Genomic DNA, 60,948 nt, shown 5'->3' with positions numbered 1-60,948 from the left:
ACATATCTTCAATTTAAATATGGGCAATTTAATCCCTTAACTGTCACCACCCTTTTTGAGAATGGATATTAAAATGAACTATTCAAACTTAAATGGTTGTAATTCAAGAATGTTTTGGAATATAGACCTAAGTTTAGTCTTGTTTTAAACAAAACACTCAGCAGATTATTGCACTTCAAAAAATGAAAGTATGAAAAAGTTATGGAAGTTTAAATTTACAGTAAATCAAATTTACTGTACTTAATATTTTTTCTTTTATATGAAATATATATTTTACAAAATATTTTTTACTCCAATATTACTATAAAATCAAAGCCATATATCTAACCAAGTTGTGTTTCAAATTTAAAGTTGATATCACAAAAATTGAAGTTCCCATGAGATTTTGTTTAGGCGTAATACCAAAAATAGCCACCGGGGAAGAGCCGATAAAATAATTTAGAGTACCGTTTCTATGGTAACGCAATGAATTCTAAGTTCATAAGCTTTCAAATTATACTTAATTTATGATAACTACTCAAATATGTGATGTAATAAAAAAGATTTTAGAGGATAATATACATATACTTTTTAGAGGATAATTTTATTTTATCATTTTTTATTGACAAATACTAGATTATATGTTTTATTATGAACTTTTAGTATGAAAACCAAAGTTTCAATTATTAAGTGTGTGCGTCGACTTTTTGTGACGGGTCAGAAATCCTGTTATGATGTCGATTTTTTGAGGTGCACTCTTGTCATAAATTCATCTATTACTGTTCCTACATAATTTGTAACAAAAAAAAAAACAGTGCTGAAATATCTATTTAGGAGTCTTAGACCTTTCCAAAGGTATATAGTTTGTCATGATTAGATTAGGATTTAATTGTAGTGAAGTGAATTTAAATATGCAAAAATTAATTTTACCTTTCAGACTGCTTTGTCTGTCATCGGTAATTCAATTATTTAAATAATTTGTCAAGATAACATTTTAAATAGAATAGTTTACACTGACACTTTAAAAAAATATTTCATTATTAATAAATATAAGTCTTTTATACATTCTGTAAAAGTTAATCCTAGGGGCCATCTTACCCCTCTTTTAATATTGCACATTTTGCTATAACAACTAAATTAGCAAATGTTTCTGTTTATTTCCTATATCAACACATTGGCCGATGCATCATCATCATGCACATTCTAAACCAGTTTAAAGTTTAAAAGTAAATCCACATTGTTCTTAAGGGGAGCATCTTATCTTCCCCATCTTTCCCAAATCTTGAGGAATTAGAGTTGAAACAAATGTGGTTAATGCAATAATATTCCCATTGCTGTAGAATCATATTATTACAGCATAATTAGGTGGTTCAGAGGAACATCATGATCGGTAATTTGTCACAGAATAATTTAGTCAGCTAAAGTGGACAGAAACAACTGATCCAATGAAGTCAGTAATGGCTGACCAGTAAATAAGCCTCAGGCACAGAGTGTACTGTGCTAATGTGTCGTAGAAACATCTCACACACCAATGATTCGATTTCAATGAATGATTTAACATGAAACAATCAGTCCTTCCTTATTGAGTCAGATTGGTTTCTGACCATGTTGTGTAGTTTTCTAATCCCCTTAAACCATCAGAAACACATCAAATCCTCATTTTCATGGAAGTGTGGTTTCCAAATGATGCTTCTCTCATCGGGCTGGAATTCTGAAATGCATCCTCTGCCTACGACAGTTTGTCTCCACACATTTGGAAAAATAAGATGGATCATTTTAAATAACTATACATCTATCTTAATTCAGTTTAGCACTTAAATGTTGGCATCAATGTTACAACACAAATCTGAAGGACTGACCACTCCACAAGCATTTGCCTTTCAGTTTAATAAAGGAAGACTAAACATTTTGATATTTGAGAAACATTTTCAGGAATTTCCACAATATTAAGGAAAGCATTTTTCTTGGTCTATAACAGGTCATTTAACGAGGGGCAGTTTATACAATTCCTAGATCCATTAGAGGCAAAACTTCACAAAGAACTGGACTGAATTACTTCAATGCTGTTGATTGGTCTCAATAAAGAGAATCACCAGGCAATCATATGGAATATTAGAAATATATAACAAAGGCAGTCAAGTGCTCCAACCCTAAACAAACACACCTGAATGAGCCAATCAAGTTCTTCCGGATTACTAGAAAATTGACCCTTTTCACATTTGTATTTCCATTTGTTCCAATAGCAAAAGATAAAATCTGTGGGTGTTCCACAAATTTTCAAAAACACCCTCGCAGCAGCGTAAATTAATTTTTTTATATAACAACATTATAATTATATGTTGTAGACGGTATAAATTGAAAAATGCTGCTCGTCCTGTTGGCAGCTTGGTTCAAGGAAACTAAACAACAATGAATGTAGGTCCTTTGCGAGTCGGTTGCATTGTTTGTCTACTGATTGAAATCAATTTTAACATTAAATTGAATCCAGGGCCAAAACTGCAACCAGAGATACACTGCACGTGTCCTTAAACAAACAATAAAATGCATTGTTGATGCAGGATGCCTGTCATTTTCTAGTAATCCTGAAGCTTGTTCAGGTATGTTTGATCAGGGTTGACTAAACTCTGCAAGACAGTAGATCTTGAGGGACAGAATTTAGAGTATATTATTGATGCTGCACTAAAAGCATGTGCTGAAGTTTGGCGAGTTTGAGACAATGGCATGTTGATTAAAAGAATGTAATATTATTAAAGGGGTGGTTCGGGATTTTTGACATCGGGCCTCATTTTTAAGTCAGCCTGGTTGTTATTCATCAGTGGAGACATTTTTTAAAAAAATTATCCAGTCCTTATATTTGGATAGTTAGCCGATGCTAGGCTAGCGCGAGTCAAGGGTAACGTTAGATGTTAGCCAGCCATTAAAAACCGTTTTACCCACTCCACAGTGCACCAAACGCAAATCAATTATAACACTAGACTATCGATGCAAATGTACGTTGAGAGAATAATGTTAGAAATCAAACTTACCTTTCATCTCAATGATCCCAAAGGAACTAGTTTCTCAGCAGCTGCGGAATTTTACTTTGCTCCAGTTAGTAATGCGGCAAAAAGTAAACACAGAAAAGAAGCGCACTACAGTGTGTGCAGTACGTGTGTGTACCGGCTCACTCGGTTGCCTAGGTAATCAATATCACTCCGCTGCTGCTGTAGACAAGGCTTATGATTACAGGGAACAAATTATAACTAATGCAATGTGATGAAAGGTAAGTTTGATTTCTAACATTATTCTCTCAACGTACATTTGCATCGATAGTCTAGTGTTATAATTGATTTGCGTTTGGTGCACTGTGGAGTGGGTAAAACGGTTTTTAATGGCTGGCTAACATCTACCCTTGACTCGCGCTAGCCTAGCATCGGCTAACTATCCAAATATAAGGACTGGATAATTAAAAAAAAAAAATGTCTCCACTGATGAATAACAACCAGGCTGACTTAAAAATGAGGTCCGATGTCAAAAATCCCGAACCACCCCTTTAAGTGACATAAAAAAGAGGGATGAATCACCCTAATGAGACACCTAAATTACAGACCGTTTCAGAGGGCTTAAAGTTAACTCAACTGCTGATGAAAAAAAAAAATCATGCTGTTTTTGTCCAATTAGCATAACCTCATTTTATTAAAGTTGAGTTTCAGGAAGTTGGAGCCCATCCAGTACTTGATGCCTAGATAGGTGCAGTAAGGAAGTAATGTTCAGCATAGTAGTGAGAGTTGACATCAATGCAAGTGAAGAAAAGAAAAGTGGGCCACGTACTGAACCCTGGGGAACATCTTATGTAAGAGGAGAGAAGTGGTAGATCTGTACTTTCATCAAAACCCATCAGAAGCATTTGAATGATGTCATATTTTTGGACACTATAAACACAAGACGTAATGGCATTTTGTGACTAGATGATCTCCGTGCCATCAGTCTTTGAATTTCAGCTTGATTTGTCTAAACAAAGTGATTATTATCCCTCTCCAGCACAGCTGCCGTTGCATAATCCTGTTCAAGCAAAAGCAAGAACATCTGAAAACAATTAGCCACATGACCCCTTCCAACTAGTAGAGACTTATCGCAACAGAGATGAGCACCTTGAAAACATCCTCTTTCTTCAAAACAGAGGTCCACATCACATTTATTTCTGCTCTGACCTTATGTAGCCCCGCCCCTTTTCAGCGCTGCGTTCGTTGTATTTTGACTTCCGGTTTTATTTTCACAGCAATCTTGCGTATTTATGAATGAACGGCTCGTTTTAAAATGTTCCCGGTCTACTGACATTTGTTAAGACATCTGGTTTAAACATTACAATCCTCACGATGACTTTCGTTAACTTTTGTTAATTTTAGATTAAGTAAATCCACTTCAAAAGCTAATTACTCCTGGACAGCAATGCCATAGAAATATACAGAACGACTGCAAAACCGGAAGTTCAAAGACAATATTCTAAAGATGGCGGCGCCCTTGTTTCTCTGGAGCATAAGGTCTATATATTATGCTGCCGTGCCTTCACGTGCTATGGAAAAGATGATATTTTCCACTTGTGAACTGGTATTTACCAGTGTGTTGTGTTCAAGTGCTTTTGTTGTCGTAATGTAGTACCCGCAAGGTCTGTGTCAGTAGAGTATCTTTTTTATCTTAAAAAAAAAAAAAAAAACACGTAAATGTGGTGCTTTCTGATGATTAAAACATAATTAATAATAAAAAAAAAATAAAACATGACATAAAATGATTAAATATGAACCAAGGAAATTGCGGATCCGCTAACGGTATTCACGACTCTTGCGTTGCTCTCCGCCATTTTGAAAAGGTCAAAGGTTATCTCATCTCGGCAACTCGTGCATCAAAATATTCTACGAGTTGCCCAGTGGAAAATACTTCAGGAGGGGGTGTTCATGTGCATTTTCCATGTCGGCTTTTGGTATTTACCATAATTACCATAGCACGTGAAGGCACCATTAATATCTATAGAAATTCCATGTGGTCATTTATAAGAGTAATTGCAGAAAGGATTAATTTGAGGTTCAGACAGCTCAGTAATGGTCCAACGTCTCCACATTTAGGTTCAGGTAATGAGATGGTATTAAATACCCATGCAAACCATTGAGCTGAAGTCTGCCTGATCTACGACTACATACCCTCAGAATTGTCAGTTTAAATTCAAATGATACAGGATAGCGTGTAACCCTTAAATGTAATTGGTTCAAATTTTCAGATCTAGTCAGAAATCCAGCCTTTTTTACAGCCTTCAAAAGAATGCAGGTTAAATAAGTCATCTGATACTACAGGAGAAGTGCACCGCCACCAGTTCCTGCCAAATTCAGTGACGAAAGCACGCAATCCAATGCGGTCGATAGGATCACTATCCAGGTAACTGTAGAAAACGGTTCATCAGGAGACCAAAAACCTGATTCCACATTAATCTTTAAAATTATATAGGATGACAAACTCTTAGAGATATCTAACAGCTGTGACGCACACCCAGTTCCAGTTAGAATCATGCGACGATTAGTCTGTGAGAGTGCGTCAAAAGATGACAACAGCAAGATACGTGGTTCAAATGACTTTATTTAGTCCTAAAGGTACACCAATATCCCAAACTAATTAAACAAAAACAGAGCTACAAGTTCTCATGATATTGACCATGAACGAAAGGTTTCCTCAGAATGCAGTAGGTGAAAGTTATGGAAGCTTGTTTCCGCCACTGAATAAAACATTTTAAAAGATAATTGCCACTTTTTATCTCACAATTTTATCTCACAAAAAATCGGAATTGCGAAATATAAAGTCAGAATTGCGTGAAATAAAGTCAGAATTGCGTGAAATAAAGTCAGAATTCTGAGATATAAAGTCAGAATTGCGAGATATAAAGTCAGAATTGCGTGAAATAAAGTCAGAATTGCGTGATATAAAGTCAGAATTCTGAGATATAAAGTCAGAATTTTTTTTCTCGCAATTGCGACTTTATATCACGCAATTCTGACTTTATATCTCAGAATTCTGACTTAATAACACGCAATTCTGACTTTATAACACATAATTGCGAGTTTATATCTCGCAATTCTGACATCTTTTCTCAAAGTCCAATTATAAAGTCCAATTCTAAGGGGAAAAAAAGACGGACTTTTTTTTTTTTTTACCTTAGAATAGTTTATATCTCATAATTCTATTTTTTATGACTATGACTTTATAACACGCAATTGCGACTTTATATCATGCAATTCTGACTTTATATCTCCCTATTGCGTGATATAAAGTCAGAATTCTGAGATATAAAGTCGCAATTGCGAGAAAAAAAGTCAGAATTCTGACTTTATAACACGCAATTGTGACTATTTCACGCAATTCTGACTTTATCTCGCAATTCTGACTTTATTTCATGCAATTCTGACTTTACATCTCGCAATTCTGAGAAATAAAGTCAGAATTGCGAGATGTAAACTCGCAATTGTGAGATAAAAAGTCGCAATTATCTTTTTTTTTTTTTGTGGCGGAAACAAGCTTCCATAGAAAGTTGTTTGGAGCAATGAATATTGTTCATTTAAGTCTATAACCTTCCACGAGAGACAAACTTCCTCCATGCCAGCCTAATAATTACATGACCACACTTTTAACATGCCCTCCACTAAAAAAAAAAAAAAGAAAAAAAAAGAAGATAATAAAAGAAAACTTATAAATTGTACTATAACTAGACATTTCATTGGCACAGAAGTTAGAGCAAGTCTACAAATCAATAAAGGGGGATATTCAGGACCAACATGGGCACAAACCTGCAGGCAAAACTGTGAGTGATGCCATTTAAGACGTGTATCCCGTGTTAGAGCACAACTGATTTAATTACATGGTCCCTAGATGGAAAAAGCTTGTGATAAAGGTGTGACATCATTGCGTAAAGCAAATTTCAAGAGTAATCTAGAAATGGTATTGGTATTAATGGTAATCTAACCATTCACCCATTGCACAAAGAGGACTTTTTTCCCCTCCGGAGAGGGAACACATGTAAACAATGTGCTGTGCGCTAGCAAATCTACTAAAGCAAATAAACAGGCATTTTGCACCATCTGCTACTGGCAGGATGAGCTCTGGTCTAAGAAAACCAAAAGGCATGCTGAAGCAGGCATGTACAGATTATGAAACGAATGCACAGGAATGGCTCAAGGGTGATGTTTGAGAAGATCTAAGCTCAAACTGTACAAGCATGCAGAACTGAGCTGCTCTAACAGTGTTTGAGAGGTAAAACTTAACCAAAAGTCCATCCTTTGAACATTCAATATCTTTGAGAGTAAACAAAGTAACAGACAATACTTAATCATTCAAAAAGAACAATAAATAGAATGCAACAGGTTTTGTGTTGTCAGTTTTTCACTGGATGTGGAGAGGAAGTCAGTCAAGCCAATGCAAGAACTACGGAGAGAGAAGAAAAAAAAAAAAAAAAAAAGGAGAATGAAAATGTTCTAAGTAAATTTATGCTTGAAGGTTAAAGAGATTAAGGGATATATACCACTTATAGCTTCCTGAGCAAAGTACTTCACATCCATATCTTGGTCCGTGGCTAGTTTCTCCAGGACTGGTTTGACCTCTGCCTGCAGAGCACTGTGGGATACATCATTGTTAGTAATGCTGTATGTTTGCTTATACCATGAAGAAAAAAAGGGTATAGGCAGCTATTATTTAAACAAACCTGCTGTCCAGAACTGGCCCGATCTTTTGTAAGCACTTGGCTACATTAAAGCGCACATTGGCCACTTGGTCAGTGGACATCTTGAGGACAACAGGCAACATGTGCTTGGTAGTGATTTCCTGTCCACATGCTTCAGACAGAGCCTGACCCAAATAAAGAAAAGGAAAAAAAAGGCTTCCAGTTATTCCAATCTTGCCACACCAGGTACTGATGAAATGGCTACCAATTGGATGAGCACTTGGACCATCCATACTTACATTGATGCAGAAAAGAGTGGTCATCCTGTGCAGGTAGTTGGAATCAATGGCCATGCCAAGGACTTTGGGCACAATGGTGTTCTCGGCCCATTCTGCTCCAAACTTCTCCACCAGCTTCATTAGGTTGCAGGTGGCAGCCTCTCGAATGGCATACACTGCAAAACACGGCAAAGATACTTCTGTTAACGCGCATACTAAAATCAATGCTGTGGGCCAACGCCATTTAGATACTTTGCAATCACAAATATTTCAGTCCATTAGGGCTGTCAACTTTAGTCGTTTAGTCGACTAATCGGTCGATGCCGTCTTGGTCGACTGACATTCTCATTGGTCGACCAGTTGCATGATTTTTTTGTTTTTTTTTTACCAGTAAAGAAATTTTCATTGATTTACTCCTTGATATTTATTCCTTTATAAGCAGTTATATATTACTGTATTCTAAATATAATTAGCCAATGTTTTATCCCCAACTTTAAATGCTTTAATTCAGGCTATTTTGTAACAGCCCCACAGTTAGCGCATCACGTAGAACACTCGGGAACCGCACCTGTGGCTGGCTGCACTGCTGCTTCGCGCTCAGTAACGAATATAGGTAGTTTTGCTGTATTCATTCAGTTAGAACCAGTGCTTAATTTGTAAACTGGGAGGTCCCGGAGCGCAAAGGGAAGGGTGGATCCGGCGACTCAAAACGGGGTTGGAGGTAACGGAACTAGTAAGGAATAATTGACGACAGGCCGTTGAATTATTAGAAAAATAATGCACACCCGAGGTGGTAATGCGGTCGCGACGCGAAGCGGAGTTATTAAATTGTTTAAATTATTTAATTGAACAAGCGCAACATTCAGCATTCAATCAAATATTTTAAAAGATGTAGGCTATTATTAATAATAATGTTATTTCGACATAATATGTGTGTGTGCAACAAGCTAGATGTGAATTTGTAAATCCGGTGACGAGTGCATTGATTTTTAGTGTTTTCTGTCGGCTGCAAATATGAAGTTGACGATCGCCATCTCCGTAGTGAACGAGCCTACAGAGAGAAATGCACAGTGGATCATAATCAGCCTATTTCTTTTTTCTTTTTTAATTATTTCGTTTAAAGACATTTCAAGCTTTGTGTATTTGATGTATTTCTCATGTCTGTGTGAGGCATACACTTAGTTTCGTTAAGTTAGGATAAGATGCGCTCCAGTTAACGTGCATGTGACCGCGCGGGCGCCCGATTTTGTCTGTTAAACCGTATTTGCTTCTTATTTATTACAAAACAAAACGAAAATAAACCTATAGGCCTTCCTTCTATACAGCCTATTATTAGGATTGTTTTTTAGGCTATTTGGGTTTTTTGTGTGTTTTAAAACACCTAGATCGGCTGGACAAAAGTTAACCCATTTGGAAGTAAAGAAGAATATACAGCCTGTATAAACGAGAGCTTTTGTTAGGATTTTTCATTATTTGGCAGTTTTAGCAGTTATAATTTTTGTAGCGTGTGGTGTGGTCAGGTGCGTGATTGTGACTGTCACTATAGACCTAGGACAGAGCTCCTCACTTTGCAGTTAAAAAAATCACTTAATTTTCAAAGAATTGTTGGCCTGTTATTATTATTATGGTTTTATGTATTATTGATTTTTTTTTGGTTGTTTTATAAATGCTCTATGACAATTGTTTAATAAATGTTCAATCAAAATGCAAAACATTGCGTTTTTTTTTTTTTTTTAGTCGACTAATCGTTGCGCAGGACCTGACTTTGGTCGACAAAGCATTTCTTTGGTTGACTACAGCCCTACAGTCCATGCTGCCAGATTTCGTCCACTGCCATACAACCTGAAGACACACATTCCTCAGTGTTGTGAGCAAGTAGTCACTTATCCATTAGACATTTATCCAAATAGTGACGTACAATTCACTCATTAAAGGGACAGAACAAAAATCTTATAGTAAAACCTTACTATCACTATACCACAACTCCTGTCTAGCTGGAACTTAAATTCAATATAAAATAGCATTAACAAACCATTTAACTTCCAAAATGTGACATTAAACAGAATAATTTGTAAAACAATTAACAAAAAATATTAAAAATAATAAATAAAAAACTAAATTAATACATTTATTAAATTAAAAAGACATACATTAAATAAATTATCAAATAAATAAATAAACATACATACATACAAAACACAAACATATACATAAATACAATTTGATCAAATAAACAAACAAACAAAACACAAATAAAATGGGACTTTTTCCACTGTATATTGAATAGATTGTGAGAACTAGATTTTTTTTAAACTGAGCAAGATTCACTAGTATCCTGTTAGCATTAATTTCACACAATAAAAGCAAGAACTTTTATTAAGAAATTAGAAGGAAAGTATGTGAAATTTTATTTCATGTACAACTTAAATCCCCATTTAAAGTCACAACAGTGATTTATGGGTTGTCCCTTTAAGGGTTGAAGACAACAATCTTTACTTTACCAGTCCAGATTTTATCTGCTAAAGTACACCACACTCTTTATCAAACAGAGGTCCATCATTTCCCTTGTTATTCTCTTCAAAGATGACTTGACATGAATTACATACTTCTGTAATATTTACTTTGCTTTTTTTCAGCTTTCCTTGTTTGATCAGATTTCTGGCATGAGATTTGGACCTAAGTGGGGTTAAATCAACGTTGTTTTGGTGCTCAGCATTACCTCCACAGATTACACTCCACCTGATTTCACAATAACTCCAACAGAGATCACAATCTAAGCCATTTTACCTTCATTCTGGGAAGAGTAAATATCTACAAACATCCTGTGAAATTGTGCATCACAAATCTACTTAACATCAGACGGGCGGCTCTTTCAAATCAGTCTGACGATGACATAACCCCCTTTCTCAAAAGGCTGGGAATTTGCCTGAGACAATCCTATTTAGAGTTTAAAATTCATGACAAATCCCCACCCATAGTCTCCACAGAGCTTATGAAAGAAAAAAAAAGAAATACTTCAAGTCAGCCAAAATGTGATGAGCACTTTCATGAAGTAGGTCAGGCTTTAAAAGGGGGGATTATAAAACACACACAAAATGAGACAATCCATTTGACACCGTGTACCTTCTGCATATATGCCTGTGTGTATTTGTCAGAAATAGGAGTTCATATTTACACATGACAGAACCGATAATAGCGCCGCTTTGGCTCGAAGCTCTTATGTAAGACAACAGCACTGGCCCAGCAGCACAGGATATACAAGAACATTCCAGTGATGTAACCCATCTGGCCCTTTGTCTACAACTGTGTCAGAGTGTAATTGTGCGCGTGTGTGTGTGTGTGTGCGGTCAAGTTCCTCACTGAAAATCACCATGCAAAACACCTCAACAGCTGGATCTACTCAGCGCGTGGTTCAGAGTAAGATCATAACCATTCTGACAACCATTAAATTGAAGATTTACTAAGAGGCTCATCAATCTGAAACATTCATTACCATTGACATGTCACTCAAAACAAGATCAGCAGGCAGTTTAAAATTCGTATCTGTTCAAAAAAAATGAAGCTGTATATTAGATATTGTGATGGCAAAGCTGAATTTTCAGCAACCATTACTCCAATCTTTAGGGTCACATATGTTGATTTAGTGCTTTTTTCAGAATTTTTTTTAATTTTACAAAAGTTTTCAAAGACTTTACTGTAACTTTCGATTAATTCAATGCACCTTTGTTGTATAAAATTCTTTCTGACCCCAAACTTTTGTAAGGTAGTGTATATGTAATTTGAATTAATACATGAAAAGAGAAAAACAGAATCTCAATAACTTACAGTCTATGATTACTGTATTTATAAGACTGTACTTAAAGGAGAACTCCGGTCAATTTTAACATTGAGCTCATTTTTTTTGCAAATTTGGAGTGCTGTCAGTACAGAGAACAACAACAAAAATCTGTGTTGCCTACACCGTGTTATCCTCTTTTTAAAATTTGCACCCTGTTGACTTAAATGGGGCAAGTTTTAAACCTGCTTTTAGCCTCTTAACATCCTTGATGTGTCATTACAAGTGCCCAGCCATGTGAGTGATTCCTTCAGAGTGATCACGGGTGAATCTGACTGCAGTAGACAGTGCTTTAAGTTTTTAGGTCTAACAGGTATAGGTACATCTAAAATTATGACAGCGAGTGATTTTCTCTGTCTTTTGTTCTTTGATTAACATTAAAATCACAAGACAGCAGTAGGTTTTTTAGGCTGCTGTCACTTTAAGACCTGCACATGATCCGGATCTGACACACATGCTATTTTCTCACAACTCTTTACATTCATTTAACACTTTCTTAACCAATTCAAGACCATGCTTATGAGGATACTCGCCAATAACGGGCATTTCAGCATAATTTTGTGCATTTTTGTCCATTCAAGTGCGAAAAATAACTCGATGAGGCACTGCCGTGCTGTCTGAAGCAGCATTCTGTGCGCGAGCTTCGAGCATTTGTTCACAGAGAGCCGCTTCACAGACGGTGAAGATACTTCCGATGTACTTAAGATCCGCTAGTACAGGTTTGAGTTCTTTTTTGCATCTTATCGTGCTTGAATTGCTTGATCATTTAATGTAACGCCAGCCAAAGGATGGCAGGAAAAAAAAACAGATGCTGCGTTAATTACATTAATTTTTTTCAGTTTAACACGTTAAAAATATTTCAATCGCATGCGTTAACGACGCATTAATTTTGACAGCACTAGTAAAGACATTGAGACTTTAAGATTTTAAGCAAAATAGTTGAAAGCCCATCAATACAATCACTTGTAATGTGATAATTGCTTATTACTTTTGACCAATACGTGGCACTGAAAACAAATTGATCTGATGTGGTCTGTGTTGGGTGGCAATTACAAAGTAAGTTTGGTGTCAATGTCAAATCTATACAGCCTCAGATGCAGTTTGGCATTATGCAGTCAAATTTATTGATGCGGTATACGAATGCGGTTTTATCTATCGACATGAAATCCCTACCTTTTTGCCAGCATGGTCTGAAGATGAACTGACTTTTAAATGCAAATGAGCTGCTGCTCCCAGCACAGAGGGCGGAGCTTCAAGAGCTTGTGTGTGTTAGCAGCTCCGATTACCTCACGCAGACAAGCACTAAAATCCCAGAAACTGTTCTGCCTTTTATATTTAAACTGGAGTCGGACAATGACGAAGAGACTCAAGAAGTGACAACATGTAGAATGCAACAGGACGTTTCTGAATGGTTAGTTGATGAATTTGTTGCTGATGTGGAGTTAACTATCTTCAATTAGAATATTCTGTCATGATAATCTATAAATCGAAACTGTTGTAAGATGCCTACAGAATGACATGCATTTGTGTTACGTACTGTATTGCATGTGAAAAGACGGATGCGACAGCTTGAGCAGACTCACAAATGTGCACTACTACAATAAATCTTCCACTTCTCAACATCGACTGTGCTCCCGGGGGCGGGGTTTATGTAAATGTTAGGGTTAGTGATGTCACTAACCCAGGAGGAATGTCGTGTAGTCCCTACCAGCCGTTTGTTGTAGTACTTAAAAAAAAACGATCTTCCTTTGCTTTGAACTTTGATCATTGTAACTTTACAGATGTTGTTTATGCTCAAACAGCAACATTATACACTAACTAAAGTTAGAAAAGTGTAATCATAGTCAACCACCCATTTAAGACCCCATTTCATTACAATAGGGAAAATTAAATCAAAAGCTATCTTTTTTTCTTTTTCTTTTTTTACCGTAAGGTGATGCTGTCTCGAAATGGAGTACCTTCAGGGCTTGTTTCTAGCCCTTATGGTTGAAAAGTTATTGGCATAAACATGAGTGCAACTATAGTTGGTGGCATTAGAGACTGAGTTAAAGACTCCAAAATCGCTGTGGTTAATGTTCAGACTGTCCTCTACCTATGTGCCAAATTGTATAACTTTCCCGCAAGCTGTTTTATGGGTTGCCATAGACTTCAAGAGCAGAATAATAATAGGCCCCTAATAAAGACAGACAGACAGAAAGACACACATAGGTAAAAGAGAAAGGAGGAGGAAGAAAGCAAGAATGATGAACAGTGGAGTGGGTAAGAGTCTTATCAATCTCTTGTAATTGTCCAAGAGAGCAAAACAGAAAAGTCTAGAGATACATGCGTGTTTCTCTTTCTCCTTTTGGGGAAGGAGTAGGACAGAAGAGAGGCAGAGACAACTGCTTCACGTCTTGGCTGTGCTATCTTCAAATGTAAGCAAATGCATCTGCTTGAACTTATACAGTTTAAAGGTTTTGGTTCATTGTTGTCAATAACTCAATACATCTTTACACATCATTTTGAATCATCATACACTGGAAAAAGAGGACCCAGAAGACCTACCGTGATCAATGAGCCACGCCATGCACAGGGAATTCAACTTCTCATCGAAAAACTCCACTCCCTAGCAACAAAGTAGGTAAAAATAATTAGCTGAAAAAAAAAAAAACCTCCCGTTTGCAAATCAGTTTATTTGTACAGTCCTTTTGGGAGATCTGCTTAACATTCCCTTAAATTGTATGAAAAATCCTATTTCAATTTTTTTTTTACAGAATAAAGACCATTAAGAGGTTTGAAACATGAGGGTCAGTAAATGACAGAATATTTATTTTTGAGTCCAAGGAAGAAAGCAGACTAGTCTTCAGTCCAGATCCATCTAATCAATCTGCGAGAGTGGCGCACAAACTCACCAGTTGGCCAGCCAGCAATGGCATGTACTCAATGATGGCCAGTCGAACCCTCCACTTGGCATCCTCAGCCAGCTCCACTATAGCTGGCAGAAGAGACTGAGAGAGCTGCCGGATCCCGATCACCTCATTCACACAGTCCAGATTAGAAATGATGTTCAGACGCACCTCAGGGCACTACAGGGAAATAGTACACCACAATATATTTATGATTAAATCAATCAATAAATTAAATAAATAAATATATGAATCTTTAAATAATTAGTCAATTAATCAATTATTATTATTATTTTTTAAATGAATCAATTAATTTAATGTTTAATTGGTTTAAATTATTTCAATTTAAATACATTTGTTTTTCAAGGAAGGATTAAACAAGGCTAGCCTGGTAACAGAACGTCAACCAAAAAGTTAAATGAAAAAAAAATTCCTTTACAATAACATGGAAAGATGAATCAGGCACAATAAGACCAGTAATAAGATTGGTGTATTAAGCATGTCTTGAAGTAAACATAGGCAACATTCATTTCATGGCTTTAAAGTAATTTCTTCACATGTATAATTTTTACTGAAAAGGAAAAGGTCTCTTTTTATATTTCCTTAAAAGGCTCCAGGAGGACGCCACACTCATGTGATATTGTTACAGCATATGCATACATGCTGCCAAATATTTGATGACCTGCTTGAGCAAGTGCACTTTGGTGATGACTGACTAAAATCCAAACAACAAAGTTTGTTAGTCAAACAGAGCCGGACGGAGAAGCGGCCAATGGAAATACACTTCAGGACAGAATTCACAGAACCCAGCTCTTAACATTTTCAGATTGTGTGTTTGACAATCGAGAGGAGTCCAATAAAACAGAAGGGAACACAAACACAGGAGGAAAGCGTTTGGATGGGTTTTGGTTTTGGCATGGCCTAGCTGAAAGCTGAGGCCAAAGTTCAACTTCATTTAAAAACAGACTAAGAGTTTATTACTACAATTTAAAAGCTAATACATCTCAGAGAGTGCTCATGGATGAGAGCCCAATAAAAGGAACATCAATCAAGGACTTTAGTGAAGATCATTTAGGAAACAATCCCTAAGCTCAACACAAGGTGACCTACCTCATCCTTCAGTTGGGCCAGGAAAAGGGGCAACAGATGTTCTACGGTGTTGTCCTTGCCCAAGATGGTAGAAAGACCCATGATGACAGAAGCCAGGGCAGACTTCACATGCTGGTTTGTGTCAGACACCAGCTCCTGTTAAGGGAAGAGAACGAGACTTGAGGGCTTTGAAATCTAGCTATTCTTTTAGCTGTAATCAGAGAGATGGTGATTGTAGGATGGGGTGGAAAAAAATATCAATGCACATCTCAATTCTGAATCAATCTACAGAAAATACAAATCAATCACAAAATTTTATAATTATGTCTACTTTACAGACAATTTGGCAACGAGTCAACCATACTACTAACCTACACTATTGCTGAAAAAAGAAAATGCATCTAAAATTGTTTTAGAATCATACCATGGCTCCCTATACCAATTAAGTTGGTCCCTTAACGTTTCCAACCCAATCACTGGAGTCTTTGAAGAAAGGCAGCACCAGGGTGGGATCCATTTGAGCCTGTAAACCTGGACATTTATTTGCTTGTAAAACGTTGCAGAGGGTCCAAAAACCTAAATTATCTTTGATCTGATGATGTGTCAGCGAGTGGCTTGTGTGGATAAGCTAATTTCCGATCACACCAGCCGGTAAAGTAAGCAGAAAGCTGTTTGTATCGGTGAGGAAGAATCCGTTTGCATAAGCTTATTAACAGACATCAAACATCAGGTCATGAGACTCTCAGGCCACTTAAGAGCAAAGAACACCTTGTGCAGCCCAAGCAAGCACACCGAAGGCTGTTTCACTGTTCTTTGTAGTCCAAATCTGAAAAAAGGCTTGTCCTAAACTGACTGCTTAGTTTCAAGTTCTATTTCCATAAGACACTAACTACAAATGGAAAAATTAAGGGCCAATCATTATTCCACCATATGTGAAGTAGATGTGATCCATACAAGCCACTGTCTGAAACATCACCATTTTCAAGAAACGGCTGAAGACGCATCTTTTTCGGCAACACCCGATCCATTAATACTAACACTTTATTTTCTATTCTATATCTATTATCTTTATATATAAAACATAAATAAATAAAAATAGATTAAACTGGGAAGGGTCATAGGACTTAGTTTAACTGCTTCTATTGTTCTCATCATGAATCACTGAACCAGATGAGAATGATTCTCATGAATCATTAAACCAGAACTCTGGACAAACTGATTGATTAAATTCACAAACTGCCTGAACTACAGCCTTACAAAATATACCATGGCAGCAATAGTTACTTACTACAGTAAAATCCTGATACATTAATATGGCATCTCCTTTAAAATGTATAAGAAGCTTTGTTGTCATTTTGTTGTTTAAGCTTTTTTGATAGGGGTATACTAGTTTCAAAGTATTTTTGCAAATTTTTTCAAATACATTTTATCTAATATTTTAATTTATACCATGGCCTGTCTGAATACTCAATTTTAATTGGCTGGAAGGTGAGCAATAAAACCTTTTATTCACCGTTCTATAGTAATGCGTGGCTTTCATTAGCACACACACAGGAACAGGAACACAGAAACTTGTTCCTGCCCAGCAACTTTCATTAATAAATAAAGTAACTTCGCTATTGAATTGCGCCATTATATTACTCAGCAAGGAGGTGGTAACGTCACTGTTTTTCAGCAATTCAACTCACAGCATCATTGCTAAAGAGAAGCTGCACAGACGCAGGTAATTCACACGTCTTTCTTTCTCTCTCTCTCTAGGCTAATTAAAAATGTTACCTTACCACACTACTTTAGCTCTGTGTCTGATTTAAGGTGGACAGAATGCTAGATCGAACGAGTAGTAGCTGATTAAAACAACCGCCATTTGAACCTTTCCAGTAAAATTAAGTGCTTTAACTTGTCAATGCTGGAAAATGACCATTGAATGATTTTAATGCACCACATGGAAGCAAAGAACCACCCGACACGAAGCGGAGTTCAAATAATTTAATGCACAGCTAGCCGTGGAATATACCGCTTATACCATGATTATCCCTTAATTAAAACCATGCTAAACAGCAGTATTTAGCCACAAATGTATTTAACTACTTGTGGCACATATAAAAATGCCTATTAAGGACTTCTGGGAAATAAATGAATAATATCAAAAGGTCAAAATGAATCTAAATGAAAAAAATTCAAAATGAAGTTAATATATCAGATAATTTTTAGCTGTTTAGTTGTTTGTTTGTTAAATTTGATTCATTTTGACTTGCTGTATTATTATGTCTTTATTAAGTGAATTGGTTTAAGGAAGAAAGACATTTAAATGAGAATTTCTTTGATTCTTTTGTTTCTCCAGATTTTTACAAATTCTATTTAGCAATAAAACACATTTTTAGTTAATTCTTCTGGTAGACTCAGCGTAGTAAACTCAGGCTTAATTCAGTAAAACTGTACTGAACTGCAAGCAAGCAACTTTATTTACATAGCACATTTTCAAACAACAGACGTTGCCCCAAAGTGCTTTACAACAATGACATTAAAACCAACATTTAATATTACATTCAACATAGCAAACAGGACAAAAGCTAAAGAAATTAAAAACGTTTTTAAATAAGACTTAAGTGGCAATTGATGGAGCTGTCATCACGAGAAATGGGAGAGTTTGGGACCTACCACGGAAAAAGTACAATCTCCTTTCTATTTAAAATTACAGAGAGGAACCTCTAAAAGTAGTTGATATGAAGACCTGAGAAGTAGAAAATAAGATGATGACTAATATACTGGGGGGCAAGACCTGATAGTGCCTTGTAAACAAACAGGATAATTTTGAAATCAATCCTGAATTTAACAGGAAGCCAATGTAAGGACTGCAGTACAGGGGTAATATGGTCCCTCTTTCTCGCTCTCATTAAAAGCCTTGCAGCTTCATTTATATAATGCCATTTCACTCCCTCTAGAACCATGATTTAGTCAGTCACATGCATATACCAGAAAATAAAAATAATAAAAACCTAACCCTAGACTGATACAGTAAACCTAATGACAGACTGCTGACATGGGATCACTAATGGGAGTAACGGATAACAACAGTGACCCCTGCTGCCCATGACCTCAGAAAGGATGGACAGTTCAATGACAAAGTTAACTCACCTGCTGATGATGACCTAAATAAATGAGTACAGATGGGGCATAAACCTTAGTCTGTATACATTAGGGGTGTAACGGCTCAAATTACTCACAGTTCAGTTTTTATCACCTTTTTTAGGGTCACGGTTTCGGTAAGGTTCGATATGTGCTATGTTCAGGGGGAAAAAAGGACTACTGTCAAATAAAAATAAAGAAAATAAGAACAAATAATCAAACTACAAGCAACAGCACAAATAAATACAATAGAGAAAATATACAAATAAAATAAATAGTGCTTATCAGGTTTAGGCATCTAAGAGTGGTTTTCAGGTACAGAAATTGAATAAAGTAATCACAAGTAAAATAACCATATAATCTTCACTGTATAAATGAAATAAGGATTAATCATTATTAAAAGTTACAAAAGCTATTCAGTCAAGCGCACTGAGTGATTTCCTTGACTTTTGTTGTTTCATTAACATTAAAAACAGACCGCAGGAATATTAGGCTGCTGTCACTTTAAGAATGCACAGATCCAAAATACTGATACACATGTTGTCAGTCTTGACTGTTTACATTCACTTAAGACATAACCTACTTTGTTTGCAAGGATACTCGCAACGACGGCATTGTTGGCAATTTTTGTGTGAATTTGTCCATTCAGACCAGCGCAAGACTTGAAAGAGAACTCAATATTTGCGAGCTGTCTGAGAGGCAGCTTTCTACACATCTTCTTGCGTTTGAATGTTCAAACTGGAAAGACTTTAATTTAATTTAAACAAAAAGCAACGTGTGCTGTTTAGGTCCCACCTGCGCTCGTGCACTATCAACACCCGGGTGATGATGGGTGAATGACTGGTAATATTAAAGCATACAGCACTTGTATTGAACAAAGTTTACAAAGAGTGACTGTTTAGTCCAAGGTGTTTTTTTGCTTTTTACTATCGCTGTTGTAATGTATTGGGAAGCCAGAATACGTATCCATCAATTGAAACATGCATTAGTCTGTTTTACACGTTATTTTCAACAAACCATATTATAGATATGTCATCAGATTTAAGATGAAGTGCGTGCCGGACCGTAGGTGGAGAACGGTTCAGTTTTTTACCGATAACCGTTATACCCCTAGTATATATGAATGTATGTTTGAAGTATGAGCTACTTTACTGCAATTATTTTGTCATTAATTAAAAAATCTATCACTTGTTTATGGCAAAGATGTAAACGCCCCCAAAATAACACAAAAACAACCAGACCTACTGCAAGATCTCTTGCAGAGACAACCTGGACACCTTCCCAGATATGATATCACATTATCAAAAAACAAGCTTGAGTTTTCTAAGTACCCCCTCCAGAGAACTTGGCCGGCACCGTGCAGCATAACTGTTCAGCCACACGCAATTTCATAAACAAGTGGGCGAGATTAAAATGTGTACCTTGACGCATGGCAGAATATGAGTCATGATGATGGTCTCCCTGCTGTCTTCAGGCAAATTTTCACAGAATACTGCAGAGATAAACAGGCCATGAAATAATGTTGTTTTTGTGTGGCTGTTTTCATAGAGAAATCAAGCTTTGGGAAGTTGGCAGAGGGACACCTCACCTTTCACCTTGTTGGCAGAAGCAGCCCGGACCTCTGCCTCGCAGTCTTTCAACAAGTTCTGGAAGGCCGGGACCAGATCATTCTTGGTGATCTCTGGGCCAACTGCTTTTTGCAACTTTACACAAACAGAAAAACATCCACTTAGTCTATGTCTCAGAGGAAATGTGGATAACGGCCAAATATGCGTTTCGTAAGTACCCACTTCTGAGAATTTGTCTGCCACCATGTAGCGCACCCTCCAGGACTTGTCCTCAGCTGCCTGACGTAAAGTGGGCATGACCAGAGCCTCCAAGTCATCCTGTGGCAGGAGAGTAGCAATGCTGACACCAGCTTCTACCGCCAAAAGACGCACAGAGTCCTGCGGAGAAAAGTAAACGTCTGGGTTAATGACATAAGAATGCGATTTCCACCCACAGGAAGGAAAACAAAAAACAAAAAACAAATCGGTTACACTTTATTTTAAGGTGTCATTGTTACAGTGTAACAATATATTTAAGTACTGAGTAATATTAAGCAACTACATGTACTTACTATAGGGTTAGGGTAGGATTAGGATTTGGTTGAGGGTTAGTTGCATGTAATTATGCATAATTTACTGTTATTACTATGGTAAATGCATGTAACAAGGACACTGTAAAATAAAGTGTTAAACAATCTTTGAAAAATGCATATACCATTAGGAAAATTTTGGATTTAATGAGTCTAAAAATGTTGTGCGTGGTGTATTAAACCAAGTAAAAAGGTAATGGCACAAGTAATGACATGTTTTAGCATAGCGAGCACCAGGAGAGTATGTGCGTGCGGCTTATCTGTGTAAGAGACCCAACGAATGCCTGCATTGAAAGCGCGAGTACTGTTTGAGAAACAAAATGAACGTTTACGGAGTTTCAGTGACATTACTACATTAAACTACTTTATGTTGAATATAATGCATAATAATGCAATGGGGAAATATTTGTGGGTCCTCATAATAAAATATATTATTATACATATATATTATAAACGAACACGACCACAATTACATAAATAAATTCAATAAATATATTCTATTTTTAAAAAAAATTAATAAAAAATTATTATTATTATTAAATAATTATGTTTAGTTTAAGTATGTATTAAAATTAATCACATTTTTAAATAAATTAATAGATCTGAAAAAAAAAAAACCTGTGCCAAAACACAAATGTGTACCAGCGTACCTGCTCATCAGATGCTAGTGCTGTAAAGAGAGGAATGATGTCACTCTTAACATAGTCCAGCTCCAGAACCTTAGCAAACTCGCCTAGCTTAGAGGCGGCGGCACGACGCACCATGGGAGTGTCGTCTGAGCAAAGTGTGCGGAAGTGCCTGTGAAGACAACCATATCAATAAATACTGAACATGACCACAGTGATCAAGGTGATGTTGAATGAGTATGTCATAAAGACAAGGCATCATTTGAACTTACTGACGGATTTCCGCTTTAACAGTACTGGACACACGAGGGTAGCAGACGCTAAACAGCCCGCACGCAGACGTTCGGGAGGTGAACCAGTCGCCGCTGGCCAAACGCTTCATAAGTGGCACAAAATGCACCTCTAGGTCTACGGGGGAATGTTCCTGAGAGATCTTTCGCAGAGACTCCACAGCCTTGTCCCGCACAACCGTTTCCTCCACTGTGGCCAAACTCTCCAGGGGAGGCTGAGGAGGCAAAGTGCAGGATGAAAACATGCAGTAAGGTGCATTTCCACACCAGATAACCCATGGCTAAAATCTCATCTGGTCAATATCTAATTATTTAACCGATTCATTTGCCTCTTATCACTTACCAAGAGACAGTGCACAAACTCAGGACCTCCAACAAGTACAGTGAAGCTCCCGAGCTGCTCAGCCAGGGCAAGAAGAACTTCATCCTCATCATATATGGTGTCTACAGATGAAGGGGTGTCAGTTAGCTAATTGATATTTTGGCAAGTAATACTTACCAAAAGCAAGTGTAACTGATGTCAAGATCTTTGAAAGAACATCAAAGGGTAAATAAATAACAGTTCATAGTATAATCCTTGAATTTCCTTCAGGATTAATAAAGTATCAATCAATCAATCAATCATTTAAAAAGAAAAATAAATAAATAAATAAATAAATAAATAAACACACACACATATTATACATATATATATATACACATACATATATACATATATATGACATTTTTATTTACTTTTACAGGGTTTTTCCTGGGTCAAAATTGGTCTTCGGTGGTGGCTGACCGACATGGTCATCCACACACAGCAAAGAGTACCCTAGTACCCACATGATCCGCAAGCCCAATATTGGCAGTAAATGTTAAATTTAAAATAAATACAAAGAAACAGTTTGTGATTTTTTTTTCTTATCCTATTTATTCATGAAAAAATGATCACTGACAAGCTAGTAAAAGAAAGCGATTACAACTTATTTTATATCTATACCTTGATGTTTGTTTCTTTTGTTCCTTGTTGTTAATATTTGGTTGTTCATTCTTTTTATTTTATTTTTTGGTGGGCCATCATAGGGGTGGGCGATATGCCAAAAATATCATATCGCAATTTTTTTTTCAGGAAAATCACGATTCACGATTTTATCACGATTCTTTTTATATTTTGTTTTTACTATTTTGTGACTGAGCATTACAGCCAAACTAATGTCCATATTTTAAAAAACAAAGCCTTACAAAAACAACAAAAAAAACAAAATGGCAGACAGGGGCAAAGATAAAAATATTTGTCATTATTTTCTTTGTTATTAAATATTAAGATCAAAGATACACATTACACATACACAACTTAATATACAAATTAAATAAACAGTGCTTTATGTTTTCAGCTACAGTAGGTGTATTTAACAGTAGCATTGAAGAAAGTAATTAAATGAACAAATATGAAAATAAAACAACATAGACTTCACTGTATAAATTATACATTGATACTTATTAAAGCTACTTAAAGTTATCAATCAATAGCAGTGAGTGATTTTCTCTTTGCATTTTGTTGTTTTATTAACATTAAAGGAATAGTTCTCCTAAAAATTCAAATTGTCATAATTTACTCTCTCAAGTTGTTTTAAACTCGAATAAGTTTGTTTCTTCTGTTAAAAATAGAAGTTATTTGGAAGAATGTGGGTAACCAAACAGTTGATGTACCTCAGTGTATATTTTTCTCTTTTGGAAGTCAATGGGGACCAGCTACTGTTTAGCCACATTCTTCAAAATATTAATATTAGAAAAATATTAGAAAATATTAGAAGGAAATTAATACAGGTTTGGAACAAGACAACATTAGAGTGCGTAAATGATGAGATAAGTTTTATTTTTGGGTGAACTATCCCTTTAAGGACAAGCGGCAGCGTGTTTACTGATGCTACTGTCTCTTTAAAAGAGCTGCGCGCGACGCGTCTAACGCATTTGACAAGCAGATTTACTCAATTTTCTCAAGTTTGCTTTCACTTTAGACATAACTGACTTTATGTAAACCTTGTGTGTATTTAACAGTATAAGCACAATAAGACTCGAAAGATAACTTAGTCCAGTATCCAGGCGCTGTTAGACAGGCTTTTAGTGCATGTGAGCTTCACATGCACGCGCTGAGAAACGCACGCGCTGAGAATAGCGCATCAGCACGCGAATTAAATGTTTAACCGACAGGGCATTAAAGCACATGCAAATTATGAACCTTTGTGAACTGCATTGTCCTGTCCCTCGGCTCAAAGGAGTCATTAGGTCGCGAATCGGACTTTAGCGGACGTGTTGTGTGGGGAATTGGGAATCCTGGCTGTTAGGACATCACGAAATATTTGTCAACGCACACAAAAACACTTCAAACTTTTTTTTTTTTTTTGCGTTTAATTAAAGTTATGTCAGCTGCATGTGCGGAATGCTTGTCACAAGTTGTAAGAGAAGATAAGGCAAATTTTTTTTGACTGCAATTCACATCCAGCGCTAATTCAGCAAAAATATTCTCTGAATGCACCACGTGAAACATGGATTCGGTCTTCCGACCTTAGGATCAGTTGATTTTGATGCGAGGGAGAGAGCAAAGACAGAACTGAAGACGGAGAGTGCCCGCGCGGGGGTGGGGCGCTGTGATCGTTCTCTCCGTCAGTAGAGCCCGCTTCACTCACAAAACCCAATTACAGATCAAAAAAGGCTTTGGCGGGACAAAAAATCGTTTTGGCGGCCGCCAAAAAAATTTCAATGTAGGAAAAACCCTGTTTTAGTATGAATTGGCCTATCAGCAGCAAAGTTCAATAAAATATGCATTTTTCATTGAAGTACCCCCTTCTTTCTTGTGTTTACTATAATTTTCCACAGAATTAAAGCAATCTCATGCTAAATTTTAGAAAAATGTAATAATTATTCGATTAGTCGACTAATCGTTTCAATAGTCGGTGACTAGTCGACTATTAAAATAGTCGTTAGTTGCAGCCCTAATATACAAATATATACACACACATATATATATACATATACATATATATATATATATATATATACATATACATATACATATACATATACATATATATATATATATATATATATATATATATATATATATATACACACACACATACATACATACATACACACACATATACATATATATATATTTTTTTCTAGATTTTCTCTTCCTGTGGATTTCATTATATTTGGTTGTACATTTTTTTTTTTTTTTTGGATGCAAGAGTAGTTTTCTAAAAAAAAAAAACATAAAACCCCAATTAATATAACAAAAGTTTGCTTGTGAACCAAAAGAAAACCCAGTATGATATTTTAGCATAAAATTTAAATTTTCCATGTTAAATAAATAATAATAATAATAATAATAATACAGTTATAGTAAACAATTCATTTATGCACTGACTTATATAAAATTAACTAGTAATATAATTAAAATGTCATAACTTGATCTGGTGAAACAACAGACTCAGGTCTGGTCTCCATTCATTTCAAATACTAATTTGTAAGTTTATATTCACATCTGCCTCCATCCAATCATTTTTTTTTTCCGATAAACCATTTCACAATACAAAAGAAAAGATGATGTTGCTACTTCCATTACGACTATTATTGCAAACTAAAAACCCTATAATTTGTTGCAATATTAATTTAATAATTTATATAGCAAAAAAATATCTAAGTATATAAATTATCCTAAAAAACAAAAACAAATTTGTCTTCTTTTTTGATAATCCGTTTCACTTGGATGGATTATGGAAGAAAACATTTGTCGCTACTTCCACTACGTCATGACTACAATTGCAAATTTATATATTTAAAAATAATTTATAAAGCAAACAAATATTAAATATATATTCCATCTAATAGGAAAGAAATAGCAGGTTAGAAAAAAAAGTGCAATGATTAAAAATCAAAAGCTATTAAGCAGTTCATTTGTATCAGAAAAAAAAGAAAATAAATAAAAATCAGACTCAGAGCAAATGCAGATGGATGGATTGAATTCTTACCAGTGAGGAAGGGCAGTAGTTCAGTCCGTGTCCTCTCCACACCCAGTGCCAGAGCAATAGTGGACAACTTCTTGATGCTGTTCAACCGCAACTGAGGATGTGCACAGAATTACATTAACAGTCACACAAAAAAAGATGCAACCCTGCCTTGCATTCTGTTTCATTGCTTTAAGCATAGAGATCTAGGTCAGTGGCTCTAATTCATAGTAAAGGAGGAGGACAGTTGAGGACCTCAACACTGCACATTTGGATGATTCCTCACACACACCATTCAAAGCTTCATCAAGACCTGCCATGGGTGTGTCAGGTAAGGGGGACATTATAGAAAATATGCAGTGCCCAGGTCTGTCGGTTCAGTATCTAGAACCATAGCCTGGATCATGTCAGACTAGACTGTGGTGTCAAACTCGTATCCTAGTGTTCATCTTTTAACAGGCCGCCAAAAACGCACAGTTTGCAGCCCTCTACGTTTTGATACACAGCCGGCCAATTTCATGATTATTATGACGGCCAATTTCTATCCACACACAGGTTTCACTTTGTCTCATTCAATTTGAGCATTTTCTGCACAAAAACAAAATACTACAAGACAAGGAGGAATCAATAAGGAGAAGAAAAAGCGAGTTCTTTTGTAAATGATTCGCTGTATGAGAAAATCGGTTAGCTTAATGATAGAGGATGCTAATAAAGCGCGATATATATATATTTTTTTAAATATGAATTAAACACAAATTTTCTTAGACTGATGTCTACCTGAACATCTTCATTCCTCAGTTCATCGATTAAAACCGCGATGGGATAAAGCGAATCGTCTCCGTCTGCTCCTGCCATTTTAGACTTGGATGATGATTACCTCAGACTCAGCGAAGCTTCCGCTCGGAGCAAAGGCTGATGGGAAAACACCCAACAAATTTAAAGTCCAGTTACAGAGTGAGAACGAATTAACCACATATGCACAGGCCTACATAAAAATAAATACTCAAAAATAAAAATAACAAAAAAGTATATATTGGTTGTAATATAATAAATAATATTGATTTAAAGACAGAGGCAAATTAATCTTGTGTTCCTTCTGGAATTTCCAATGGGTTTTTAGAAAGGCAGTTTTGGATTAATGAGTAACATAATATGGAGCTGATTTACAACATGAATTTCAGACAGTCATACTTCGAAGGTAAATTCTGAAATCAGTAGTCCTACTTTAAAATCCTATGTTATTAATAAATTTGTAAGGACTAGGCTACAACATTCATCTGATTCCCGAAGCACAAAACTAAATTCATGTGGTAGTTGTCATCTTTTGTAGAAACTTGTAAGCAACTAAATAGCATAGACTGTGTAAAAAAAAATTGCCTTTTTGGGGCAATTTGCTTCTAGTCTTGACGGGAAAGATTCCCGTGCATGAGTCAAATGTACTATTGTATTTTTAGAATAGCCTACTTTTATAGTGAAGAATGTGAGAGAATGTTTATTTTTGTGTGAATTACTAAAAATGTACAAAAAATTGATTGAAAGGTTTCAAGGTTATTGTTAAATGGTGCCAAGAAATCTTAGGGGGAAACACATTATTGTTGATTTAATATCTTCCAAAACACAAATATATTGGAGTTATTTATTTATACAAAAACAAAATCTGGAATTCTTTATTTTGACAAAGCTTTATAATTTCCATCCAGTCCAATGATATTAAAACAGAAATATGATTAAATATCCACATTCTGGGCCATCTACATTCTGTTTGATTCGGTATATGACCCTAAAGAACATGCAGAGGGGGGCTGTCAGCTGTTAATAATCAAGTAGCTGGAGGCCACTCCGAATGACGTCAAGCATTCCTCGCTCACATCAGGCTCTCTCAGATCCAGCCCTGCCTCCGATCGCCTGTATACTCTTTCCTCAGATGCCTCCCTCATATTTTCCACTCTGAGCTTATTAATGTTAGAACATGATTCCTGTACTCTTTTCTCAAAGGTCCAGGCCCCTCGAGGTGTGTGCAGACCACCCTTGGCCCTTGCTGTTTATATAACATCAGGCTAAGCTCTTTCATGTATACTCCACGCTTTTTAGGAAGCACCAGGAAGAAAAAAATTCAGCCTGCACCCCCTACACCCTCATCTCAAGGATAAACATGATCTTGAACATGCGCACTTAAGCCTGTGTGCATAGTGTCGGTGCCTGTTTCACATACCTGTATGAGAAAACCAGAATATAACTTTATACTACAGGAGAGCAGGGATAATGACACTATTTTGGTTTTGCAAATTTATTCAGAAAATATTTTGCTATCTTGGAGTAACATTTCATTTAAATAATAATAATAAATTGGTACTGGGTCCCTTGAATTTGCATTAAATTATTGCTGATTTTATATTTAATGAGCAGCATTATATTTACGCCTACTGACAATCTGTTAATGTATTTTCATTTTTACTTCTCTCTATGTATATGAGGAAACATCAGCGCCTTGGCTAAGCTGCATTTGCATAAATTACTTGGCCATGTCTGATTAGATGTTATACTTGTGCTGTTGCTTCAAAAGTATAGTCATTACCTGGAAAAGAACATTTGTTCTTTGAATTAATCTCCGTTTGCTGTCTTGTTCCCTGATGTATTGTTCCAAAAATACATGGGAGAATCCATTCCTAACATGCAATTTTCTGCAATTTTACAGTTCAATTTTCACAGCTAAGATTTCATTTAGTGTATGGGAAATTACATATACACTGATGACCTTGAAAATAAAAAGATTGCTAAAAACACAGTACATTTGCCAAACTGCCATAAACATATTAACTGCAAGCAGATGAACCTATCCTGGTGGGTATGATGTCAGCAGTTAATTGGATGAATGTTCATCCAGTGGAAATACATTTAGCCTCACACCTCAACCACAGCCATCACTGTTCGTCCGATCAACTTCTAGACCACGGACCACCAACTTAGAATGAGTGACTCATGCCTGAAGATGTGGGCTTGTGACAGGTTACAATTTAGAGTGAATGGTGCTGGCGATCACCATTCAAATAGCACACGGATAGGCACGGTGAGGGAAAACATAGCAAAGGAAGAGATCGGTGGCTCAGGGTCACAGAAAAAGAAGTACAGATTCAGGCAAGAGGATGCTTGACTTGCCATATGGTCCATTTGTGAAATGAACAAAACATTTGCAGTTAGTGGAAAAATATTATGTACTTTCCTTATTCTAAATAACCTTTGCTGTTTCAACCCTTCTTCACTGTAGACCAAATCTTGAGCATTCAGTCTGTTTTTTTATGAAAGACACATAGTTCCACAGTAAATTTATCCCACTGTACAATTTTTGGGAACCGATTGTTTACAGAAATGAAGAAGAGAGTTCCCTTAACCATTCTGTAATTTTGCAACTTTTTACAAAAAAAAAATAATAAATTAGGAAAAGAAATTTGAACAGTGTTTTACTGTCATATGCACAATAGGTAGTGTAAGCAAAGGATTATGTAAAAATGAAATGTTTTCATTTGTAATGTTAACAGCAAACTATTAAGATTCACTACGTCATTTTTTTACGTCGGAAGATAACCATTTTCAAGAATGCAACAGCTATATACTGTATACAACAGCAATTTAAGAGCAACAAATATTATTAAGCAAATTCATTTTGTCTAAAGGCCTGTTCACACCAAGGACGATAACTATAAAGATAACGATATAGTTCTAAAAGAGCGTTCTCAATTAAAGAATAGCAGAGTTCACACCACATCTATAACGATAACGGCACAGAGAAACGATATTGTTGGAATCACTTTCAGAATGATTTTATTCAGCTGATGAACGATAAAAAGATTGACAGCCAATCAGAAGCCATCCTGTAACGAGCTTGACCATTTAAAGCGACAGACAAGCGCACATCTATAAACAGAACGATATGCTAATATATAATTATAGTTAGGCCTATTGTTCTTGGTGTGAATGGGTCTTTAATCCATAGCCTATGCCTTTCAACAGCACTAAAAAAAGAAAAAATTTAAATGGGCTGTTGTTTATAAAAAAGACACAAGGTTGCACATTAAATTCAGTGTACAATGTACAACTTTTGGTTAACCAGAAAAGGTTTTTTGTGGAAATAAAAGAATGTTCCACTATCACAGTAACACAAACCATTCTGCAACTATTTTGCAACTTAACAACAGGATTTTTGTTTAGCAAAAAATGAGCACAAGATTGCAAGTTGTTGATATAAACTGAAGATCAACAAAAGCAAATAAACTGTGTTGTCTTGTTCTAGTTTTCCAAGAGCACTGAAGCAAATATGCCACTTCTCCTCAGTGACCTGCCGATAACAGAAACTGCAGAACCTTCCAGAGCAAAGCACTTTTCAATCATCCATCAGATGATGTACGGCCAACCTCCCCCTCATATTTGCACAGCTTATAAAAGTGCGTTGCTATGTTTGACGTGAACTGGGAGAAGATTTGAGAAGAGAACAGAAAACGTAGCAGCTGCTGCCACAGACCAATTAGCTGAGGCTCGTTCTGCTCTTCTGAATCAATTACTGCAGTCATTTAGCAGCAGAGGCAGACTATGGGCTGAGCTGACACATGCTGACGTAAAACCTGCGTCCCATAAGGCTGTGCAGGCGGAGGTGTGATAGCAGGGTTGTGAAAGTGAGGGAGGGCAGGGGGTTGACTGCTCAAATCAAACCTTCTTGAAAGCTCTGAAAGCTGTTTCCCCCCCTGGATCATACATCCATTTCCTCCTCCTTTTTCTGAGTATGGCAAAGACTTGCACTGACGTCACGGCGTGAGGCCTATGAGTGTTTAACAAAGGCGAAGAAGAAACATGGTGCTGATGGGTTTTTTTGGGCCTGAATGTGCCCTGGATTACTTTGAACTGCATGTCTGAACACAAGGGACTGCTAGCTCAAAAACCTTTTATGTTATGAAACAACACAGCAGAGTGTGATCTTTGAGGCAAAGGTCATGCAAGTGCTGTTATGAAACCCATGCTGTAATGAGGTTATCGGTCTGGTCCAATTTCTTCAGTATTTTCATTACACAATTTAAAACATTTATATCAGTCAGCCAACAAGCAACCAGAAAACTTTAGAAACGGCCTAACAACATGTTAAAACCACTCAGAACTCTACCACCTAGCAATGCATTAACCACTCAGAACGCCCTAACAGTCGCATAACAGCTAATGAATAAAAATGCTATAGCCTACTGCACATCAACATGCTTGAAACCTCTCAGAAGTCTTTAGTAACCACCTGTTGTAGCAACTAGAGCTGGGCATTGCCACAAATTGCACAATTAGATTTGATTTCAATGTCAATTCGCAAGCTTATGATTCGATATAGATTAATTGGGGCCTATACAGTACATGGGAAAAAAAAAATCTCTCAGCTAATGGTGTAAACTCTACAGGGAAACTAGTTGGTACATCACTATAATATTAAAGGTTACACTTAACTGATTTGTAGCTACTTACATTCCACATAAGGAAGTTTACAAAGGCTAATAATAACGTTAATAATACTTTTTTGTAATGATATAATTAGTGTCAATATAATGAATGCCTGTGTCTCCGTGCCGGTGTCCGTGCCTTTGCCGGTGTGTCCAGTTGTCCATGCCGGTGGCTTAACCTGTGCGGTGCCGGTGTCCATGCTGATGTGTCCGTGATCTGTCGCGCCACATTAAAGAGCGCCAAAGCGGTATTTATTGTTTGAATTTTGTAATAAAATTTACAGAGTTTTAAAGTTAAGACGTTGACGAGCACAAAAGTAACGAAGCACAAAGCTTATTGTGATTGATTAGATGGGATGTGCGCTGCAAAGTTTTGTTCATTTATCAACTGAAAACAGCATAGACTGAGATTAATTATTGGGATTTTACAATCGATATCAGTTCTTCAATCATGAGAATCGATTAAAATCGAGAAACCGGTATTTTTTACCCAGTCCTGTGTTTACCACCTAGAACAGCAAAGCAACCACATGCAAAAAATGCTCAGAAACACCTTGGTAACCCAGAATACCCAGAGTACCCTAGCTACAGCACATCAACATGCTTAAAACCACTCCTTAGCAACCCCCTAGCAACGAATTAACCACCCAGAACACTACAGCAACTGCATAGCAACATGCTAAAACCACCCAAAATGTTATCAACCACCCATCAAATGCCTTAACAAGCACCCTAACAACATATTTAAAAATTATATGTATAAATATATATATATATTTACGTATTTATTCATTCATATGGTATGGACTTGTTTTTTAGGTATCCTCTTGTAGATTATAATTATGTATACCGTGCACATTGTGCCACCCAGATCACTGTAGCAACTGCATAAAAACATGGTAAAAACAGTAAGAACACCTTAGTAACCACCCAGAACACCCAAGCAACTGGATAGCAACATTTAAATAAAAAAACACTTGGAACACTTTAGCAACCACATAGAAAAACCCTGGCAACAACCCAAAATATTATACCATCAGGGTTTTTTTTTTTTTTTTTTTTTTGGTTACTATAATCTAATTTGAAGAAATTATATGAAGCAGCTTCTAACTGATGTCAGGGTCAAGGTATTGTGTGTTTATCCACAATATTTATCCACATCTAATGATGAATACTTGAGGACACTTGAGTGAGTGCTCTTTTTCTAGTTTTGCCATATAAATGCCCCACATTTAGAGTATTTCAAAATATTATAATTTGAGAATGCTTCATTTAACCGTGTGCCCACATAATATGCACATCCTCAGCAGAGATGTTAGTGTAACCTCCAGTAGTGTCAAGAGAATCCGAGAATCTTTTACGTCAGGTTGCCATGGCAACGGGAGCAGATTGACCCATGATTCACTTGGTGGCTAATTGAAGTAAAGTCTGTAAGAGGGTCAGCCTGGATGCACAACTGATTTGGAGAGCAATCCGGGAAATAGCGTGTGTTCAGAGCACTGGCTGCAGGAGCTGTCGATTAACCTTGAAAGGTTCTCAGCAGAGGGGCATGTTAATGAGCACCACGGGGTCCACCATGCTTAAACCACGTCATTTGACTTCACCTTGAGATATATTTGCTATAATTGTGGTATTTTAAACAGTATAATAAGAGTATGAATGGGTTTTATATGCTAAACTAGCTAGCTGCATTCACTTCTGCACTTTAGAAAGCCTACTTATGACCATCTTGATACTAATAGTATTAGGCAAGGCAAGGCAAGGCAAGGCAAGGCAAGTTTATTTATATAGCACATTTCACTGGTAATTCAAAGTCCTTTACATAGAAGGAATTAAGGAAATGAAGGAAAATAACATGGTGAGAATTAAAAACAATATAAAACATATTAAAACAGTTTAGAATAAGAATGCAAAAATCAAATACAGTGCAATCAGTACCACAGTACATACAGACACAGTAAGTTAATAAGTATTAAATTGCGAGCACATGCAATTAATTGATTGGGCTAGTTTTGATTAGCAATTGGGCGGGTTTTGTAAAAACCTGGCAACCCTGTCTATTGTTAATAGCAATGTATGAAGCACAACTCACACAGAAACCATACTCAAACAGCTTAAACCTTTTGCGAAATCTGCAATGAGAAAACTTACGCTTTCAACCGAAATTCATAATTGTGTGGATTCCTCTTGAACTGACTGGATTTTGTACACGAAAATTCACTAAACATGCAGTAGCCTACTGCACTTTTATAATTGTAATCAATGCAATCAGGAATTTCAACAGCCGGCAGGGTTGCCAGGTCTGCACAACTAAACCAGCCCAATTGCTAATTAAAGGGGGAGGGGAAACAGTAGAAAACCGCTGTTTTCTGCAAATTTTGCAATGTGTTCATGCTGGTCACATGATAGCTGCTAGAGTTGAAAGTGACATCTAATGTGAGCTGTGCTTCATACATTGCTACTATGGACAATGGACCTTTTTTCCCACACCTTTAATAGTATTTTACCTAGTTTAAGTTGCATTGGATAAAGAATGAACAAATATAATGAATGTCTGCCATCGTTTATTGTTGCGGTGAGAAACTATTATTGATGCAAAACGAATGACTGACCTGGTTGGTCTGGAGTCTGAACACATGCAATAAAGTAAGTGGTTCATAATGAAACTTACTGGAGGGAATCACTATACATTTCAATACCAACTTTGAGGATGTGTCACTTCCTCTGTTTGGCCTATTGTAGTCATGTTCAGGTCTAGTTCTTTTTCTAGGTCTGATAAATTATACTTATCAGCTGCCACCAACAACGAACCTAAATGGGATTTTATCACATGACTGGTGACTCACAGATATGATGTCAAGGTAGAGCTAAAAGCACATGCAGACTTTAGTTTAATCTCTAGGCTATAGCCTATGTAATTTACACAGTGATGCACACAGATCCTCTGGAAACCATACTAACGTCACATAATCCCTGCCAAACCAATAGCTCATACATATATAACTCAAAACTGTTGCAAGGTAGCTTGACATAATACCTAATTTCTGGTAATGCCATCTTATCTCTTTCTACGCCAATATGACGTATGAAATACTCTGCCGGCAGAACTCAATAAAGAATGATTAAGCCCATTAGATTTACCTGCATGGCTAAGATGGTTTTGACATTAATAACCTAAAGAAGGTACATACCCCACATAATTGTGTAATTGAAGAGTAATGTGAAATGTATCAAATAAAAACATGTGCGATCAGTGTTCTTCCTTCTAGGCAAACTTACTGAGGTTCTTCCTCAACTGTGCAGACTTTTACTGAACAAACAGAAAGTATGCAAGTGATCCCCCAGGGGAAGATTTTTCTTTGTTAAACTTAAGGATTAATTATTATTAATCAAAATATTATGTCAAAAGATTGAATAGGCCTAGTGACTGAACATGTTCAGTTATAGCTACTATTTAAAATGTTCACCAAAATACAGTAAAAGCAGTACTATACAGTTTTCTATTTTAATATATTTGAAAATGTAATTTATTCCTATGATGCTTTAGTTAAACTGCTGCAGTTTGAAACTGCTTGATTAGTCTGTTTTTCCTCCAACAGTATTTAAAAAAAAAAAAAAAAAAAAAAAATTCTAATATCTGATATATTTCTGGTTTAATGTCAAAGGGGCATTAAATTGGACCAAAAAAAGGACACAACCTTTACCGGATCAGCCTGGATGAAATTGCCCTCAGCAAAACGAACTGTCAGAACAGCGTGTTCCCCTGAGCTGCGTGTTACTGACCGTTTTTACCGAAAACACGAAACACCTTAATCTCGGCTGATGAAAGCTAGCCACATTTAATTTGATTCAATTATGAAGCTTGGCAGCTTGAAAGTGTTTGATGATTTTCAGAGTTGTTTTGAGTCGTCGTGCCAGCAGCCAGGCTGATAGGAAAGGGCGCTGTTCATTGCCATAGAGACGCAATGTTCTTTACGGCGACTGCTCCGTGTTTACAGCGGAAGATGGCAGCCGGTGATCAGAATAATGAGGGGTCACTCAACCCACACATATACATAAAACACACACACACACACACACACACCGCTTGTACAGCTCGTGGACTCGGTGTAAGTGAGCAACAATAACGGTAAACACTGACACAACAAGTGAACTCTACTAACTAGGCTACTGGTAAAATAACCGTTGCTTCCAAAGGCAACTTTAATGATATAATTCAATTTAATATGATATGAATGCTTGACCTTTGGTAGTTTAGTGCAAATGAATCAGTGAAAGCACACACACATTAGCAAAGGGAAGTAGCCATTATCCGTAAATGTCGGAAGTAAACAGTAGTGAAATATCATTTACTGTAGGTGTTTACAAGCGAACGTACAAAACAAGTCGTTAAAAGACAATCAGGCAGCCTCGCTTTGTATGGCAAGCCGTTTTAACATTTAATCCTTAATACGCACTAATATCTATTTTCATGCTACTAGTAGCCTACTTGATTTTTAGATACGAGTATTTATTCCAGGTACTAGTGCTTATTCACTAGTGCAATTTCTTTAGGTAGGCCTACTAACGCCTATTCTTTAGTTGCTTATTACTAGTACCTAATGACTACTATAAAAAATATGTACTCGTCGTAATTGGAATACTAGTCAAAACTGAATAGTTGATGAATGACAGGTTCACATATAAGTCAATGGCAAACATTTGAAATGTGTTATTAGTCACAACAGAATAGTAATAGTCACTATTGAAATAAGTAATAGCATCTAATGAATAATTACTAGTATCTAACAAATAAGTATCAGTATCTAATAAATAAATAAATCTTTAAAAAGGTACTGGTACCTAAAAATAAGCACTACTACCTAAAGAATAAACACTAGTAGCTAATGAATAAGTACTAGAACTTAATGGAATAGATCCTAGTATCTAAAAAATAAGTACTAGTAGCATGAAAATAGATACTAGTGGATTAAATGTCAAAACGGCTTGCCATACGCTTTGACATTGTCGTCTGATAGTGCAAAAGTGCCACCTTCTGGGCAACTTTGCACTTAACACACAAATGCTGTTTGGCAAAAAAAAAAATAATAATAATCAACAAGATTGTTGTACCTGGTAGGTTCAAGAATAAGGTATCATAGAAAACAAGTATATTAAAAAATATCTTTTCACTTAATTGAATTACACACATGGCAGAAAAATACCTGAGTTTTTTCTATGGCAATAAAAATCATTCAGTCTCACAAGGAATAAAAAACATTCAAACATATTTAAAATGTTCAGAAAATATAACCTCATAAAATTAGACAAATTCGCATGGATGCAAACATGGTGAAAAAGCCATCACGTGTCTGTTTGGAGAGGTATAAAGATCAAGTTATTGAGTCCAGACCCATGATCAGAGTCTCCTAAATATGAACGAGATGCACGATTACAAAAATGTGTCTACAGTAAGCCTAGTTGTTCAGCCAAGTAGACTGAAAAGTCAAGTATCAGAGCTCTCCTCTGATCTCTCCTCGTTCGCCACTTTCCAGTTTTTCCGCTTTTTCCGCTGAGGCTCGGCCAGTGTGTCTATTTCAGGGCAGTCTCTCTTCCTGTTCGTTCTCGTCCTGGTGTCTGAACGGCTGTCCTCCGTGCTGCTGTCTTCTGTTCTGTCTTTGTGCTCCTTCTTGCTACGCTTGCTTTTACCTCCCTTCCTCCTCTGTTTCCTCTTCGCGGTGTCCTCCGCATCGCTGCAGTTCTCAGAGCCCGAGGCCACAGTTCTCTTCCTCTTCTTCTCTTTTTTCTTTTTCTTCTTCTTAGATGACTTCTTGGAAGACTTCTCTATGTCATCGTGTAGTTTGTTCTTGTGTTTTTTCCTTCTGTGTTTACTGTCATTGTAGGCCTTTTTTCTGGAATAAATGAATATAATATATTATTATTAATATATTTTTAAACGAAAAAATATGCTGCTAGAATATTTCAATAATCTAATATATTTAGATTATTAAACAATTTGATTCAATATCTATATAATTAAAATTATTTTAAATCAATTATTCAATTATATTAAATTAAATGTAAGATTATTTTATATTTTAGATTAAAAAAGCAAATTAAGTAACATCAGAATGAAACCAGGGGTCTTTAACCTTTGTATTTAAATGCTTCATCATGATGGTTACATTGGAAAGCCACCAAAAACAATCATTAAGAACGTACATATTTGTATATTACATTTTACCGCTAGAATATTTAGAATAATTTTAAAATTATTTATTTTTTAGATCAAATGAAAACGAATGACTCTATAACAGGGATCTTTAAAGGGATAGTTCACCCAAAAAGGAAAATTCTGTCATTAATAACTCACCCTGATGTCGTTCCAAACCCGTAAGACTTTCTTTCATCTTTGGAACACAAATGAAGATATTTTTAATAAAATCTGAGAGCTTCCTGTCCCTCCATTGACAGCCTACATAACTACCACTTTCAAGGCAGAAAACATGGCAGAATTTTAATTTTTGGGTGAACTAACCCTTTAACTTTTTTATCTACAAGCTAGTTACTGCATAGCTATTAAAATAACCATGATTGATGTAAAGAGATATATATATATATTTGTACATTGCATTTTAATTGTACTTTCAATTAAATTTAATTGATAAAAAAAAAAGTACAATCGTTTAAAACATTTTTTATCCAAGATCAACAATGCATGCCAATGTAATAATCAAACAATAATGAACCCCCTGCAGTAACACCACAGACCACGTTAAAGACCACTGCTATTTAAAAACTCCACAACAATATGCTGAACATTTATGAGGTGGAAGGACACCTTACCCATCAGAATGAAATTCCTCAGGATAAAGCTCCTTAAAGCCACTGTGGCCCCACCTGAGGAGACGGAACATAGCTTTGTGATCACAGGAAATGCCTCTTGTTTTATGTTTCAAACATACAAAATAATTAAAACACCACAAGAACAAAAGCAAGCAGCAATACCTGTCAGGATCATTGGCTTCAAACTCATATAGTTTTCGCGTCCAGTAGCGTGCCTCCCTCTCATCTCTCTCGGACATCACATCTTTCCTGTCTCCAAGCCGGTCTCGCATGGACCCCTCCGAGTCGTCCAAATTGCGGTCACAGTGCATGCGGCCCCTAAGTGAGAATTACATTTGTCACTAAAGAGAAAAAGACATCAGGAGCAATAAACAAAGGTTGTAATGCCTGTAGCCATCAGTCATCACCTGTGCTTTGGGAAATGAGTGGACGTGGCTTGTCGTTCAAGATCCCTCAATTTCCACATCTCAGACTCCTCTTGAATCTGCAGTTAGAAGTTTAATCATTCCATGATTAATTTCATGATAGATTTCAGCTTATATACATCTGAAATAAAAATGGTTCATAAAAGTTCACACCTTGTTATGGGCATCTGTGTGTCTGATGACATTTCGGAGCAGCACTTTACCCATAGACACCTTCGACATGATATCAAACCTTTAAACAACATACCACAGCAGAGTTTAATGTTTCAAAAGCTTCATATATACACGCTACAATGATTAGATACATGACTATGTCTGTTAGACTAATATAGGAAGCTTATCGACTTTAACGTTTTTCGTAAATTCAAAAGGCCAAGCAAATGAGCTGGATATGAAAAAAAAAGTAAAATAATGTCAAAATAAACAGTAGACTTGTCATGTTTTGTCCTTTAAACATAAGTATGGCAGCAGCTCTATTGACATTCACTATTGGCGATGTTTTCCTACTAGCTAACACAACCGTTCAATTAAAGGCTTATTTAGTAAAAGTACAGTAAAAAGAGAACACAAAAGAAAATTGTCCACATTAAGTAACATTACGTTTCAAAACAAAGTAAGGGATGCACTGACCTTTCTATTAATCAATAAATTTGAATTGTAGTGAGCGACGTGAACGTGGCATCAAAAACAAGTAGATAACTTCCTGCACTGCCTACGCAAGTGAGTTACTTCAAAATATGTCGTGAATAACGGACTTTCATAATAAAAGTCGTAATTTATACTCTTATACACATAATACATCTAGCTATATTAGTCACCTGAAAGTAACCTGAAAATTATATTTTTACAGAAAACTTGTATACGTATATTTTTCACTAAGTGTTTTGATTCTATGATAAACATCTATGATAAACAAAAATGACACACATTAGCAAAATATTATGGAAATTCTCGCTTTTATTTGATTTGTAGGTTTTACGTGCATAATGGCATGCACAATGACATCAAACTACCCATGATGATGAAATACATCACTCCACATCCTCATCCAGTTGAAACTGCATTTTAGCAAGGCCTCAAAAGAGAGAAATAAAACTTTAACTGAAAGTAATATTTTAGTAAAACAAAGATTTTGATTACACTGGAATCCCCCAAACTGTTTCTGATGCGTTTTCCTTATACCCTACTTCACTGAGACCGAAGAAAGAGAAATTACCTCTCAGCTCATTTATATTTTGCACTAATGCAAAAACACCTATAGGCTATTCATGATTTAAAGGGATAGTTCACCCAAAAATTAAAACTCTGTCATTATTTACTCATTCTCATCTTTGGGACACAAAAGAAGATATTTTTGATGAAACCTGAGAGATTTCTGTCTTACAGGTTTAAAACGACATTAGGGTGAGTAATTAAAGGTGCAATATGTAAGATTTTTATAATAAAATATTCAAAACCACTTAGTGTGATATATTTCATGCAGTTGTGTACTTACATTATGCCAAAAGTTCAGTCATCAGTCATCATGGTTCACGATTATAGAATTATAGGCGAGTACAGAAAATCCAAAATACCGTAAATATAGATCAACTTAGGCAAGCAGGCTTTGGGAGAAATAAAAAAAGGATTAATATCGGCGTGGCGTTTTCAGGATGGGGAGAGCTTTGCGACAAACTTGGACTTGATCTGTCTACAGAGACTCTGCTCTCGCATGTGTTTTAATAGACAGGTAGCCTAAGCAAATAAATATTTATGGTACACTACAGTTATATTACACTTTGTTTGTACATCACAGCAGAGGTGGACTAAGTAAACAACTTACTTACTTGAGTGAAAGTACAGATACTACTGGTCAAATATTACTCCGTTACAAGTAAAAGTTGTAAAGACCGATTCTTACTTAAGTAAAAGTACAGAAGTACTCGTTTTTAAAAGTACTTAAGTATCAAAAGTAAAAAGTAAATGTCAATGCATTGTTTTATTATTGTTGCATTGTTGAATGTAATACTTACAGTACCTTATGCCTCTGAATCTATGCCTGCCTGCCCTCATATCAATATTACATTTATTTCTAGAACACAGTTCCAGTAGTGGGATTGAATATGAAATTGAATAAGTACACTCAATAACGTCTACAATGGTTTCGGACACCCAAATGGCTGTTCCCTCAAATAGTGCCCTTGGCTTAGTTTTTTGGCTTTGAGTCAACCCGACTTTCATTTCCAACCAAAATCCAACGTCTGTCCGACGTCGGGTTCTGACGTAAATCTGACGTCGGGTTCTGATGTAAATCTGATGTCGGGTTTTGACGTCAACCCAACTTTCATTTCCAAACCAAAATCATCCCCTGACTGACGTTACTACTTTCTACTCAAGGACCTTGACAGAAACGTAGTGGAGTAAAAAGTATGATATTTGTCTTTCAAATGTAGTGAAGTTAAAGTAAAAAGTTTCCAGAAAAAATAATACTCAAGTAAAGTACAGATACTCAAAAAGTGTACTTAAGTACAGTACTCAAGTAAATGTACTTTGTTACTGTCCACCTCTGTACATCAGTAACGCTTTTTATAAAGTCTGGTGACCAAGTCTATGGCAGTGAAATTAAGTATGTGTTGCACAAAAATATTTTGTGCCATTACACAAAATATTGTGTAATGGCACAATATCATGGTCATAAAACAATAATGGTCATAAAATATCATGACCTCGAGACTAGATTACTGTAATGCTTTATTAGCTGGTTGTCCTGCATCCTCAATAAACAAGCTACAGTTAGTCCAAAATGCAGCTGCTAGAGTTCTTACTAGATCAAGAAAATATGATCATATAACACAGATTTTATCATCACTGCATTGGTTACCTATAAAGTCCCGTATTAACTACAAGGTATTGCTACTGACTTATAAAGCCCTAAACGGCTTAGCTCCAGTCTATTTAACGGATCTTCTATCACCCTACAATCCATCGCGCTCTTTAAGATCACTTAATTTGAGGCGTTTGGTCATATCTAGGATATCTAGGTCCACCAAAGGAGGGAGAGCATTTTCACATTTAGCTCCAAAACTCTGGAATAGCCTTCCTGATACTGTTCGTTGCTCAGACTCGCTCTCCCAGTTTAAAACTAGATTAAAGACGCATCTCTTCAGCCAGGCATTCATATAATATTTTTAATCTTACAGTTAAATCCAGTCTAGTTCATAAACGCCAGAGGAGAACTGGCCCCTGACTGAGCCTGGGTTCTCCCAAGGTTTTTTTTTCTCCATTAGGTCACCTGATGGAGTTTTTCGGTTTCTTGCCACTGTTGCCTTTGGCTTGCTCAGTTGGGGATATTTTGGGGATATTTAATTTTAATTTTATCAATCAATAAATTATTTATATTATATTTTGGGGATATTTAATTTTAATTTTATCAATCAATAAATTCCATTAGAAACAAACCTTGTTGTATTATTTTAATTTAATACTGTGAAGCTGCTTTGATACAATCTGTATTGTGAAAAACGCTATACAAATACACTTGACTTGACATGCTGATATAGCATTACATTTCACGTTCCTGGCAGCTAATTAATTCATTACGATGACATAACATAGTGTGATTGTCAGGGTTCTATTCTCTGTGTCTTTGTATGTTTGTGTTGTACTTCAACATATGGCTCTATCTTTGTTTGTGTTGTTGGCCATGTGCTCCTCTGTTCCTTCCTTCTTATTTCTAGTTGAGTCCTTGTTTACCTTAGTGTTGTCACTTGTTCTTTGTCTGAGTGTTGTCACCTGTTCCTTGTCTGAGAATTTGTCACCTGTGTAAACCCGGCTATTGGCCCAAAGAAGGTTTCCAATGAAACGGGGAAGGTTCTCTTACGAGAGGTTCTCTCGTATTGCGTAAGTAGCTTACGCTGCGGGTAAAGTCATCTTTTCTCGAGATATGAAGCCAAAAAATTATCCTTAATTTTATAATTTTGTCAACGCAGTGCAGCAGCAAGCAGACCTAGAGCGGGCATATTAGCGTGCTCATTGGCTGCCCTGCGGCAACTGCAGCAGCCTATCGCTGAGCCCTTGGCGTGACATCACGCCCAATGAGCGCGCTGGACGTGCTCACGCGTCACGGCCCGTCAGAAGGGGTGTGGCTTAGCGTATAAAAGAAGGCTCAGAGGCTGCTTTCTCTGATTTTTGTCTCTTCAGCGAAGCTCTCTGCATCGCTGGACTCTGAGGAAGCCGCCGTTGAAACAAGCGCCCTGCAAGCCGAGGATAGTCTGAGGAAGCTGGTCGTCTTCACCGCCTTCAGCCATCCCTGCCTGCTTCGCTATCCGGCGATTATATCCTTTCATTGCATTATTCCAGGCGTTTGATACAAAATGCCCTGCATCTCTTGCAAAGCTCCGCTCAGCGACAGGGACAGCCATGTGATCTGCGTTCTCTGCCTGGGTCGTGACCACGCAGCCCTCGCTCTCTCTGCGGGCGGCTGTGATTTGTGCGAAGAACTGCCGATGTCGACCCTGCGGGCTCGACTCGCCTCGTTCGACGCTCTCGCTGTCTCTCCGTCTGCCTCCACCGGGCCGCGTAAAAAGAAACGCCTCTCTCAGAGGCCACCGGAACCTGCAGCAGCAGCTGAGCGCTCGCCGGAGCCCCTCCCTCGAGCCTCGCTATCTCCTTCTCCCCCCTTCCCGACGCGCAGCGGCCGGCCTTTGCCCGCACTGCTGTCGCCTCAGGGGATGAAGCGGCTGACGCTGCTTTATCGGACAGCTGTTCTCTCATGGCCTCGGACAGCGAGGCATGGTCGGGGTCTCACCGCTCCGCCTCCTCGACACAGGAGTCTGGCAGGTCCCGCGCCAGTGTCGACGCGGAACTTCTCCGCCTCCTCACCAAAGCGGTCGACCAACTGGAACTAGACTGGTCCCCACCGAAGGGGCCCGCGCCCAACAGGCTCGATGGGTGTTTTCTGTCTAGCCGCCGCCAAGCGCCTGCCTCTAGGTCAGCACCCTTCCTGCCTGAGCTCCACACTGAGCTTGCTAAGTCGTGGAACGCCCCATTCTCCGCTAGACTCCGCTCACCGGTCTCCTCGACTCTCTCCCAAGTGGACGGGGCCGCCGAGAAGGGACAAATCCCCCCGGTTGAGGAAGCTGTGGCAACGCACCTTTGCCCGCCATCCGCCAGATGGCGCTCGAAGTCTGCCCTGCCGTCCAAGGCCTGCAGGACCACATCAGCCCTCGTCGGCCGCGCTTTCGCTGCCGCCGGCCAGGCTGCCTCCACCCTGCACTCCATGGCTGTGCTCCAGATCCTCCAAGCTGATCTCCTCCGCGATCTGGACGAGAGAGGTCCGGATCAGGCGACACTGACGGACATGCGCAGTGCGACGGATCTCTCGCATCGCGCCACAAAGTCCGCTGCACAAGCCATCGGAAGGTCCATGGCTTCACTCACCGTCACCGAAAGGCACCTTTGGTTGACGCTGGAGGATATGAGTGAAACTGAGCGCTCCGTTTTCCTCAACGCCCCGCTCTCGCCCACCGGCCTATTTGGCCCAGCGGTCAGCGGGATTGTGGATCGCTTCTCGGAGGTACAGAAGGCGTCGCAGGCTATGAACCTCTTCCTGCCCCGCCGCTCGAGCTCTGCTGCAGGCCGCTCTCAGGATCAGCCTCCTGCACGCAGCTCGTCACAGCGCTCTGCTCAGCCTCCGTCTTCGCAGTGACGCCAGGGCGGCCGCCCTAGACAGCGCTCAGTCAGCCATCGCAGACCGCCTCCCCCCCGGGGACCCCAGCCCAAGATAGCGCTGAAACCTGAGCCCGCGAAGTCCTCCTAGCAGCCGCAAGGAGGAAAAGATGGCTGAGTCCCGCTGCGGCCGGACCGCCATCAAAGCGCCTAGCCCTGTCAGTCCCCTTAAAAAAGGCTACTGCAGTGGCTTACATCGCAGCCAACGAGCCAGTAAAACAACTCGCTCGCCTGCACACAAACGCCGTTTTTACGGCGGCCCAGAGATATCTCATAAAGAGTTTGGTTTCGGGTTTTCCGGCTCGCGCCGAAGGTGTCATGAGTGTAGAAAATGTGCCCACACCCCTGTGTTCACCACTACACACAAACACGATCTCCCCGGTAACGCTCACAGAGCGCACTCTCATAAAGCGGGCACGCACCGCTCGAGTGCTAAGTATAGAGAATGTGCCCACGATTCTGTGCCCACACCTACCCATTGCCCGCTCTGTCACACAGTTATCCCGGGACGCAGATCCTCTAATGCTCCCCAGCACTGGCCGTGTTGCGTATGTAAGCCCTGTGCCCGCTCACGAGCGCGCGCACTTACTATCAAACACGTTTACCCCCATGCCGCTCTCGCGTCACGGGGTTCCAGCTGCAAAATGTGCCCCGTCCACAGCGACCGAGCCGTAGTGTGCTGTACAGCCAGTCACCACTGTCTGCGAACCCCCGTATTCGAGCACCGGCGGCGCGCGCGCCGCCCCATCCTCTCTGATACAGGTTCCCCATCCTGCGCAGTGCGGCGATCTGAACCCAGAGACCATTCGACCCCTAGCGAGGTGTGCGAAAGCATGGCAGGCTATCCAGGGTGTGTCAGAATGGGTGCTGAATACTATAATGCATGGCTATTCGCTTCAATTCGCTCGTCGTCCACTGCGCTTTCTAGCACGAACCGAGACGAGAGTGAACACAGAAGTGCCTCATCTGCTTCAGGCAGAAATAGCAAAGCTGCTGCACAAGGGGGCTATAGAACAGGTGCATCCTTCTCTGAGCGAGTCGGGCTTTTACAGCCGTTATTTCCTCGTACCCAAGAAGGACGGAGCGCTAAGACCTATTTTAGATCTGAGGCATTTGAACAAAGCCCTCAAGAGACGGCCGTTCAAAATGATTACAACCAGACAAATCCTCGCGCAGATTCGCCCGGGAGACTGGTTTATCTCTCTCGATCTGAAGGATGCATATTTTCAGATCCAGATAATCCCCCGTCACAGGCCATTCTTGAGATTCGCCTTCGACGGTCGGGCATATCAGTACACCATCCTGCCGTTCGGTCTATCTTTGGTACCCCGTACATTCACAAAGTGCATGGACGCGGCTCTCGCTCCCCTGAGAACACAGGGGATGCGGATACTGAACTATCTGGACGACTGGCTAATTCTAGCGCAGTCAGAGACAGAGCTTTTGTCTCACAGGACAGCGCTTCTCAGCCATCTGGAAAACTTGGGTCTCTCGGTCAACTGGACCAAGAGCTCATTACTGCCCCGCCAGTCAATTTCCTTTCTCGGAATAGAACTGGACTCGGTGGCTATGACGGCCAGATTGTCGGAGCAGCGCGTGCGCCGCATTCGACATTTCGCCGCATCTTTCCAGATGGGCAGCCAGACTCTGCTGAGAACATTCCAGCGAATCCTGGGGCATATGGCCTCAGCTGCAGCAGTGCTTCAGCTGGGCTTACTGCGCATACGCCCGCTTCAACGCTGGCTGAAAGCGCGAGTGCCGGAAAGTTATCTCGACAGACGCGTCCAACCGAGGTTGGGGTACCCTCTTCGAGGGTAGACCGGTCTATGGCATCTGGTCAGACCAGGAGTGTCGCCTTCATATAAACTGTCTAGAGATGCTGGCGGTCGAGAACGCGCTCAAGCACTTCCTCCCATACCTACAGGGCCACCATATACTAGTCCGCACGGACAACACGTCAGTGGTGGCCTATGTGAACCACCAAGGCGGTGTCAGATCCAAAACGCTCTGCACCCTGGCGGAACGCCTCCTTGTGTGGGCTCAGCACTCACTGCGCTCGCTGAGAGCCGCGCATGTGCCGGGTCGCCTGAACGAAGGTCCAGACAGACTGTCCAGGGACAATGTTCCCCCGGGGGAGTGGTCTTTGCATCCCCAAACAGTCCGGTCACTGTGGCGCCGTTTCGGCAGAGCGAAAGTTGACCTCTTTGCGTCAAAAGACAACGCGCACTGCCCAAGGTTCTTTTCAAAGAGCGAGGACGCGCTGGCCCAGACCTGGCCCAGCGGCCTGCTTTACGCTTTTCCCCCGGTCTCCCTGCTGCCGCAGGTCATCGGGAGAATCAGGGAAGCGCGCCACTCGGTGCTCCTCATAGCCCCGTATTGGGAGAATCAAACGTGGTTCACGGAACTAATACGGCTGGCAGACACAACCCCCTGGCCCGTTACCGGCGAGAAGAGACCTTCTCTCTCAAGCCCGCGGCTCGATCTTGCATCCTCATCCAGAGCGCTGGTCTCTGCATGCATGGATTATCAACGGATACCCGTTGACTTGCCGATAGGGGTTATGAACACGATCACACAGTCTAGAGCTCCCTCTACGAGACGGCTCTACACGTCTAAATGGTCTGTGTTTAGTAAATGGTGCACCGCCAAAGGGCTGGATCCACATGTGGGGTATCGCAGGTGCTTTGTTTCCTCCAAGAGCTGCTGGACATGGGCAGGTCCCCCTCCACGCTCAAAGTATATGTTGTGGCCATCTCAGCTTTCGCCGACTCGGCGCTGGGCCGCGCATTAGGGAGGAATGAGTTCATCATCCGCTTCCTTAGGGGAGCTAGGAGATTGAACCCCCCGCGACCCCCTTCGGTTCCTATTTGGGATCTTTCCCTGGTCTTAGAGGCCATGAAAGCGCATCCCTTTGAACCCATGGAAACGGTGGATATGAAATACCTCACGCTCAAGACCGTTTTTCTGATAGCTCTGTCTTCAGTTAAACGTGTGGGTGACCTTCATGCGTTATCAGTTAACGCTGCATGCCTCGAGTTCGGACCTAATGATTCTAAAGTCATTCTCAAACCGAGGCACGGTTATGTCCCCAAAACTTTGGGCACACCGTTCAGAGCGCAGGTCATTTCTCTCTCGGCCCTGCCGGCATCCGGCAGCGAGATCGACGGTAAACTCCTTTGCCCTGTCAGAGCGCTGAGGAATTATATTGCGCGCTCCGCCGCTGTCAGGCGCTCGGAGCAGCTTTTCGTTTCGTTTGGTGGGCGCACCAAGGGTCTCGCCGCCTCGAAACACAGCCTGTCCAGATGGATAGTGGACGCTATTGCAGCTGCTTATGCGTCTAAAAACCTGCAGTGCCCATTGGGCATCAGAACCCACTCCACCAGAGGCATGGCCTCATCATGGGCTTGGTCTAGCGGAATTTCCATTCACGACATTTGTACAGCGGCGGGCTGGGCCTCCCTCTCTACATTTGTCAGATTTTACAATCTAGAAGTTCCCGCCCTGCAGGCCAAACTTTTATCAGTCTAAGTCTCGCGTAGCCGTCCCACTTCCGTGCGCAGGCTACTGCTGTGTGATTTAGCTCTCCTGGTTGAGCTTCACTTACAGGGGTTGTCAGTCAGACCGGCCGCGCCGCTCTGAGTGCCCTAATGTGTGCTTATGTACTGCGCTAGCCATTCTATTGGCCGCCCGGCTCCCACTCATCGTGTTCCCCGGGCTTTCCCTGGGACTCATTCAGTGGATGCTGGGCGCGCACAGCGTTGACAAGGGAGTTCCCGCAGCGTAAGCTACTTACGCAATACGAGAGAACCTCTCGTAAGAGAACGTATCGGTTACCTAACGTAACCTCTGTTCTCTCTAGAAGAGGGAACGAGTATTGCGTAACCCGCCGTGCTCGCGCCACGAGCTCACTCGCTTCAAGCGACAAAAACCAGAGAAAGCAGCCTCTGAGCCTTCTTTTATATGCTAAGCCACGCCCCTTCTGACGGGCCGTGACGCGTTAGCGCGTCCAGTGCGCTCATTGGGCGTGATGTCACGCCAAGGGCTCAGCGATAGGCTGCTGCAGTTGCCGCAGGGCAGCCAATGAGCTTGCTAGTATGCCCGCTCTAGGTCTGCTTGCTGCTGCACTGCATTGACAAAATTATAAAATTAAGGATAATTTTTTGGCTTCATATCTCGAGAAAAGATGACTTTACCCGCAGCGTAAGCTACTTACGCAATACTCGTTCCCTCTTCTAGAGAGAACAGAGGTTACGTTAGGTAACCGATACGTTTCTCTGCGAATTGCTTGCCTTTCCTTTTACGTAACACAACAAGATTAAATGCAATATATTTTCTCACATGTATTGACTCGTTAATTCATCTGACTCCATAAATGAAAAAAGGGTTTTAATGATATCTGTGCATCATTAAATGTGAATGAATGTTTGGTTATTCTCTTAAACTCTGATTATATTTTACCCGTTTAGATCAGGAAACTATATCGCTTTGCAGTCCTCCTCTCGAGGTTGCACGATCATAGTCTCGCCAGTCTGATTTATTAAAACAGAGGTAATTGGCTAAATATCTGAGATTTGCCGTACTCACACGTACAAAATAACAAGACACTTACATAGCCCCCTTGAATGCCACCTCAGGAACTTAATTAAATCGTTTCACTTTAGTAGAGGTCATGACCACCATAAAAAGACGTTAGTCGATCAACTTACTTTTCTTAAAATGGCTTTAGTTTAGTCAAGCCCGTGGTATATCCACGTACACTTATCTAAAGGAACATTAAATTAGAACAGAGGTTGGACGCACCCGAATCCAGGTTGATCAAACAGCATTTGCTGATTCTGGACGGAAATAACTCGCCCCCCTCATTCAAGTACACTTGAATCTGATAATCAAGTAGCAGCTAGTCGTCACTAATATCTAGCGCAGGCTTGTGGAAATATACGGATCCTATAATCTATAGCCTAAGAGCAAAAACAATCTCAGAGTCAGTCAGAATAAAATCAAACATTTACAATTTATTGACCAGGTAATGAAGCAATAATTCAAAATCCAATTCGCAAGAATAAAATCATCAGTTAATCATAACATAACAACAATTCAGGAATCGAAGAATTTGTAGAAATTATTACCTGGCAACGAAAATTACACACAGCGGTTGTGTGGGCAGTCAACATACAGACTCCTCGAACTTTTCTAAACCTTTTCCTTATATACCCAGATAATTCAATATTCTTACCAAATGGTGGTGTAGTACCTCTGAAGAAGAAGTACAAAAAAGATTAAAGAAGAATAAAATAAAAGAGAGTGCTGCAGTGATTGCTTCTTTAACAGTGTATTGATTCTGAATGGAGCGTATCACGGGCGCACGCCACATACTGAAGTGTGCGATGACGTCATCACGCTGGTATGCCAAAAAAAATAATTAAATGAATTAATGCACATAACGCTCTTACTTATTTCGTTTACCTAAAGCACAAATAAACATTCAAACAATATTAGCAATATCAAGAAAATAACATTGAACAATTCTATAATGCATTTGAAGAAATTAATAAACATAAAAATCACTATATCACACTCTCCCCACAGGATAAGATGTCGTCCCGACATCTACCAATGCCCTTATAACTTTCTCTGTCTATTCATACCCATGTCATAAAACATCTCTTTTTTTTCACATCAGGTTCTTCTATAATGACACTTTAAGTTCACATCTGACAACAGTCTTTTTGTACTCAAATGTAATAAATCATACCCCATCTCAAAATAATTTCAAGTTCAAGGATTTCATCCAGTGTCCAAAAAGAAAAAAAAACCCCACAAAAGTCCATTTCAGCGCACAAAAATGCTTTTAAGTCCCAGGCCGAATGCCATGTAGAGAATTGCAAAAATAATGATTCAAAGTCTGTGCAAAATGGTTTCAAACCTAGAAACAGTCCCGTTTATGTGTATGTGCATATGTGTGCAACAGTTCTTTGTTTTTCAAAAGTTCTTTCACAGTCCATATGAACAATTAGTGTGTGCACTAGTCAGTAAGAACACTTAATATGTGTTCTCAATTTCAGTTTCAGTTTTAGTTCACGTTTAATACACAGATGGTGGTCTTGGGTAGGGAAACACAGTTGGCACCCAAGGCGTAAATGTAGGTGTCCACATGTTAGGAAAGTGTGGATCATACCCAGAACCAGTTACTTGCACTTTGTAACAGGTAGGAGTCCCTAAACTATCATAGGTGAACTTCTTTGGTGGACTTCGTTGCCTCCCTGAGTACTGGTATTCTCTTTGCACCTCAACAGGTCTGTCACTTGACTCAATTTCCTCTGGTTCTTTCGCAGGTAAGTTTTCATGTGCACTCGCTGGCTCATTTTCCCTTTGTCTTCCAATCAGTTCAAATCTGTTCCCTTTCACAGGTACATGAGCAGGTGTGGGAACATCTTGTTTCGCTTCTGATGTAGGTAACAATTCTAGTTCAAGCTGTATCAATGGATAACTATCTGATGCACTCTGATGAGCAGGTAACTCAGGAGGTGAAAACTGTATTAGTGCTTCCTCTCGTCTCTGATCATAACCACTAGGCTGCTTTCTCAACTGGCAAGGCTCAACTGGTATATAATACTCAGAGTCACTTTCACTTTCCAACTCACTTTCTTCCATTCGGTTTACAGGTATGCTGGAGTTCCCCTGTGACTGTCTCCGCTGTGATTTGGGTTTCGGCGTTGGATCGACTTCAAGAGGTAAGTAATCACATGGCATCAGCAAGTTTCGGTGTAATACTCGTGACCTCCCTTTTCCTCGCTCAGGCTTTATCTCATAAATTGGCACATCCTCAGCAACTCGGCGTACAACAACATGAACTTGTTCTTCCCGATAGTTCCGAAGTTTACCTGGTCCTCCCCTCGGAGTCAGATTTCTTACAAGGACTCGACTTCCTGAGTCAAGGTCTGTGTATCTCACTTTTTGATCATAATTTATTTTATTACGCTCGCTTGCCTTTTTTGCATGTTCTCTAGCGATCTCTTGTGCTTCTTGCATCCCTTGTTTCCAAGTCTCCAGGTACTCACTTTTGTTTGTGGGCAGGCTGTCTGCATTCAGCTTGAAGAGAACATCAATGGGCAGTCTCGGGGAACGACCAAACAAGAGGTGAAATGGGGAGAAACCAGTCACTTCACTTTTTGTGCAATTGTAGGCATAGATAAACTTGTTCAATGAGTCTTTCCAACTTGATTTCTGTTTTTCAGTGAGAGTTTTTAACATTTGCAACAACGTCCGATTAAATCTCTCAACTTGCCCGTTTCCTTGGGGGTGGTAGGGAGTAGTTCTTGATCCAGTGATCCCACTATACTTTTACAATTGCCCAAACAAAATAAAAATAAAAATCCAAACTTGAGAGCGAAGTCGTTAAAGAGTCTGTCTGCTACAGTCTTGCCGGATTTTGACGTTGTCCCATATGCCTGTGCGAATCGTGTGAAATGATCGACGATGACAAGGATATATTCATATCCTCCTCTGCATTTTTCTAAGTGGAGGAAGTCCACTGACACAAGTTCGAATGGGCAAGTCGTCATGATTGGTTTAAGGGGTGCTCTTATTTCTCTGCACGGTTTCTTTTGCTTAATGCAGGAGCAGGTCCTCAACACATAATGCTCAATGTCACGCTGCATGTGGGGCCAAAAGAAGCGGTCTCTCATTAAACTTGTGGTCCGATCGATGCCTTGGTGTCCCATTTTGTCATGCAATTCCTCCAGTGCAATTTTCCTGAATTCTGTTGGCAATACAAGCTGGGTTCTCTGTGCTGTTTATCTTTGCAGAATGCCATCCTCATCCAGCATCAACTTATCCCACCCTCTCATCAAACTTTTAGCTGCTGGGCCCGCAGACCTCCACTGCTTAGAAGAAGGCTTTACTCCTGACTGTAAGTGAAGAATTACCAACTCTATGTCGTTGTCTTCCCTCTGAGCTCTTCTGATCTCTTCTTTTGACAGGGGTCCTTCTGATGTTGTACTGGTCTCTGCACATGTTGGTGAACTCTGCAAAGCTATAGCAAAGGACCATGGTATCCCTGATTCAGACTGGACTTCCACCGCCTGTATCATGGCTCCTATTGAATCTGACGAAAGCTCCTCTGTGTATTCTGGGACATTTTTTTCTGAGAGTGTTGTCAACCTGGGTAATGCATCAGCATCAATGTTTTCCTTTCCAGGCCGATACCGGATAGTGAAGTGGAAATCAGCAAGCTCTGCGACCCATCGGCATCCCGTTGCATTCAACTTGGCGGACGTCAAAACGTAGGTGAGGGGATTATTGTCACTGTATGCTGTAAATGTGGGCTCATAGTAAAGATAATCTCTGAATTTGTCAGTGATAGCCCATTTGAGAGCCAAGAACTCCAATTTACCACTGTGCAAATGGTAATTCTGTTCTGCTGTCGTTAATGTCCTCGATCCATAAGCAATCACTATTAATTTCTCTTCCTGGTGTTGAAACAGAACAGCTCCCAGTCCCTGATTTGACGCATCGGTGTGCAGTACAAACGGCTTTGTAAAGTCTGGGAACCCCAGCACAGGTGGCTTAACTAGACAATCAATCAGTTTTTCGAGTGTTTCCTGATGTTGCTCCGTCCATTCAACCAACTGACTTGATGGAACCACATGACTCTTGAGGTAAGTCCCTCTTTTTCCTTTACCTTTTGTTTGTACCTTGCTATTGTCACTTTTCAGCAGGCCATACAGGGGGCAAGCAATCCTCGAGAAGTCTTTAATGTAAGGCCGGTAGTAACTTAACAAGCCTAAAACCTTCCTCAATTCTCCAACTGTGGTGGGTCTCTTTTCCTTCAGTGCTGTCACTGCTACAGTATCTGCTGGATCCATCCTGCTCCCTTCTTTTGAAACTATCCTTCCCAAGTAGCAGACCTCATCTTTGAACAACTCACATTTCTTTGGCTTCAATTTCACCCCATGCGACCGCTGTAAGACTTTTCTTACCGCCTCAACGTGCTCATCAAAGGATTTAGTGAAGACTAAGATGTCGTCGAGGTAAGGTACACAAATGTCATCTCGTAGTCCTTCCAGGCATCCTTCCATGAACTGCTGGAATGCAGCAGGAGCATTCATGAGCCCGAAGGGAATACGGACCCATTCATACAACCCCCACGATGTACAAAAGGCAGTCAACGGTCTACTTTCTGGTGCCATAAAACCTTGATGGTACAACAACGCTTTCAATTTGATGTGCCAAACTCGAAAAGGTTAATCTGTCTCTTTGGCCAGGCTCTCCGATAAAACCAGAAATCTTAAACTCCCTGTGCCATACAGTTGGTCTCATTTGTCCCTGTGGAAGCAGCGAAGAGTTAACTGCTACACTGTCTGCTGATGCTGGCCTCAGCCTCGTGCTCTGTGAAACGGTTGGATGTGTTTGCACAGCAGGAAGCAGATCAGTTGTGGGCTTAATTTCTCCTGGTTGTCTTTGTACTACATTTTCTCTTTCCTCTACCTGTCCCGGCTCTGGGCTTGGTTCACTCACGTTTACATCAGTTAGCATTATTTCGCTTAATAGTTCAGCCATGCCTCCATCCTCAAGTTCCTCCAACTCACTTCGTAGCAGATGATTACTGAGAAGACTAACTAGAGAAGGGCGTGTGACATTTGCTTCTAAATGAATTTCAAGGAACTGACTCAGTTCAATTAATTTTCCTCTTGGCAATGTACACAGTGTCTCACCGATTTCTTCCTGAATACTTTGCAAGTCATCCATTGCTGCAGTGTTTCGCAGTGTTTCACAGTGTTGTACATGAACTTTGACTTATCTGATTTAACTCAGCTGCCTCTGTACCTCAAGTGCATACTCCGTTCAATCAGTTCTGCCTTGTCACTTTACTCAACTGATATACATCTGGGTAGTTAAGGGATGAATGTCGCTAGGCGGTTCAGGTGGATAAACAACACCTGATCAAGATGGATAAACCGTCTGACATCTATCCCAGCGGTGCCTCCAAATTGTAGTACCTCTGAAGAAGAAGTACAAAAAAGCTTAAAGAAGAATAAAATAAAAGAGAGCGCTGCAGTGATTGCTTCTTTAACAGTGTATTGATTCTGAATGGAGCGTATCACGGGTGCGCGCCACATACCGAAGTGTGCGATGACGTCATCACGCTGGTATGCCAAATAAAAATAATTAAATGAATTAATACACATAACGCTCTTACTTATTTCGTTTACCTAAAGCACAAATAAACATTCAAACAATATTAGCAATATCAAGAAAATAACATTGAACAATTCTATTATGCATTTGAAGAAATTAATAAACACAAAAATCACTTTATCACAGTGGTGTCTGTCATTTAGATTTTGGTTCCCTATTCAGGGATTCACACTGTCAGATCAGAATTTGTATTTGAATAGGTTCTTGTTTTACATACAGGCGGTATAGTCTGAATGGAGGATCTGGGACAGAAAAACACCTTTAAGGGACACATCACTTTTCTCATATTTTATAACTTATTTTAGCTTCTCATTATGGTTGGGAGAATGAGACCATTTTACCAGGCACACTGAGACACTTTAAATGATATCAAACATGCATAGATACTTCTTGTACATAGTTTACATTGCATTGGTTTTCAGTGTATTTCAGGTGAGGAGGAGGGGGGGATGAAGGGGAGATAGTGTGTGTGAAGTGTGAACTGCACTGTGTGCTGCGTCTCGGAAATCCCTGTTACATATACAGTTAATTTTCAGGAGGGCCTTTTGTTTCATCGAGGGGTCGACCAGACATACTGGCACCAGCCTTACACCTGTTCCTCATGTTCTTTGCTCCCTTGTTTGAGTCCTTGTTTACCTGAGTTGTCACGGTTCATGAATGCATTCTTTCCTGCTTGTCTCGTGTTTATGTTGTTACATGTGTGTGGGTGTGTGTGAGTGGGCGTGACCAGCCATCATCATCTAATCTGCTGCCAGCTGATCTCACTCACGGCACCAGTTGCAGTTAATCCACTCATCTTTAAGTACTCACCCAATTCTCATCTCCTTTGTCAGATTGTTGCCGAAGTCTTCCGTGCTCTGTGTGTGTGTGTGTGTGTGTGTGTGTGTGTGTGTTCGTGTTCATGTTCGTTCGTGTGTTCTCGTGTGTGTATGTGTGTGTGTGTGTTCTTGTGTGTGTGTGTGCGCGCGCGCGTGTGTGTGTGTGCTCTTGTGTGTGTGTGTGTGTGTGTGTGTGTTCTTGTGTGTGTGTGTGTGTGTGTGTGTGTGTGTGTGTGTGTGTGTGTGTCCTGTCGTCAGTTATGACATGAGTGTTGTCACCTGTTCCTTGTCTGAGTGTTGTCACCTGTTCCTTGTCTGAGTGTTGTCACCTGTTCCTTGTCTGAGTGTTGTCACCTGTTCCTTGTCTGAGTGTTGTCACCTGTTCCTTGTCTGAGTGTTGTCACCTGTTCCTTGTCTGAGAGTTGTCACCTGTTCCTTGTCTGAGTGTTGTCACCTGTTCCTTGTCTGAGTGTTGTCACCTGTTCCTTGTCTGAGAGTTGTCACCTGTTCCTTGTCTGAGAGTTGTCACCTGTTCCTTGTCTGAGTGTTGTCACCTGTTCCTTGTCTGATTGTTGTCACCTGTTCCTAGTCTGAGTGTTGTCACCTGTTCCTTGTCTGAGTGTTGTCACCTGTTCCTTGTCTGAGTGTTGTCACCTGTTCCTTGTCTGAGTGTTGTCACCTGTTCCTTGTCTGAGTGTTGTCACCTGTTCCTTGTCTGAGTGTTGTCACCTGTTCCTTGTCTGAGTGTTGTCACCTGTTCCTTGTCTGAGTGTTGTCACCTGTTCCTTGTCTGAGTGTTGTCACCTGTTCCTTGTCTGAGTGTTGTCACCTGTTCCTAGTCTGAGAGTTGTCACCTGTTCCTAGTCTGAGTGTTGTGACCTGTTCCTTGTCTGAGTGTTGTCACCTGTTCCTTGTCTGAGTGTTGTCACCTGTTCCTTGTATGAGTGTTGTCACCTGTTCCTTGTCTGAGTGTTGTCACCTGTTCCTTGTCTGAGAGTTGTCACCTGTTCCTTGTCTGAGTGTTGTCACCTGTTCCTTGTCTGAGTGTTCCTTGTCTGGAGATCGTTTGGAGTTCTCTTCATCCAGTTCCAGTTTGGTATCCGTGCTGGGTTTACTCATATCACTCATCCTCTCCTATGTATTTGTATCCTGGTCGCCCGCCTGCTATATGTGGTGTTTTGAGTATAATCACTGTTTCAACCTGTCTTCAATAAACTGCTTGCTTGCACTTGGATCTACGACTCTCATTCTGACAGTGATCAAATGAACAGGTAATACAAAAACTCATTTATTAGCTGATATATCATTTCTATGATTCGTGAATTCTATGCGTCTCCGGATGGTGAAAATGACATCTCCCATAGTTCCACTCTCCTTCATAGCGTCATCAAGCTTCGTCTTTGTTATTTTTTTGAAAATGCGACCTCTGGCGGCGAAAAAATTACATATTGTAGCTTTAATGACAGAATTTTAATATTTCGGTGAACTAACTCTTTAATGAAATGAACCCTACCAAAGAGATTCATTAATCAACAGATAGATATGCACTCCTTGTAATATCTATGAAGTATAATCATACAAATCAACAAATACATAAACCAAGATATACATGGAGTAGACAGTAGAGTATAAACATTTATTGAAATTTGGAAACAAAAACATGAGACTACAGGTATTCAAAGACTAAACAAGGAAGTAAACAATTTGCTGACATGCCTTGACAAGAAATGCAAACATGTTGACTAACCTGTCCTAAAATATGAGAGAAACACTTTCTCTTTCGAATTTCATGATATGTATATGCAGCAGGGTTTTCAAGTTTTAATGGGGTCATATAATGGTACATGCACTTTTACAAGTTGATTGTACTGAAATGTGTGTTGGCAGTGCCTGTACACAACCATCATAAAATGATAAAAATCCATCCAGTGTTTTTTTTTTAAATCTTCTTATATGTTTCCTCCCATCTCAAATCAAGCTGTTCGATTTTGTGACGTCACAAAATCGACGCCCCTCCCACGATGGTTGATTGACAGCAGCGTTTCAACACAGACCCGCCCTCGTGAGCGAGCTGTCAATCATAGTACGCGCCGACTGGCGCGTTCATTGTTGATAGCTGGAGCACTGAGTAGAATGGCATATAAGCGATTGTGATGTTCTGTTCTTGGGTGTAATAACACAGCAGTCATGTTGATGTTCCTAAATCCGAATCGCTGAAGACGCAGTGGCTGAGTTTGTTTTCGAAGGGAATATTCCCCACGATCAACGTCAATGCTTTCATGTTTGCGCGAATCATCTCACACACCAGACTGCTTTACAAACGAGGATCAGTAAAAAGCTGGTTATTTGCTAAGAAGCTGCTCCTGAAAAAAGGATCAATACCAACTATTCGTGTTCCTGCTGCACCTCCAGAAGAACTGAAATGAGTGTAACGTTTTATTAACCTTTATATTAATATTTATATTAATCTTTGCAAATTGCTTGCACGCTTCACGATGAATGCGGCTATTTTTACACTCAGGTACATTACGGCATGTTTTCTATGTATGACGTTCTCAATATAATTCATTATCCCATGTTTATAATGAACAATGCGTTATGGTTATTGTGTTACAAACGGTGTACGCACAGAACAGAGGGGCGGGGTGAGCAAAGCTCATTATCATTTAAAGATACATGCACTTAAACGGCGTGCTGAAAACAGAGCTGTTTTTGACCAGGTAAAATTAGTGTTTTCTTACAATACTAATGAGAGTTTTTAATTAAAGTATATTACAAACTTTTAATTTAGACCCTAAAGAATCATATTAGCTTGTACAAAAATGACATTATATGACCCCTTTAACAAAAGCTTGGAGTGAGATCACATGCGATTAGGGGAGGAGCCCTAATGGAGCCCCGTCCCCGCCCCCAATTTTACCCATTGTTCATAATTAACCAGCACAAATTGAAATTATAACAATTGGTAAATCTGATAAATGACAGAGCAATTCAACACATCAAATACTCTTTAATGTTATATTTCAAAATTACAAATATACAAAAATTACAAAAATATAACAAATTGCTCCAAACAGTTTGGAAAAATAAATCTTTTTGCATTTTGAATGTGTCTAGTCGAAATGGTAAACTGATTTATTGTGTGGTGGGACATTGTGAACAAATGACATATTAGAGTATTAAGGTAGGTGTGTGTGTGTGTGTGTGTGTGTGTGTGTGTGTGTGTGTGTGTGTGTGTGTGTGTGTGTCTGTGTGTGTGTGTTTGTGTGTATGCAATGGCAATGATTAATGTATGTTTTGACAGGATATAAAATATTACCCAGAGCACTCTGCTTTAATACTGTCACGGTCACGTTCTTCAGCCTTCATCTGTGTGTGCACTTCATTCCCCAGAATCCTCCATGGCGCACACCTGCACTCACTCACCCAATCACCAATCATCATCACCTGCACTCCCTCATTAACCACCCTTTATATTCAGCACTCTCCCTTCACTCCTTGTCTGGTCTCGTCGATGTTCACATGACCCACAGACTTCCGAACACTTACCTGGATTCCTACCTGTCATTTCATCCTCTCCAATCCGTCCTGCCTGCCATCCTGTTCTGCCTTCAGCCCGACATCATCTGCAAAGAGAAAGAAAGACAAGGACATTACCAACCAGCTAAGCATCCACTGTTATTCTGTGTTTCTGTTACTCACCATCTGTCTGCATCTCCACACTCCCTGAAAATAAACTATTAACCTTACCATCTTGTCTGCATCCTCTGTAAAACCCTGACAGAAGACCAGACCACACGAAGCATGGAAGTTGCTCACTTCACCCTAACCCCAGCTGATCGTCTGATTCATTGTTTTCAAGATGGCTGCTCAATCGAGGAATATGTCGCCGGCTTTCTGGAGCTTTCTGTTGGGGTAAGCTGGACAGATGATGTCCTAAAAACAGTATTTTGGGGCGGACTGGATAACCATCTGTACCAGCAAGCTCCAGCGGAGGCAATCCCAGGCTCATTTGCCCAGTATCTAGATCATGTGTTGTGGTTGAGTGGCTCAAGGTTCACCGTAGGTGAGGTTGAGGACATCGCCACTCAACCACCATCTCCAGCCATCTTCACCACGCCACCCATCATCATCCGGAATTCAGTCACCAGCACTAGCGAGCCTGCATTTGACGCCAGTCCAGCCGAGCCTGCACTTCACGCCAGTCCAGCCGAGCCCGCACTTCACGCCAGAGCTGCCGAGACCAAGGCAGTAGGCGTCGTGCCCGCCGCCCCTGAGTCTATGAGCGTCATGCCCGCCGCGCCTGTGACTGTCAGCGTCGCCTGCCCGCCAGAGCCAGAGCCAGTCGCCTGCCCGCCAGAGCCAGTCGCCTGCCCGCCAGAGCCAGAGCCAGTCGCCTGCCCGCCAGAGCCAGAGCCAGAGCCAGTCGCCTGCCCGCCAGAGCCAGAGCCAGTCGCCTGCCCGCCAGAGCCAGAGCCAGTCGCCTGCCCGCCAGAGCCAGTCGCCTGCCCGCCAGAGCCAGAGCCAGTCGCCTGCCCGCCAGAGCCAGTGAGCGTCGTTCTCCCCGAGCCAGAGCCAGAGTTTTCAAAGCCCTCATCGCTGGTCCCGTCCAGCACAAAGCCCTCATCGCTGGTTCCGTCCAGCTCAAATCCCTCTTCATCGCTGGTCCCGTCCAGCTCAAATCCCTCTTCATCGCTGGTCCCGTCCAGCTCAAAGCCCTCATCGCTGGTCCCGTCCAGCTCAAAGCCCTCATCGCTGGTCCCGTCCAGCTCAAAGCCCTCATCGCTGGTCCCGTCCAGCTCAAAGCCCTCATCGCTGGTCCCGTCCAGCTCAAAGCCCTCATCGCTGGTCCCGTCCAGCTCAAAGCCCTCATCGCTGGTCCCGTCCAGCTCAAAGCCCTCATCGCTGGTCCCGTCCAGCTCAAAGCCCTCATCGCTGGTCCCGTCCAGCACAGAGCCTTCTTCGCCGCTGGTCCCGTCCAGCACAGAGCCCTCTTCACCGCTGGTCCCGTCCAGCACAGAGCCCTTTTCACCGCTGGTCCCGTCCAGCACAGAGCCCTCTTCACCGCTGGTCCCGTCCAGCACAGAGCCCTTTTCACCGCTGGTCCCGTCCAGCACAGAGCCTAGCACAGAGCCTTCACCGCTGGTCCCGTCCAGCACAGAGCCCTCTTCACCGCTGGTCCCGTCCAGCACAGAGCCCTCTTCACCGCTGGTCCCGTCCAGCACAGAGCCCTCTTCACCGCTGGTCCCGTCCAGCACTGAGCCCCCTTCACCGCTGGTTCCGTCCAGTACAGAGCCCTCTTCACCGCTGGTCCTGCCCAGCACCGAGCCTTCACCGCTGGTCCTGCCCTGCACAGGGCCTTCACTGTTGGTCCCATTCAGCTCAACACCCTCTTCACAGCTGGTCCTGTCCAGCTCAACGCCCTCTTCACCGCGGGTCCTGTCCAGCTCAACGCCCTCTTCACCGCGGGTCCTGTCCAGCTCAACGCCCTCCTCACAGCGGGTCCTGTCCAGCTCAACGCCCTCCTCACAGCTGGTCCTGTCCAGCTCAACGCCCTCCTCACAGCTGGTCCAGTCCAGCTCAACGCCCTCCTC

The 60,948-nt window shown here is 40.0% G+C and overlaps 3 protein-coding genes across 10 annotated transcripts in view; 1 reads left to right on the top strand and 2 right to left on the bottom strand.

The window, feature by feature from the left end:
- Window positions 1-5,564: 5,564 nt before the first annotated feature.
- On the bottom strand, window positions 5,565-26,826 carry ppp2r1bb (protein phosphatase 2, regulatory subunit A, beta b). 5 transcript variants are annotated; one of them, XR_014030398.1, is made up of 17 exons: window positions 26,693-26,826; window positions 25,940-26,030; window positions 22,264-22,364; window positions 21,903-22,135; window positions 21,655-21,802; window positions 20,658-20,813; window positions 20,456-20,570; window positions 20,289-20,359; window positions 15,763-15,897; window positions 14,659-14,832; window positions 14,312-14,372; window positions 7,954-8,108; window positions 7,697-7,839; window positions 7,517-7,608; window positions 6,368-7,419; window positions 6,031-6,200; window positions 5,565-5,937 (listed from the first exon to the last, which is right to left on the bottom strand). XR_014030398.1 is itself a non-coding variant. In XM_081369725.1 (15 exons), the coding sequence occupies exons 1-15, from the start codon at window positions 26,768-26,770 to the stop codon at window positions 7,403-7,405; spliced, it is 1,770 nt and encodes a 589-aa protein (XP_081225851.1). In that variant the 5' UTR covers window positions 26,771-26,826; the 3' UTR covers window positions 5,566-7,402. The 5 variants fall into 5 exon arrangements, 1 of the variants encoding a protein (XP_081225851.1); XR_014030397.1 differs by having other exon boundaries at window positions 5,565-6,200; XR_014030399.1 differs by lacking the exon at window positions 6,031-6,200 and having other exon boundaries at window positions 5,565-5,706; window positions 6,541-7,419.
- An 8,707-nt stretch (window positions 26,827-35,533) lies between these two features.
- Window positions 35,534-39,381, bottom strand: nkapd1 (NKAP domain containing 1). Of its 4 annotated transcripts, XM_081370167.1 has the most exons (6): window positions 39,264-39,381; window positions 38,787-38,865; window positions 38,616-38,692; window positions 38,371-38,526; window positions 38,209-38,262; window positions 35,553-37,274 (listed from the first exon to the last, which is right to left on the bottom strand). In XM_081370167.1, exons 2-6 carry the CDS (start codon window positions 38,853-38,855, stop codon window positions 36,869-36,871), a joined length of 762 nt encoding a protein of 253 aa, XP_081226293.1. In that variant the 5' UTR covers window positions 38,856-38,865; window positions 39,264-39,381; the 3' UTR covers window positions 35,553-36,868. The 4 variants fall into 4 exon arrangements, with proteins under 4 accessions (XP_081226294.1, XP_081226293.1, XP_081226295.1 ...); XM_081370168.1 differs by lacking the exon at window positions 38,209-38,262 and having other exon boundaries at window positions 35,534-37,274; window positions 39,264-39,355; XM_081370169.1 differs by lacking the exon at window positions 38,787-38,865 and having other exon boundaries at window positions 35,559-37,274; window positions 38,616-38,754; window positions 39,264-39,355.
- A 19,777-nt stretch (window positions 39,382-59,158) lies between these two features.
- Window positions 59,159-60,948, top strand: part of il4i1 (interleukin 4 induced 1) — a gene marked incomplete at both ends in the record, with an annotated part of 15,858 nt that continues 14,068 nt past the window's right edge. Inside the window, one exon of the mRNA XM_081370817.1 lies at window positions 59,159-59,531. Coding sequence (XP_081226943.1) covers window positions 59,159-59,531 — 373 coding nt within the window. The remainder of the gene's footprint in view (window positions 59,532-60,948) is intronic.

Source organism: Scardinius erythrophthalmus, assembly GCF_964197995.2.
Source record: "Scardinius erythrophthalmus genome assembly, chromosome: 7".
NCBI lineage: Eukaryota > Metazoa > Chordata > Actinopteri > Cypriniformes > Leuciscidae > Scardinius > Scardinius erythrophthalmus.
Note: the sequence above shows the minus strand (reverse complement) of the source record. Positions and strands in the feature narration are given on the sequence as shown.

What these genes read in the sequence shown, in the direction of transcription:
- ppp2r1bb (XM_081369725.1), bottom strand. Translation starts at nt 26,770, where the DNA reads ATGGCAGGAGCAGACGGAGACGATTCGCTTTATCCCATCGCGGTTTTA. An exon ending in CACTAGCATCTGATGAGCAG is followed by an intron (nt 20,814 to 21,654) that starts GTACGCTGGTAC and finishes TTTTCTCCGCAG; the next exon opens with GACTCTGTGCGTCTTTTGGC. An exon ending in CATTGCTGGCTGGCCAACTG is followed by an intron (nt 14,373 to 14,658) that starts GTGAGTTTGTGC and finishes CTTTGTTGCTAG; the next exon opens with GGAGTGGAGTTTTTCGATGA.
- nkapd1 (XM_081370167.1), bottom strand. Translation starts at nt 38,855, where the DNA reads ATGTCGAAGGTGTCTATGGGTAAAGTGCTGCTCCGAAATGTCATCAGA. An exon ending in ACTCATTTCCCAAAGCACAG is followed by an intron (nt 38,527 to 38,615) that starts GTGATGACTGAT and finishes ATTCTCACTTAG; the next exon opens with GGGCCGCATGCACTGTGACC. An exon ending in GAAGCCAATGATCCTGACAG is followed by an intron (nt 38,263 to 38,370) that starts GTATTGCTGCTT and finishes CCGTCTCCTCAG; the next exon opens with GTGGGGCCACAGTGGCTTTA.